The 61328-nt window shown below is 34.1% G+C and overlaps 5 protein-coding genes and 2 pseudogenes across 6 annotated transcripts; 5 read left to right on the top strand and 2 right to left on the bottom strand.

Annotated features, from left to right (window-relative positions):
* Nucleotides 1-636: 636 nt before the first annotated feature.
* Nucleotides 637-6435, bottom strand: LOC117910621 (annotated as a pseudogene).
* Nucleotides 6436-19110: 12675 nt separating this feature from the next.
* LOC117910625 lies at nucleotides 19111-19647 on the top strand. Its single transcript, XM_034824718.1, has one exon. The coding sequence runs from the start codon at nucleotides 19111-19113 to the stop codon at nucleotides 19645-19647; it is 537 nt and encodes a 178-aa protein (XP_034680609.1).
* Nucleotides 19648-23965: 4318 nt separating this feature from the next.
* On the top strand, nucleotides 23966-30585 carry LOC117910618 (acetylornithine aminotransferase, mitochondrial-like). Its single transcript, XM_034824714.1, has 4 exons — nucleotides 23966-24140; nucleotides 25362-25833; nucleotides 28468-28902; nucleotides 29821-30585. Exons 2-4 carry the CDS (start codon nucleotides 25405-25407, stop codon nucleotides 30358-30360), a joined length of 1404 nt encoding a protein of 467 aa, XP_034680605.1. The 5' UTR covers nucleotides 23966-24140; nucleotides 25362-25404; the 3' UTR covers nucleotides 30361-30585.
* Nucleotides 30586-32199: 1614 nt separating this feature from the next.
* Nucleotides 32200-35460, top strand: LOC117910613 (disease resistance protein SUMM2-like). The gene is given in 4 exon segments (XM_034824709.1): nucleotides 32200-33902; nucleotides 33905-35006; nucleotides 35225-35276; nucleotides 35368-35460. Coding segments are annotated over 4 exon segments (2760 nt in total). The 5' UTR covers nucleotides 32200-32311; the 3' UTR covers nucleotides 35383-35460.
* An 899-nt stretch (nucleotides 35461-36359) lies between these two features.
* Nucleotides 36360-38035, top strand: LOC117910615 (annotated as a pseudogene).
* Nucleotides 38036-39981: 1946 nt separating this feature from the next.
* On the top strand, nucleotides 39982-43441 carry LOC117910614 (disease resistance protein SUMM2-like). Of its 2 annotated transcripts, none has more exons than XM_034824710.1 (3): nucleotides 39982-42781; nucleotides 42996-43047; nucleotides 43142-43441. In XM_034824710.1, the coding sequence occupies exon 1, from the start codon at nucleotides 40061-40063 to the stop codon at nucleotides 42734-42736; it is 2676 nt and encodes an 891-aa protein (XP_034680601.1). In that variant the 5' UTR covers nucleotides 39982-40060; the 3' UTR covers nucleotides 42737-42781; nucleotides 42996-43047; nucleotides 43142-43441. The 2 variants fall into 2 exon arrangements, with proteins under 2 accessions (XP_034680601.1, XP_034680602.1); XM_034824711.1 differs by having other exon boundaries at nucleotides 42971-43047.
* Nucleotides 43442-59825: 16384 nt separating this feature from the next.
* Nucleotides 59826-60155, bottom strand: LOC117910624. Its single transcript, XM_034824717.1, has one exon. The coding sequence runs from the start codon at nucleotides 60153-60155 to the stop codon at nucleotides 59826-59828; it is 330 nt and encodes a 109-aa protein (XP_034680608.1).
* Between the last annotated feature and the right edge of the window lie 1173 nt (nucleotides 60156-61328).

Raw genomic sequence — 61328 nt, 5'->3', positions numbered from 1 at the left:
AGACAAGGGTCGATCCCATCTAAGAGATGACCCTAACAACAACCATCGCCTATAAAATTTGACCTCTTATAAAGGATATTGCTTAATCACAAAAGGCCAAAGCCTTGAAAGCAGTCCCACATCAATTACATGATGGTCAATACCTTAAAAGTGATTTTTTTTAATCACCTAACAATCGCATAATGGTCGTAATTGAAATCATTCAAAGCAGCTGAATTCTCTGAAGTTGCTAATTGTAATCCCACTCATATTGTATATCTATGGAAGAAAAGTTCCAAACCCTACATCAATATGTATAATTTTTGTTAATATTTTCTAACAGGACTAAGTAAGAAAAACTGACTTTTCTTCTTCCAAGCAGGATTCCCAGCCAAGAAGACTAGGAGAGGTGGCCTCCTATCCCATCCCAGGTTCCGACAGCTTGGAAGATTCTACAAGAATAGGAAGTATGCCATCAGACGATGAAAGCACTCATATATGGAAGAAAAATTTCAAACCTTACATCAACATGTATAATTTTTGTTCATATTTTCCATCAGGACTAGGTAAGGAAACTGACATCTCTTCTATTGTCCAAGGAGTCCAGTCAAGCCCATAAGATTCTGAATCATTCACCACACACATATATGTACAGAATTCACCACAAAAAACTATGTATAATTGTAGTATTATTGGAACAGAAATGCACATGTATACAGAGAAGTGTTGCCTTTTCTAGTTCTATGAGCATACAAAAAAATAAATAAATAAATAAATTAAAAAAAAAAAAACCCTCTATGGCTACAGTTTTCTTTTTCTTATACTGTTGTCACCTCCATGATGTTTTTTCTGTTTCCGTATGTTCAGACGTGATAGACCATGCCCACTTCAACCAGGGAGGTGTGTGGAATCCCAAGAGCAATGGCAGGTAGGCGGCAATTACGTCGGAGAAAGCCATAGACAACGTTGATGACAAACTTCTTCACTGGGGATGACACCTCATTAGCAATTATAGATGGATTTCCAATCATGTATGCCACACCAGATTCCCTTGCCTCCATGAGTTCCTTCACTTCCTCATTCAATTCCACACATTGGAACTGCACCTTTCTCCTCTTGCCAGAACCAACACCAGCCCCATTTCCCGTTGCCACTGCTTTCTCCATCGGCTGCTCCATGACTACCAGTTCTTCACCTTGCAAGAATGCTGCCACTTTCTCGATCAGCTTAGTCTCAAAGTCCATAGCTGTCCCTCACATCCTTGTATCCGTATCTGAACACCAGGACAGAGTTAAGGTCAGGAGATTGAATACAGCAGTGAATTAGTATTAGATGATTCGAGACTTGAAAAAATGTACCTCACAACACAGCGATACAAGTAGAACTCTGATGAGCCAATCCGGCTAACAAGGAAACGCTCACTAGGTGGAACTTTTGGAAACATCAATGACTGGAGCGTCACAAAGATGAGGATCCGGTGGAAAGCAGGAAAGTTTGTGACAAAATGGGTAAACATGGGAGGGACCCCTGACTCTAGATTGGTATAAATTAGGCCTATTCCAGGAACTCTACTTATGCCTAGGCTTGGACCAAGGCTGAAGAGGCTCTTCAAGCATACCTTGTTCTCTAGCTCAAATTGGTGTTTCTTTGAAGTCCCATACTGCCAGATAGACATCAGAGACATGAAGACTAAAGAGAGAGGATGGGAAGCCAGCCTCCTCTTTGCACTTTAGCAATGCATGCCGAGAAATATAGTAGCTCCACAGATCCAAATATGACTATAAACATGGATGCTGCCATAATGTTTTTGCTTCCAAACCGTACTAATAATGAGAAACATCAAACAAGTTGTGACAAACATTACAGTGATCACAGCAAGACCTGCAGATCAAACAACAATGAAACCAAGAACTGGAAGAGAAGCGCATACAATGAGAAGGGAGAGTAGTAAACACAAACCATATGCATGGCCAATCATGGAAATGTCTCTAAAACCGATAGCAACAGCAATACACAATCCCATCAAAATCCAGTTCACCTCTGGTATGTAAATTTGTCCGTGCACTTGGCTTGAAGTGTGAACTATTTTCACCCGTGGGAAGCATCTCAGTGCCCTACACTGGCTAATAATCGAGAAGGTAGCTGAAATTATTGCTTGGCTTCCCACAACAGTTGCAAGAGTTGCTATGATAAATACTGGCCAAAACATCAGCTCTGAGCAAAAAAGAAGAAAATGAGCAAAGAAAGGGAAATTATAATTTTTCCAAAAATAAAACAAACGTAAGTTAATTGCTTCATGGACCATTAAGCACACAAAATTACAGCATATTATAGTATGCAGCAATTAACCAAACAATAGCATATGGAATGAAAGTTGAAACAGACTGCTAATTAAAGTAGTGGAAGCATATCTACATGCAGGCTCAAAACAAGGTTTCAGTTATTGAAACAGGGTTCCAAAGAATCTACATTCCAGATATTTGAACAGGGTTCCAAGAATCCAAATTCTTTGATATTCCACACAAATTGGCAGATCTGAAACTAAAAAATAATGTACTAGGGTTTGTTTCTCCTTGGGGTTGAGATTGTAGAAAGCTCTGGTGTCATCCTGAATCAATTAGCAATTGATGCCTTTCCTTTCTGCTAGCTTAAAGACAGAAGCCAGATACAATACCCTTTCAATGACAATTATTTCTATAGCATACAACATTACATGCCGTCAATAACCTGCCAATTATTTTGTAAGAAAACTTTTAAAAACACTAGATGATTGAACTACAAATGTCAAAGTGATGGAACCAACCAAATTGATGTATTTGATAATATAATCCTACACCAAACAAAATTGCTGTTACCATAAATCTTACTAGGGATAGCCTTGTGGAAGCTATGTTCAACATCCTTGTGGTTTTGGGACAAGTAAGCAGCTTCACCCATGTATGCCAGAATTAAGCAAGGATAAACAATGGCTGTAAATGCAATCTGCAATATACATGGACATGACAAAAACAATACCTTAAATGTATATTTCTTTAACATTCAAAAAATTTGCAATATTAGCAGCTAAAATAGGAGGGCCATTCATATTTGCCCTTTCCTGATGATTCCTTTTCTAATGGCTTCTAAAGAAGTGAAATGTTCAGGAAAATTACCCTGACTGAGAGTTTGGAGAAATGGCCTAGATCAGCAAACATAGCTTCAGCACCTGATTATAGAAAATAGTTTTCCATTGTTACCAAAGGGATTATTGTTTGCAATAGGTGGGACATTTCATGGGGTTTTCCTAATCAACTGACCTGTAATGCAAAGAACAATGGCACCAAGCGAACTCCACCCAACTTTTCCAGTTTCCCTAAAAAAGTTATAGATATAGTGTGGTGATATAGCACGGATAACATGAGGATTCCAGTGAATAATGTTGTAGATGCCTATGCCACTGATGCAGAGCAGCCAAGCTATCAGAATTGGAGCGAAAAGAAACCCAACTTTGTGTGTCCCAAAATGCTGAAGAGCAAAAAGTCCCACCAAGATCACGCAGGCAATAATGACAGCATGATCTGGCATATTAGAGTAATTTAGTTTCTACTCTTCGAAACAAACTAAACCATATCATTAGAAAGGAGTCCCAGGAAAATTCACACTATTTTTCCCTTAAGAAATGGTAGCTGCTAAATCATACTTACCCTCATGCAACTCCTTAACCTGCACTTTAATTCCAATAACTGCAGAGAGGACTAAACGAAAAGAATAAACAAAATATAAGTCATGAACCATTGCAGAAAAAGGAAGACAGTTTGGTTGATTTTATCATGATTAGAACTAAATACCCGACATTGTTGGGGTGAGGATTCCATCACCAATAACCATGCTTGTGCCAAGGAGAACGACTAGCAGCAGCACAATACGTGAACTTCGATGCTTCTGAAAAAATTCCTTTAGAAGTAAACTAGTTCTTGTCTCCTCTGTTGAAATTTGAGAGTCACAAGAAGAAATATTTTCTCGTGCAGCATAGGAAGCGTTCAGTAGGCCCATCTTTGAGTGTCGACATAGCAGTGAATATAATGCAAAGGTTCCACCTGCAAGGATGCCGCTCTGGTTGTTACATCCAACAAAAAATTACAGCAAAACTTATTTGTACCAATAATTTGGGAAGTTGTGAGCACCTTCACCATTGTCATCAGCTCCTAATACAAATATAACATATTTGAAGAGAGGGATAATAGTCAAAGTCCAGATAACCAAAGAGAGTACCCCGAGAATCTCATGGTTGTTTTCATAAAGTCTCATCCCCCCTGAGAATGTGGTCTGGTAGACGTATATTGGGGAAATGCTCAAGTCCCCATAAACAACCCCGAGGCTCTGATAGGCTAGACATAGAGTTGTCTTGTAGAATTTCTGCAGATGAAACAAAGAAAATTGAAAAGGTAGGAATAATTTTGACTATGAATATCCCTAAAAATATATGATGGCCTATTCTTTATATATGAAAATTCAAACAGAACATAACTAAGTAGATCTTTTTTGTATAATCGGGTCCTATTAGGACTTTAAACTGTATTTTCTTTTACTTTCCTATATTTTATCAGAAGCAAAACAGAACATAAATCCGAAAAATGATGTCTGAAGTGGAATACGAAAACCAAATATCAAAAAAGAGAACAAAGCTGAAGGCCAAACAAAATTTTAAGCCCTGTTTGGTAGTTTTCATCTTTTTTATTCCCTATTTCCATAATCATCTTTTCTTTTTGTTCTGCAAACTACTGATACTCCTTATGATAATTCGAAGGCGCAACCTCCTTTTCTGTTACCTTTCCTATCATTTCCCAACATTTTACAATAACCAAACACAGCCTCAAATGTGGTAGTTTGATTCTTTCTAGTTGATGGTAACATGTGATCACAATGTAAAGCTTGTATAATAGGAAAACCCGAAATAACTTAAGAATGTAAAATGAATCAAACTACTCTATAAGCTGAAGCACGAAAAGGAGTGTCTTTGAAATATAAACAAAAGAAGACCAAGCATCATAAAACCCTCGAGATTCAGTGGACATAACTCCTGAAATCTCAAAACTATCATCTCAAGGTTCTGTTTGGTAGCTAAAATATGGAGTAGATCAACCTTTTATTCAAAGTTCTTTATTTGCTAAATATAATTTTTTGTATTTTGGAAGACCAAAACAATAGAGTGTGCATACTTCAAAGATATTTTCCACAATTTTCTTGGATAACAAGGAGGAGTCCATAAGCCTCTGTTTGGTTGCTGAGAATTTGGAGTTGAAAAGGATAGAGAGAAAAAAAAATGAAATTAGGAGCCTTATATTCAAATTCTTTGCCGCTAAGTACTATTATTCCGTTTCTATCACTAAAGCCCCACAAAATGTATAAACTTCCAACTAATTTTCACATCATCTTCAGGAACCAAACAAATTTCTTTGTACTAAAACAATAGAATATGTGTGCACGTCAGAGCATGTTTTCCACAGCTTTCTCGGGAACCAAACAAAGCACAAATAAAGACCAAACCAGCACAAAGAACCTCAAAATTCAATGAAATAACTCACAAAGTTCCATAAGAATTTGTTTGGTTGCCCAAAAAAATAGAGTAAAAATGAAGAAAAAGAACTCTGAATCCACAAGTCTCATAGTCAAATTCTTTGGTCGCTAAGTACCATCTTTCTATTTCTTCCAAAAATACTAAAACAACAGAAAAGAAATGCATTTAACACATATTTTCCGCAGCTTTCTCAGGAACCAAACAGATACTTTGACTAGAGAAACTCCATACGTCTCTGTTTCGCTGCTGAAAATTGGAATAAAACAAGAAAAACGGCAAAACTACCGGCCACATATTCGAATTCTCTGGATGCAACTATCATGTTCTACTGCTTATAGAAAACAACAAACTTAAACAACAGAAAATTTACCACCTTCCGACATAAGTCCCACACTTTCTTGGGAACCAAACAGACTTCCTTTCACTAAAGCAGCACAAGAAGTATGCAATTGAAAAAAAAAAACGCTTTCCACAGATTTCTCAGGAACCAAACAGATAAAAAAAAATATCAAACCAACAAAAAGAACTTTAAATTCAACTAAGGCCACATACCAATGAACTACAAACCACAACTTCACATTCTTTGGTTGTTCAGTACCCTCTTTCTATTTCCTTATTAAAAAAAAATCTAAAACAATGGAAAAACAGACGAACTGAAAACACATTTTCCACTCCTTTCTCAGGAGCCAAACAGAGAGTGAACCACTGACTCACCAGTCGAGACTCCTGGTTAACAGAACCCATTTCAGTATCCATTCTTTTCTCTAGCAAGAAACCAACAGCCTGAAGTGCAGTAACGGGGTTGCACTCTTAAGTACAAGGCCCTCCCGGCACTGACATTGATGGGAGGAAACTCCGAAACTGTATTTTTAGAGAGAGAAAGTAGAGAGAGAAAAAGGTCGTTGAGTGGACGTGGAGAAGGAGAAGCAAATCAGGGGCAGCAGTTATAGAAGAACTCTGTGAACTTTTCAGTTTACGAAACTACCCCCTGATTGACACGTGTTTATCATAGAGGGGTGTCTGTCACTCACCAGCCGTTGGTTTTGCAATGAGTTAGAAAGGACTCCTAATTAAAAAAAAAAAAAAATATTATTTGGTGGCATTAACATTGTTTTAGATGTGGACTATTTTCTTTTATTTTCTTTTTACAATTTTTTTTCTTATTAATATGAAAAAAAATCTAATTTTTATTTTATTTTTGAGCTACATTTTATCATTTGATAGATTTATTTAACACTAAAATTATATATTTATATTTTAATTTACCTTCAAATTATGAATGATAAAATTCGACATATAATTTTCTTTCTCGTTATCTTTCAATGATGTTATTTATACTGAACACCAACGGTAAAAGCAACCATTTTTTCTTAGCATCATTTAAATTATTTTATTTATTTATAATTATAAATAAAATAAAACATAACTAACAATAATATCATTTTCTTATCACTTTCCTCATTTAAACGGGTTTATAAAAACTTTTCTATCTTTATAATAATTTTTTTAATTTATTATATTATGATATAAGTAGGTATATTTTGGGATCTTAGGTTAAAACTATAGTATATATACTTTAAAATATTTTTGACAAGTGAGGTTTTGGAGGGTTTTTCCTATGGACGGGGAACTCTACATTGAAGGGAAAATGAAAGGGTGGATTCCAAGGAAGAAAACGAAAGGGGAGTTATTTTCGTGGAATTTGTTTTCATTCAAATATTCGATATTTTTGTTGATGTTTTGGCCTAGCTTTTGGTGTTACGGTGATTCTCATGCATGTTTATAGTGTCATTTAATAGTAAAAATTAAATTATAATTAATTTTTAGTCTAAATATGATTAAATAATAGACTTTAGTCCCACCCTCCCTTCCTGGTTACGGGGCATTGTGTATTTACATGCTATTTGATATACAATAAGCAAGTGAATGAGATCATCTAACCATATTTTTCGTCTTTTTCTTTTTCTCTTTTTTAAAAGGTATGGCCTAGTCCACTTCCACAATCTTTAAAAAATAAGAAAAATGCATTTTGTATTAATTTTTTTAATAGATGGTTTGGGAATAAGGATGACAATAAGGTAGACTAGGTCACTCTCATTTCAATCCCATCATGTTTATTCAAAATGATTTTCATCTTTGTCTCATTAAAAAAAATTAAATGAGATGAGGCGAGGCAGGGTGGATATGCAAATTTCTCATACCCATCCAACCCTGCCTTGTTTAATTTTTTTTTTAAATTATTTTAATTTTTTTAAATTATATTAAAATAAATATATTTTATAAATAATTAAAATATTATAATTTTTTATAACTTATTTTATTGAAATGTATTCTATTATTATTATTATTATTATTTATATATTAAAAATAGAAAAATAAAAATTAAATTAAATTATTTTTTAAAATTAATTTTATATATAATGGGGACGAGACGGGATAAGGCGAGACAAGACAATACTCAAACATACTTCGAACCCATTCCAGGTTTTAAAAAAAATCTTAAATCTGCCTTTAAATCGATTATTTAAATTTCAAATCCGTCTCATTAAGGATAGGACGGGGCATTTATCCCAAAAAACTTGTCCTATTGTCATCCCTACCTGGGATATGGATTGAACAAATATAACTCAAGGTCAAAAATGTAACCATGAATTATGAAAATTTAAATTACTTCTTAACTTAAGGTAAAAAAAAATGTAAAATAATTAGTCAAGGAAATTTGTAAATTTTGCCGATCAAAGTACAAAATTTAAGAAATTGCAAATGAGGCATAAATAAACTCGACTTTCTCACAAATTCTTATTTAGTACCTTTGAAAAGAAAAAGTGGAAAGGGCAAAGAGAAGAAAGAAACAAAAAGGATAAGCATCTTTGGTAAGCTTGTATGCTAACTAAATTTGATTGTTAAAGAATGGAGTCATTATCATCATCATTATAATAATAAAAATATTATTATTATTATAAACTAGACCTAATATTAACTCACTTAGTCAAGCCATTCCATTTGATTGGATCCATGTTGAATAAACACAATTTGATGATAAACCAAATGCATGAAACAATTGCAAAATCAAAATCCAAAATTTATAAAAATAAAATAAAATAATTATGCAACAGTATTTCCCCATAGAAAATCATTTTAGATGAATATTGTTAACTTGAATTGAAGTGGGTACACCCATCCCTTTCCATTGACATTTTGGGAAATGAAAGAGTTGCAAGATTCTCCACTCATCTCACCTTATACTAAATTATGAATGTTATTTTCATTCTTTGTTTTTTTTTTTTTTTTTTTTTTTTGAATCTTCAAATAGTACAATTGCAATAAATGAATGGGAATAATTTTCTATTGCCCAAGATATTTGTGGGCTTTGCTGAATTTGGAAACTCACATCAAAGAATGACTTCAACTTCACACAAATGTAGAGAAATTATATTTGGAATTGGGTTCTTTTTCCTTTTGGTCATGGCAACTACTATCATTAGAGTAAAGGAAATAATACTTGAACAAGAAAAAAAATATTGATAGATAAATTGGCCAAACTTTAGGTTTGGATTACTAAGAACAAATTGATAGGCAAATGAATGAACTTTGGTTATTTGCCAAACTTTGGCCAAAAATATGGCAATTTAGGGTTGAAGGGTTAGCCAAGCTTCTTTCTTTTTGTCATCACCCCAACTATAGAAACTACTTATACTACTACAAAAACAAGCATCTTAGTCTAACGATTATAACATGCATGTCCAGCATTATCACCCATAACTTCCCTTTTCTTTTTTTTCTTTTTTCTATTTTCTCTTTTGTTTGTTGTAAAGCATTAAAAATTTAACTTTTTCTCTGTCACTATTCTTTAATTTTGGATTTTTATGCTATAGTCAGCTTGAATGACTATGACCAAAATTCTTGATTTTTTTTCCTCTTATTAACTTTCATTCTCTCATAACCTCAATCCCAACTATGTAGAAACTACTTAATATTATAAAATCAAGCATCTTAGACTAAGGGTTATAATATGGCCACCATGACCTCCCATAAGAGCCATAACCACTTTTTTCTCTAACTCTATTATTCATTTTCTATATAGGCAGTAATGGATTATATAATGAAGTATATATGTGATATCTTATATCTAATAAGGGAAAATTTTATGTATACGCACACATACATTTTAATATCGTGAGGGTCATTAGGGTCAGAGAACAATATCTATACAGTTGGGAGTCAGTTGTTACAAATAGTATTAAAATCGATCTTTAACTTCATGTAAACATTCGTTTAGTTGGATCTATAAGAGGTGTTCGACTGTTTTGCACTACAATCTCATGGGACACAATAAAGATGTTGTGTCTATATGAGGGGTGATTATGATATCTCACATCAAATAGGGGAAAAAGTTCTTGACATTTTATATGTATAAGTTCAACTTAATCTTGTAAACACGTTTTAAACTATAAGGATCCATTGGGTCAAAGCAAACAATGTCTAGGTTGAGAGCGGATCATTATAGTATATTCTTAATCTTACTTAGCTATGCAAATATTTAAGTTTTTCAATTCATAAGATTATGGATAAAAATGAAAGAGACATTTTAATTTATAATAATGGAAGACAAAATTCTACAACGTTCTAGATTTATCTATGATTTGGTTTGAGAGCCTATGTTGATGGAGAAGAGAGAACTTAAATCAACAATGAAAAAACAATAAAAACTCACAACTATCATTCAACTCCATAAATTTTTTAATATAATCTATTTGTTGGAAGAGTGTGTGAGTGTGTATTTGAGTGGAAAGAAAAAACAAAACAAAAACTAAAGGTGTTAATCCCACATTGGAAATGATAATAATCTTTTGGGTTTATATTGCTTCTAACTTCCTTAACCTCATGGGCTTGTGGAGAAGAAAGTGAGAACCTCATGCGCCCAAGAAGCCCAAGCCTAATTGAGTGGGATTTCAGGTGGCTCAGCCCAAAAAACCTTAACACATGTCATCCATTCCCCTGTGTATGTCTGGGATTCCAACAACTTTTACAAATTATTTTTATTTAATTTTTTTAACTCTAATCCTATTTTACTTGATCATTCTAAGTTGGGTTAAGTCTACTTGATTAGAGGAGAGATTGGGTCAAGGGAGGTTGGATGAGAAATTTAGAACATGCTTTTATTAAATCAAATTAATCAATTTATTTTATTTTATTCTATTGTGGTCGTTCAACCTTTATAGAAGAGTCTCATTGGACTCTGCCTATAAAAGGTCTTACATCCCTCAAATTTTATTAGGCAATCCTTGAGACATTTTGCTATCCTCCCTACATCCCTTATTTGTTGCACCCTGCATCCCTTCCAAGGTGCAAATAAGGTTGATTCAGTCAATTTTTATACATAAATTCAATCAAACTGACATAATTAGTTTACATGTAGTTAAAAACCAAAACCAACCATAATTTAATTGAAAAACCAAACCCCTTATGATTAGAGCTAAAATATGTGCTCCAATTGCACAACTATGACATAATTTATACAATATAAAAAGCTCAAATCATCCAACTTAACTCAATTTGATTCTAAGTCTCTAACTATGGATCTAATTTCTATTTTGAGTCTAATTTCAGGTTTAAGGGATGAAAATAATATTAAGTGCAAAAGTCATTCTCAACCAAGGAAGTAGAAAGGGTTAAGTATGCATTATGAGAGAAATATAGAAAAACAAAGGATAAAAATGAGCAAAGGAGTATTTCTTTTCTTTTTATTTTATTAAGTACAAGTTACAAGGATTTATACGAAAAGGGAGAACAACCTTAACAAACCAACATGTTATTCAACACCATGTGGCATAAAAATCCCTCTAGAAGTTTCAGAATGCTTTTTAACACTCCTCCACAAGCACGTAGAGAGAGAGATGACATTTAGCTTGTCATGAAGTTTGCAGAATGATGATGATGAGAAAGGCTTTGTGAAGATATTTGTTGTTTGATCATAGGTTGGAACATGTTAAATAGCCAAGGTTTTCTCCAAAACATTGTCATGAACAAAGTAAAGATCAACCTTAATGTGTTTCATCTAAGTGTTGAATTGGATTAGGACTTAATGATACTGTGTTGAGGTCAGCACACCAAAAGACTACTGTTTGAAATTATGGAACTTATAGTTCTTTCAACAATCCCTGCAGCCACACGATTTCAGTAGTAGTATTAGTTAGGCTTTGGTACTCTACTTCAATGCTATAATAAGAGATGGAGTGTTGTTTCTTGGAGCTCTAGGTGACTAATTTTTGTCTAAGAAATATGTAATAGCTTGAAGTTGATTTCCTATTATCAGGATCAAATGCCCAATCTGCATTGGAAAAACCTTGAATAAGCAAATGTGTGGTTTGGAAAGATAAAGACCATGATGAAGAGTGTCGTTAAGATATCGAAGTATTCATTTAACAACTTACCAATGAGAATCCAACAAATTATGCATAAATTGAGACACTTTATTTACACTATAAGGGATCTCAAGTCTAGTGATAGTAGCATATTGTAAACCCCCTACAATACTCCAATAAAGCTTGGGATCTAGAATAAGTTCACCTTGATGGGTTGAGAGCCTCAAACCACCAACAATAAGAGTTGGAAAAACCTTTGTTGTAACCATTTTAGCCTTTCTTAAAACATCAGTAAAATATTTTTCTTATGAGAATAAGATTCCTCATTTTTCGGTATGTTGAACCTTAATTCCCAAAAATATGATGAAGAATGCTAAGGTCCTTCAGTGAAAACTTCTTATTAAGTAGGGAGATTAGTGTGGAAATCGCAATTGAATCATTTCTAGTGATAATGATATCATCCATGTAGACCAAAAGATAAATACATGAAGTAGAAGTAAATCTAAGGAATAAAGATTGATAAGCTTTAGAACTCACAAAACCAAGATGTAAGAGAGAATCCTCGAGTTTATCAAACCAAGCCCAATGAACTTCTCTTAATCCATGAAGGGCTTTGTGAAGCTTGTATACTAATGGAATATAAATTATAGATTTCTCAAAACCTAGGGGTTACTCCATTAGAATTGTTTCTTGAAGAATACCATTAAGAAATGCATTGTTCACATCTAGTTGGTGAATCTCCCCATTTTGAGAAAAACCTACTATTAAAACTACTCAAACAATGCTTGGTTTACTCACTAAGTTAAACATCTTTGTGAAGTCAAGACTAGGCCTTTGATGATACCCCTTTGCAACCAGTCGTGCCTTGTAACGAGTAATAGAACCATCTAGATATCTCTTAAGTTTGAAAATCCACTTGCAACCAACAATTTTCTTGTTTGAAGGTTAAGTAACTAGAAACCATGCGTCATTGACAATCAGAACATCATATTCTTCTTACATAGCAGCTTTCCATAGGGGACCTTGAAGAGCTCCTTACATTGTAGTTGGCTTAACAAAGGGAAATTAGTTGTTTGCAACACTCTAGGTTTATAAATCCCTACTTTAGACCTAGTCCTCATTGAGTAGATATTCCTTAATGAAGTTATGGTAGGTTGTTGATTTTTCAATGGTTCAAACTAAACTAAGGTAAAATTGTTACTGGTTCCTAAACTTGTTTGTCTTTTGAGTTGTAGAGAGATCAAGTTCTTTCAATGAACAAGGAAAAATATGACTAGACTTAGTGTGAAGGGTATTAGGATGGACTTTAGGCTGAACTATGGTCAATAATGGGAGCCATGACTTGGTATTAACATGATTAGAGGTTGTAGAACATTTAGGAACATTTGTTAAAGCAAATGGAATCATGTTTTCATCAAAGGTAACATGCTTAAATATATAGATCCTACTTAGATCTAAACATTTGTATCATTTGTACTTATAATTGTATCCAACAAACATACAAGTAACTAAACAAAATTGCATTTTATGAGAATTATATGGTCTCAAGTATGAAAAACATTTATAACCAAATACCTTTAAGAAGGACTAATTAGGTTTGGTGCGAAAAAGCCTCTCCAAGGGAGTCTGTCCATGAAGAACTGATATTGGTACCTTGTTGATGACAATATTTTCAAAAACATCATCCCCAAACTTCAAAGGTAAAGAAGATTGAGCTAAGAGGGTCAAACCAATCTCTACAGTTTGCCTATGTTTCCTTTCTATAATACCATGTTGTTCTGAAGTATAAGTGACTCCATATGATTGTAGAAATGAAGTTGGTGATCTAAATTTACCACCTCAATCAATTTGAAGGGTTTTGATCTTTTTATTCAAGAGAAGTTCAACTTGAGCCTTAAAATGTAGAATGGTTTAGCTAACTTTAGATTTGGATTTTAAGAAGTAGATCCAAGTGTACCTTGAATACACATCAACAAAGCAAATATAATATCTAAATCCATTCCTAGATGTAAATGAAGCAACACCCCAAATATCAGATTCTATTGGTTGTAATGGATCATTATACATAGTCAAAGAATTTGAGAAAGCAATTTGTGACTTTTTCCAAATTGACAATCAGAACCAAAATGATCATTCTCATTCATTGAAAACCTTAAGTTACAATTTGACAAGGCTTGTTTGACAATAAAGAGAGTTGGGTGTCCTAATTTTCTATGCCACAAACTCAAAATAGTAGATGACTTAACATTATCATCACTTTAATTAGAAGTAGAAGAAATAGGAGAATTTGAACCACAACCTCCTATTCTACTAGATACAAGAGTTAAGACTTGGTGATCCTTGGGAATAATAGGGGAAAACTAATGTGAACTAGTTGATGAAGATGATTCAGCCTTGAACATGTTGAACTGATATAGCCCTTCATGTAGCTTCCCTTTAAGCAAAGGTGTTTTCGTTGCTAGATCTTTCATAATGCAAATAGATGGATGAAACTCAAAGAATGCATTATTTTCTCTAGAAAATTGACTAGCACTAATGAGATTGCAAGTGATATGGGGAACATGTAGCATATTAAATAAAGAAAAAGCTCTAGGTGAATCAAAATAACAAAGGGAGGAAAAACTAGAATAAGCAATCAAATTTGCACCATTACCCATGTGGATCTTACTTCTATATTGATACCCAAAACCAAAGTTCAAATTACTAAGGTTATTTGTAACATGATTTGCTGCTCTTAAATCTAGAAACCAATTATCATTATTGAGTAATTTTGGAGTAGTTAATATTGTAGTCATTGAACCTATATTTTTACTAACATTGTTGTTTGTAGAGGCTAACCCATTTGTGAACCTAGAGAAATTTGGGTTAAATCAATTGTAACTTTTTTGGACAATGTGTCCAAATTTTCCATAAAGCTAGCATTGTGGCTTAGAACTGCCATTCCATGAGTGACCTCCTCCATAACCCTATCCTCTATTATTTTGAAATTGTTGTGCTCCTTGGTAAGATTGAGAAGCACCCTAATTAAACCTTTGAGTTCCATTGTTGAATCGTTTTTGTTGGTTTTGAAAAAAACAAGGTTCATAGTTGGTTGAGATCCATTAGAGTTCATCGAATGTTGCTTGATTCGACTTTCTTGGGTTAGCAACAATCCTTGTAGATCTTCTAAAGAATGAGATTCAACTCTAAAAGTGGCAACTGAAACCACAGAATCATATTCAATGCCAAGACCAGCAATAAGCTAGTATTAAAGAAAATAATAATCCAACATTATCCATGATCCATTCAACATACATAATTATAGAAATAAAAAAAATACACAAATTCCAATCTCCATCTCATAGCAACAAACGATGTATATAAACTTCATAGCAAGATCTTCTCCAATATCATCCCATAGCAAGTACTCTAATGAGCAAGGTCCAAACTGTCCATACTTCATCACCATAAAATAAATCAAATAAAAATATATTAAATTTAGAATAATAATAAATTAGAATAAAATTAACAATCACAAACCAATGTAATAAAAATAATAACAATGAATTAAATTTAATATACAATAAATTAGAGTAAAATTAACAACCATGAAAATAACTTCAATAACCATAGGCTCCTCCAATGCACGTGACAAATCTAAACAAGAAAAAGTATACATATAAATAAAAACACATAAATTATATAATAATTAAGAAAATTTCACAAAAAATGGATATGGGTCTTAAATTTAGAATACCTTGCTTAATATTTTCAATTTCTTCCATTGTTTCACACAAGTTAATGGGTATTAGTAAAAATCAAAGCTAATTTTGTTCACAAATAAGCATCTCAACCTTCTTTTTTTGGAGACAATAAACTATGATATGGATGAGGTATTCAACCGGCCATACAAAATGCAAACTCAGAACTAGAAGTGGAGAAAGGAATTGTCAAAACATTCCTAGGAATTTGGGTAAGGACCTTAAGTTTAGAACAACTGACCTTCCACCAATGCAAAATATCAAAATCATCATCAACTCTCTCGTTACTTTCTCGTAAATATTGATCCAACTCCATCTTATTTTCTACATTGTCTTCCTCATTACACATATCTTTGACAACCTCTTTATCATTGATTAAAACTAATTTGTACATAGAACATCAATGAGCAACCGAAGGTACAAAAATTAAGATCAATGACTTTGATATGGAGCTCTAGTTTTGATAAGATTAGGTTGCAATTTCGAATTCCTCATAGTGGATTTGTACGCATCCCTATATCCTGTGGTTTTTTACCTCTCTGATCGACGAACACCATAAATTCCTATTTATCATCCATATTGCTATAAATCTTTGAGCAAGTTTATTAGTTATAGCATAACCCTCAATCAACCATATTTATGCTAGCCTCAGTGAAGGTTGGTTTCATGCTAGCTTTTAGAGTTTTCAGTCTTGTTTTACAATTATTTATCATTAAGCTCCGTAGTTGAATGGTCATGGATGATAATCACTGGAGCTTGGAGGCAAGATCTTAGAAGCGTGGAGGAAACAATAGGAGAGCACTGGAGGAAGTTGAGAAGCATCTGAGAAGGAAGATTGTCATACTTCCTCACTCGATTGAGCTCTGATTTTGGCCAGACTTTGCAATGATTTTGAGATGTCTTTAGTATATATGGATTTTGGGTCTCTTTAGAATGCTTTTAAGAGGGGATTCTGACTCCACTTTATAAGGAATCAACAACTGATAGTTTTTGGGGAACTTCTCCTAGAAGAAGCAGGAGCACATCCAACAGAGGAGAGACTTCTTTGTTCTCTACTGGCTAGTTCTTTTTCCATGGTTGTAGTTTAGGTTTTTAGTTTTTTTCAGCTTAAGTTAATAAATTCAAATTCGACTTTTTGGCATTTCTTTGCTACGATTGCTGCTGAATCTCCAGCTAGGGAGAGATTACTTCCTGCAGACCAAAACATAGGGTTCCTATTCTGTCCCAAGTATGAGATAATAACATATATATGAAGTTCTGATCTTGAATACCTTCCTTTGCATGTAAAAATCCTATCTTTCTCACACATAGAGAGCTGGTTTATTGGATGCATGTTGCTATCTCTAATGCTTTGCATCCCATGCTTAGATTTGTGATGATGGATCAATGAGGTCTCGGTATGGATGTTTTTAAGTCTCTCATCATCATAGAAAAATATATTGTACGTTTGTTCAGAAAGCCAGATTGGTTAACCTAATTCACAATTTGCAGCATCTCTTACAAGCAAGTGTGTTTGGTGGGAGTCATGTGTGTGCTGTACCTATGTTGTAAAGACCCATAATTTAATTTTCTAAAAAGTTGTGTAGTAGGTAGTAAGGATCATTGAGGTCTAAGAAAGTAATGTAGGGTGGTTGAGAAAGTGCTTATTATGATCAGTGGAATCATTTGAGTCTCATAAGAAAGTGAGAAAAACCCTTTAGAGAAGTCCAAGTTTCACAAGCATTCTAAACTTGAAAAAGGAAGATATAAATGACCTTTAAAATGAGATAAGATGCCACTTTTTTCAAATTTATCATTTCAATTCATATCTTTATTTAGTGAAAATAAAGAAGAGAGGAGAAGGGCCAATTCAAGCACTTCATACTACAAGATTGATAAAGGCAATTTTTACACTCATATTTAACCTGAACATATTTATAGATAATTTCAAATATATTTACAATAATCTTGTTTAAAGAAACATCTTTAACCATAATAGCCCAAAAAAGGCTTCCAAAAGCTTATTTGGCAATTGTTTTCGAAAATAATTTTCTGCTCTTTAAAATAAAAAAATAAGAAAAATATATTTGATAATTAAAAACCGTTTTCTGTTTTTCATTCTTAAGAATAGAAAACATTGTATTTTTAGAAAACATCTTTTAATTGTTTTTATTTTTTTTCTAATGACTATTTTAATAAATAATTATATAAATATGTACAATGATTAAAAATAAAGAACTAAAAATAAAATTTATTTTTAAAAGTATTAAAAACATGTTAAATATATTTCAGGTTTTCAAATAGATTTTTGTTCTACAAACATTATAGAATAATTTTTAAAAATTATTTTCAAAATTATTTTTAAAAACTGTTTTTGAAAATAGTTACCAAACAAGCCCTAAGCCTTTATCTCTTGTACTTTGTTAAGTATTTTAGTAAGGAACTAGTTATTTTTATTTTTATTTTTATTTTTGAGTTAAAACAAATCTTTTCCCATAATATCTATCTTTTGCAAAAAATCTAAATCATGACATATAAAAAGAGGTCCTACTAATTCAATGAACCATTTTGATAATTACTATGGAAAAAAAAACTTTCTTGAACTAGAAAGTCATGCCAAAATGGAACTTAGGAAGATTGAGGATAACATATCTTGAACTTATTTTGTTCCTTTTACCATTTTTCTTGCATTTAATGACAATGGGATAAGCAAAAATACTGAGGATGACAACTGGGTAGTGAAGTGCAGAAGAAACCTAATAATTTTGATGATATCGTAATTAGTTGATCGATCGAGTTATTAATTAGGATGATTGATTCTAGAATTTTACACAAATAGTTTACTTGAAGCAACCTTTGGGCTACGTGTGGTTCTCAAAAAGTGCAAAGAAGAAAAATGTTAATAAAAATAGTTTTCTCATGATTGGTTTCACCGTGAGAAATACGAAAGAAAATAAAATATAATTAAAATTAGTTAAAAATTTATGTATTTTAAAATTATTTAATCTTTATATAATAAAGAAAAATAAATTTAAAGAAACATATAAAAATAATTTATCAACTTTGAATTTTTTTTTTTCTTTCCACTTTTCCTTCTATTTTCTTTTCCTTACATTTTCCTTCAAATTTCTCGAAAACCAAACATCTTCTCAATCAATAAAATAAAGATTTCATTTATCGGTTCATGATAAAGACTTACAGATTCAGCCCTTAAATTAAATATGACTGAGCTAATTAAAAATACCTAGAATTAATCATTTATTATTATAATTATTATTATTATTAATGTCTTCTCCTTGTCACAGAACTAACAAATACAAGAGTAAAGGAAGTCAATCGTAGAAGATACGTAATAAATAACAATTGCATTTATCATATAGCAAATTCTATTCTGTAACTACACCAAAGCAATTAATAATGAGAGATTTCATCTTGTATATAAGTGCTAAGAGAATGCTAAACAACTACACCAACACTTCAGCTATCATCCATGGCTGCTGTAATTCTTCTTTTTCTTCTCACTCTTTCATCCCCTCTCTTCTTTGGCCAAACACTCAAGCCCGTAGAGGCAGGAGACAAACTAATTGAAAGTGCATGCCACACTGCTGAGGTACCAGTAGTATGCATGCAGTGTGTAAAATCTGACGAGCGTTCGGGGAAAGCCGATGCGGTAGGGATTGCCAACATCATCATCGACTGTTTGATGAGCCACTCTAGCTACTTGGCAAGCAACATGTCGAATTTAGCTTCTAATCCTGAACACAATGCCACAAAATCAGCCTATGAACATTGCTTCCTGCACTGTTCTGATGCAAAGACGGCGCTAAATTCAGCAGCTTTGGAGCTAAAGAATGGCAGCTATGATAGCGCTGAACTGTCCTTGCGCGAAGCAGCGCTATATCAAGGCACATGCCGATACGAGTTTGTGAGTTCAAATGAGACTTATGTGCCGCCTAATGTTTACTATGATCTGAAGGTCTTTGATATACTTACTGTGGCTGCCTTCAGAATTATAGAGAAGCTCTGATTAAGAGTTTTGGAGGGTTTTCACCTAAGTGCTCATCATCCATGAAAAATAAAGTTTCATGTTGACTAGTAGACATGTAACATGAAATATTGAGACATAACATAGACCTCCTTATCATCTATAATGGGCTTGAAACATATTTCCTTCAACTATTTTCACATTTATATATATATATATATATATATATATATATATATATAGAAAGAGAGAGAGAGAGAGAGAGAGAGAGAGAGAGAGAGAGAGAGAGAGAGAGAGAGAGAGAGAGAGAGAGAGAGAGGTGGTATTTACTTTTTGACTGAATAGAAAAAGTTAAAATATTCTGATAAAAAGTAATTTATTGATATTAATCAATATAATTAAATTAAATTTATTGATAATAAGTTAGTTTTAATTATTTTGGTTAATATTATTACTTTTAATTTAATAGAAAACGTAAATTTCTATTTAATCTAAAAACAAATATCATTGTAATCTACAGCTTGATGGCTTCTAGGGGATAGGAAAATCCTTGTCCATTAGCTTATATGAATTTGCTTCATGGTACTGCTTCATGCTATGGGAGGGACTTGCAATGAAGCCATATACAGAATAGAAACACTTGCCTTTCCTTATATATTTGATTCCATTTTTTGTTCATTACTTAATTCTTCTTATAGTGGTTTTTCAGTTGAAATTTTCTTGTGAGTTTTATATTTCATGGTTTCCTAATTGTTGATGGTAATTTCACTTTACAAAAGCAAAAAATAATAATGACTCAAAAGTATCAATATTATCCTAACTAGTTTATGTAAATTTAGTTCATTTGTGGTCCTATGGCCCCATGTATCTAGATTAATCTTGTCTATACATAGTAATATTCCACTTGATTTATAATAGTAGAATTCTAAAGGATTGATTTGCCATATGATGAAAGGGAAGGTGAAAAGAATTTGTAGAAAATGACTCAAAAAAAAAAATTTCCTATTAAGAAAAACTTGTGATTCCCCGTCATGGTCACTTTCCTCATGTGTGACTCTATACTCAGCAAGTGAAGAGACACCTTAGAATTGCAAATTGGGAGAGAGAGATGCCAAAGAATTGAAAGTACAAGCTCTTACTCGCAAGTGGAAATAAATAAGGGAAACAAACATGCAAATTATGGTAAGATGGCTCAAACTTATGACTTCTCACCAAGCTAAGTTCTAATATCATGTTGAACAACCATTTTTTCTAAAAGTTTAAGTTTATAGTATTTTGATTCAATATACATATCATGTTTCTTTAACAATCTCGATACTTGTATATTTTGTATGCATTATTTTTATTGTTTTTGGCATCAGTTCATAGATGATGCTTATAAATTTCGTATATGATCTTTGAATAACAACTTTGATTTTGAAGATTCATGTTACTATTCAATGACTTTATCTTTCGTTTTTGGCCATAAAGTCTTCATTTGGACCATCACTAAATCTGAGTATAGTACTAGCCCTAAGCAACCACAACTTGATTGTAGGAGATTGAAAAAAAAAGTTACTATTAAGTTTAGGAGTCGCTAAAAATATATAAGATTAATAAAAAATTATAACATCACTTGTGAACATTATCAAGGAGCATAATCTGTATATTAAGTCCAAATCCTATAAATTTATGCTTTTAAAAAAATTGGTAATTCAATATGATATAAAACTTGATTTAATAGGAAATCATCAATTCAATTTAGTTTCTTACATATTAATTTAAAAACAAAATCATAAATATTTATAAATTAAAAAATAATTTGTTTCATATTCTTAAATACATTTAAATCTAAATAGATCTTAAAATAATAGTCAATGTATTGATAATGACAAATTTAATAATTAAAAAATTGTTTTAAAAAATTATATAAACAGAACCAATTTTTGAAAATGACAAATTTAATAATTAAAAAATTGTTTTAAAAAATTATATAAGCAGAACCAATTTTAAAACCATTGAAAATATGGTAACCCAATTTTTGCAGATTTCGGATCAAGGGTCCAATAACAAAAATAAACCCACCAAGCAAACTGAAAACAATTATCCTTGGATATTTCCGTTTTAGCCCTTTGATGAACTCAACACCACCTCCTTGGCAGCATCACCGAAGCCACCTTTCCCGACGTCGTTCGCTGGCTCAATGGATGATGCTGGCCTCGTAAGATCGCAGCCTCTGTCCCGCCTCCATCCACGGGGTTGAAGTCACCATGCATGGGTTCCCCCATTGCTGGTTTTCAGGGTCGTTTCCGGAGTTTGTCACCAGTTTTGAAGACTCACAGTGCTTGATGATCTTGGGAACAATTTGCTTTCTGGGTAGATTTTGGAGAGTTTCGCCAGGTTGAATCTTGAGAAAAATTGGTCATTTTCGCATTGGAATATTCATTAGATCGCACTAGAAAACTCCCAATTTCTGCAACCCATCTGCCACAGCACCGAAAGAGGTGTCGATTTCTATAATTTGGGTGGTTTTGATTTCTGGGTTTGATTTTGATTTTGATTTTGATTTCTATAACTTGAGAAGTTGAACCTTTCGTGAAATAATTTTCTTCTGGAGTGTTGCCAGGTTTTGGTGAATCCAAGAATGAAGCGGAGGTTTCGGAAAGGAACAACGTTGAATTTTGTGGGTCTCCTCCCAGGAGTTGCAAGACCAGCTCAGGATTGAGCTCCGGTGCTCCGGTCTCATGACTGGTGCGGTAGTCTCTGTTTCATTATCAACTGGGATTCGAGAAGAAGACACCCACGCTCGGGAGGGATTGTCTTTTAGTTTGGGCTATTGGGCTCAGAATGTTAAGAAAATGGGCCTCAAAACTTTGAGTAATATCAAAATGGGCCGGAAGATATGACTTTATCTCAATTTTTCTAATAAAACTACTTCATATCACTTAAGTCAGTGTTTTGAAACTCGAATCGGCCGACCCGACCAGACTGTCTAGGCCTTTCGGTCAAGTTCCCCCTTTTGAATTGTTTATCCAAATGTACCGATTTCAAATCGTTTGAACCGGCGATTGGACCGTCATGATATCAATTTTTTTTAGAGTTTTTCTTTAACACTTTAATAAATTTTGACCAAAACCATTTATTCAGTATTCTTATAAAATTCAATCAATTTTTGTCTCACTGATATTTTTCGTCCAAATATTTATGTAATATTTTTTAATTATTTTGTAAAATTTAGCCATCAATATCTTCATTTTGATCCTTGTGGCTAGGAAGGAATGCACAAAGTACCTCAAAGATAGGATAGAAAGAAAGAGAGCCTATGAGTTTAGACATATGTTTATTTTAATTAATATCTTAGTATTTATTTAATATAGAAATGTGAATAAAATAGGACTTCAATTGAAAAATAGAAACAAAGAAATTCACCCACCAACATGAATAAGAGGGAGTAGTTGAACTCTTGTAAAGCTTAAAAATATAGATTTGACAACATTTGTGGAAGAACTTTCACCATCAATATACATCTCTACTTCATTTCTAGTGATTTGATTGTTGATATATTAACAAAATCGATAATTACATAATAATAATAATAATAATAAAAAGACTATAATTGCTTTTAAAAATTATTTTTAGAAAATTATTTTTAGAAACAATTTTAACATGTTTTTTAGAGTAAAAATTAGTTTGAAAATTTGTAATATTTTTAACCTTTTTCGTATTTTTAAATTTTTTAAAAAATAACTTTTATCTATAATACATTATTTTCAATTTTTTTTAAAAACAATCACTAAAAAACAAATAAAATATGTTTCCAGAACAATTTTCGAAAACTTGTTTTATAAGAAATTGAAAATAAATGCATTTTCATGTTCTTTATTTTAAAAAAATAAAAACACAACATAAATTTTTTGTTTTGGATTATATAAATAAACGAATTTATTATTTAATATTAATAAGGGACATACTTGTTATTTTTGTTTTTAAATTTAAAAACTTCTACAAAAAATATAGTTTTATTTTATATCTTTAAAAATTATTTTAAAAACTTTTTAAATTTGATGAAGTAATTTTTTTAAAATAATTTTTAAAATCATTAATTTTTCAATGTAAATCATTATTATTATTTTTAAATTTTAAAAATAAAAAATAAAAAGTTTATGCAAATGCATATTAAATTTAATAATTTAAATAAAAATTAAATTCTTTTATTAACCAAGCTTTAAAAAATTAATAAATTTTAATTCAATATACATTAGGATCATTAAAAAAAAAAAAAAAATCTATAGAAAGCCAATAAAAGAGATGATAGAGAGCATTGATGGACCTATAAATGGACTCTTTCTAATAACATTTTTCCATAAAAGGAAACGGAGAAGAGAGAAGAGAGAAGAGAAAAGAACATCCCAGCCGCCAAACATATCGAACTCCATATGCATTCTCCGTTGCTCCTTCAGCAGTTGAAAATATCTTCCTCTTTTTGCCTGAGCATTGTAGCTGAGGTGAGAAGCCTCTGTCCCTTGAGCGGTTGAATTCATTCAGAGGATTGAAAGGTAAAAATTCCTCCCTTTTTTTCTTTTCCCTCTGTTTGGTGGCTGAAAAACCTGAGAAAAATAGAAGAAGATGGAACATTTCCTGATTTTCTCATACTTCATGGCGAGAGGAAAAAAAAGAAAAGAAAAGAAAAGGAAAAACCCACATGAAAGCTCAGTTCAATGGAGGCTTTTTTTTTTTTTTTTTTGAGGGGGTATTTTTTTCCTGCGTTTTCTCAGCATCCAAATGGGGTTATATTAAAGTTTTCATTGAATTGATTTTCTTGCATTATGGTTAGCTGAGAGGTTGCTTGCAGCTGATTTTAACATTAATTTGTATTTGAAAACTAAAAATATGTGCAAAAGTAAGGTTTCCTTTGATGGGTCAGAGTTACAATGAGAATCTCTAAGCTTAATTAGGTGAATTAAAGAAAAAAAATTGTCTGTTTGGTTGCTCAGAGAGAGGAAAAAGAAAAGAAAATGATACATGTTATATGATTTTATGTTTCAAGCAATTTTCATTTCCAACGCATAACCAATTACAATAAAAAGGACATTTTCACCACTAAATTGAATAGCTGTATTTGGGCTCAGTTCAATGGAGCTTTTTTATGGGCTTTATTTTCCTGCATATCCTCAGCAACCAGCGGAGTTAAAATGAACTTTGCATTGGTTCATTTGTCTTGGATAGTGTTAAAGAACATGATATACATTGTGAACCCAAATCCCGCAAGCTTAAACTTTTAAGAAAATTGGTAATTGAACATGGTATTAGAGCTAGGTTTGGCAGAAGGTCATGTGTTCCAGCCGCTCTCCATGTGTGACAAAGAATGTCTGAACTGTGTTTAATTTCTTTTCTTACATTATGTTTAAGTGATAAAAAACATAAGACTCCAAATCTTAGTTTAGCTTCCTTTTCCTATTGCTTTTCTTGCTTTTCTTACATTATGTTCAGTGATAAACAACATAAGACTCCAAATCTTAGTTTACTTTCCTTTTCCTGTATTTTCTCATTAAAGAAAATAGTTCTGCGGCTCTTTTAATGTGAATTTCTAATTGTAACCTAAAAATCTATGCAAAATGAGCACTTGGTGAATCAGAGAGAAAATGAGAAATGGATTGTAAATTGTATGATTTACAGAAAATGAAATACATAGGCCGGGTTGGTGTAGGTTTTGCATTTTTTGGATCCCAATAAATTCAAGATCTTAATATATCTCCTTTTCCTTCATTTTTTGGCAGGAAAGCAGAGTGAAAGGGAAAATCTCAAAGATTGCAAAATAGGATGAGCTGCATGCATGTTTTTCCCAACAGTTCAGTTTCTCAAGCAAACACTGTTCGTCGGGTGTTCAAGCTAGAGGGAGGACGAACATTAGTTCAGGTCAATGGTCAGAGAGTCATCTCTGCATGCCTTAATGTGGAGGTTAAAGCGCCAGAGTTTGCAAATTTAGGGAAATTAGGGTTTGGGGAGAGCAAGGATGTCATGGAGACGGAAGGGAGAGTTATTGTGGGAACATATGCAAGAACTCCAATTGTACTTGTGAGTGGCAAAGGATGCAAATTGTATGATGCTGAAGGACGAGAGTATTTGGATATGAGTTCAGGGATTGCAGTGAATTCACTTGGACATGGTGACCCAACTTGGTTGAAAGCCGTCATTGAACAGGCAAACACGCTGACCCACGTCAGCAATATCTACTACTCAATCCCTCAGGTTAATGCTTCTCTTGATTTTTGTTGTTAATATGTTTCCTTAATACTTTGTTTGGTTGCTTGGAAAATTGAGGAATAGAAAAGAAAATGGGTTCTTTGAGTTTTTTAATCTTATGTTTTGGTTTCTGGAAAATGAAGAACTACTTTGACAGACCCAAATGATTGTATTACAGTTGTGAGTCAGGAGGCTTTCCTTTCCTAGACCTCACATAATAGGTAATTTGGGATCCAAAAATGACTATTTCCTTTGTTTTTCTACATTTTCTCAGGTTTAAGGGCATTTGTGCCTTATTTGGAAATGAAAACATTTTTTTTGTTTCTTCATGTAGCATTTGACACAAAATATTTTGTTTCTAGTTACATTTTCAAATTCCTTTTTTTTTTTTCCTTGTGTTTCTAATGATGTATAGAATTGGTTTTTTTTTTTAGGATTTTCAGAAAAGAAGCTACTTAGATTTTCCTTTCATCGTGTTTTTTGTTTCATGATACTCTCATTTGTAAGAATGGACTTATGTCTTCACATATTTTTGCCAGCAAAATAAGCATTGTGTAATTTCCTTGGATCATCTAAACTTCCTGAGAGAGAATCGCATTTGTAGGTTTATCATGTACATCTTCTGCGTCAACTATTACTATATGAGTGCACTGTGATTTATTTGTGTATTTTGTATGTATGTGTGTAGAGACTTGAGAAATGCTTCTTATTCCAACTTTGTATAGGGATTACTGCCAAAGAGTAGAGAATTACCAGGGCTAGAAAAAATGAATTATTGAACTTCACCAATGTTACATATATGGAACATCATGCACTAGTTGTCATAAAAGCTTTATAATTCAAATCTCTCCACACCCTATGTGCATTTTGGGATGTAACTCCGGATTCTCGTAATGTTTATTAATAGATGGTATTTTATACTTGTTATGATAGCTAAATCAAATATCAGGCAGGTCTTCCTCAGTAATAAAACATACAGTCTACTTCTTGATGTTTCTTTGACTGATGAAGTGGCAATGAGCATACATATGCCTCATCTATTTATCATCACTTGTAGGCTATGCTTGTGTTTGGGAAGAGACATTGGTTTTAGGGAGTTGATGTGCTATTTAGATAATTCCTCCCTAGTATGTTCTTCCCTTGCCAAACTAGAGTACCCATTCAGTTGTCAATATTATTATTAAACCAGTGATGTAGCACTAAAATTCTCTTCTCCTCTTCCCACACACACATTGCATGGTAGGAAAGAGTCTAGACAAGAGAGGTAAAAAGCCTGTTTGATATAGAAGGACTGCTGTAATAACACCATGGAAAAGGCCATGAAAAATGTGAATCAAAATGGGAAAGCTTGAGCTGATGTTTTTTTAATTTAGGGTTGGGCCTGGTTCAAAAAAATTATTCAGAACACTATGGAAAAGGAACCCCAATTGTTGTACCCTTTTTAGTGGCATACCTACAGAAAGAAGGTAGAAGAGAAAAAAACTGGGTCCTGCTGCCAAGGACACTGGGAAGTCAGGGAACAACATACCAGAGCAGCCTGGCAAGTCTGGAAGTAATCAGCTATATATGGATTGTCCTTTCTAGTTTCTATGGAAAGAGCTTGAGCTAGGGTTGATGTTTGGTTCAGGCTTCTCACAGAAAGCATTGTGATTTCCAGAAAAAGAAAATGCATAAATTTGAACTGCCATACACTTCCACAGCACACACTAACAACCTGCAGAATTTGACTGATTCAGAGTGGCTCGAGTTTTAGTTGCTAAAACTGTCCCACAATAGAAATCCCTGTGTAAGAGTAATTGTCTGGGTGATTCTAATGATGAGCACATAGATGAGCGAATTGATGTGGAAAACTAGTGATGGGTGATTGCAAGAGATTTAGGTTCCTTATGTTCATAATTTGGCGTCCTAGAGTGCTCAAGAACATAAGTGCGTTCCATGAAAAAGTGTTGTCCAGTCCTGATTATGTTCAGTACTTTGCCCTGTAAAGTTTGCTAAGATAGGGGTGCATAAGTCATCCTAATCATAATTATATAAACAAAAGAACAACTTGTGATCATTTATTTTGTCAATGCCTGGTAAAGTGCACTATTGTGATGCATTGATTTTCTTTATTTGTTTATTTAAAAATTCTAAGTGAATACCCAAAATACTGGCAATACCATCGAGTTATTATTAGCCGAAATAGTGGGGCTTTATTCACTAATTCAATCAGATGCAAGGTTTTTGAGACCCTCCCCATGAAGAAATTTGGCTTACTACAGTCAATTAGGTGGCAAAGCCTATGTTAATAGCAGAAAGGAGAGAACTTTATTTTATACAAATTTCCTTCCCTTTATCATGTCACTCTAGATCCAAAAGCCATTGGAATATTTCTAAAAGTGTTTGCCTTTGTGCAGTTCAAAATAACTTGTCTTGTTTCATCATATTGAAAAGTCAAAACTTATAATAGCAAAAATGGTTCGTTACTGAAACTATAGCAGGAAACATATTCGTAGCAAGTAACAGCTATATCAACGATAAAACCTTTCCTCTGTAACATAATATTCAACTCCTCTTTTTTCATTTGCTGTGAGGCCTTTTTCTTAATTTGGTGCACGAAACCTTTCCTCTGTTTGTTAAGCAGTTATGATTTTGCTGCAGGTGGAGCTTGCCAAGCGTCTAGTGGCTTGTTCTTTTTCTGATCGTGTGTTTTTCTCAAATTCTGGAACAGAAGCAAATGAAGCTGCCATAAAATTTGCAAGGAAGTTTCAGCGGCACTCACATCCGGATGCAGAGGAGCCTCCCACGGATTTCATAGCTTTTACAAATAGCTTCCATGGGAGGACCATGGGTGCTCTTGCTCTGACCAGCAAGGAGCATTATCGATCACCTTTTGAACCTGTTATGCCTGGAGTCACTTTTGTAGAGTATGGAAATATAGAAGCTACAAAAGAGCTGATTCAGAAAGGCAAAACCGCAGCAGTGTTTGTGGAACCCATCCAGGGAGAAGGGGGTATATACAGTGCAACAAAGGAATTTTTACAATTTCTGCGAAGTGCTTGTGATGATGCTGGGGTTCTCCTTGTTTTCGATGAGGTAATAAACATTTCAGTGATGAAATATAGTTGCTCAAACTGATCCTATATGTTCAATCATGTTACCTATATTGCTTGATTGGAAACAGCCAAATTGCAGATAATTTTTTCAGTACATGCATGCAAGGATTTTATTTTATGGTCAGATTTTCCTAAAACTTACTGTATTATATCAGAAAACAATATCTGTGAAAGTCATTTTTCAATCCCCTTAGATTTGATTTCATAGATTTTACGTTTGGTGCGCATATTGGGTATTTGCCTCAATCTGGTGTCTCTTGGTTTACCTTCTTTAGATGTCCACTTAACTGCTAGGCCTCAACTCATTTCAGATAGAAACTTTCTGCTTCACTACTTCGTTAATGAATAATGTTTTCCAGAAGATATTGGGATGATGTGTAGACTAGGAAGAATTGTTTGCACTCCCAACCCCATAAGAAATTAAAAAGGAAAAAAGAAAAATTAAAATACTTGCTGCATGAAAAGATACAAAAAAGATAGGAATTCTATAGATGGATCCCTAAATCGCCATTATTGCTTTTATGTTTAAATGAGTGAGGTGAAGGTGTTTTTTCTTCCAAACTCCAATTCCCAAACCAATATGAATTGAAATAAAAAACAAGCTGTTGTCAGAATCCAGTTTCCATTTATCATGCAGTTAGGGAATTAATACATAAAAGCACACTACATTGTTTGCTGAATCCCAACTAGAATGAAAAATGGTAGAGGATTCTGTCTTTGAAAAGCAGAAGTGTCCAAAGGTGATGAGACTGCATTTGAGATTTATTCTGTGTGAATAATCTGTTTCATTTTGTTTGTAGCTCCAACAGCCTTCTGTTTTAAACCAAATTCCTACTTTTTGTCCTTAATTATTTGTTCAATTTTCCTATCTTGATCATGTTCTAATCCTGTTCTATAGGTTCAATGTGGTCTAGGCCGAACTGGGCACCTCTGGGCTCATGAGTCCTATGGTGTATTCCCTGACATAATGACACTTGCCAAGCCTCTTGCTGGAGGCCTACCTATCGGTGCTGTACTGGTCACCGAACGAGTTGCTTCTGCCATAAACTTTGGTGACCATGGAAGCACTTTTGCTGGCAGCCCCCTTGTCTGCAACGCTGCTCTTGCTGTCCTTGAAAAAATCTCAGAACCCAGCTTCTTGGCCAGCGTCGCCAAGAAGGGCCAATACCTGAAGCAAATTTTAACCCAGAAGTTGGGACATAACCCACATGTGAAAGAAGTACGTGGGCTTGGGCTCATTGTTGGGATTGAGCTTGATGTCCAGGCCTCACCGCTGGTGGTTGCCTGTCAAGAAGCTGGCCTCCTGGTGCTCACCTCTGGAAAGGGGAATGTTGTGAGGCTGGTGCCTCCATTGATCATAACAGAAGAGGAGTTGGAGTTGGCAGCTGAGGTTCTTTCCGGGTCTCTCCCAGCACTTGATGGGAGCAATTCAAAGTAAATGGGAGCAATTCAAAGTAGAAGAAAGAGCATTGCCGCCTTCAGTCCAAGGTTAGGCTTAGTTTTTCTTAGTTTTGGGACAGGCACTGGGTCTTGTAGTTCCAATACTGATTGACCTTTTTGTTTTTTTTTTTTTGGGAATTTTATGTTGAATTTACTTCTGGACAATTTTAGTGGCATGCTCGTAATATTATGAAAAATGAAGGATGTTTATTAGAAATTTCCATATCCTTCTAAAACCCTTGTTGGATCGTCAATTCAGCTATTCATTTCCACAAAAATTGATAAGTCATATTCAATTAATTTTTTTAATAATTTTTATATGTGGATGAAGTAACTAGTGAAGCTCATATGTTATCCACCCACCATATGCAAATTTTGCTTTCACAATATTGGATCATAATTAGGCAAATTTGGAAAAACAAAAAATTATGACTATTTTTTAGTTTGGAAAAAATTGAGAGAAAATATCAAAAAAAAAAAAAAAAAAGTAAAGAGGTAGAAAAAATAGAAGGAAAGAAAAAGTGAATGAAAATAAAAAATAAATTTAAAGTCAATAAATTATTTTTTATATGTTATTTTAAATTGGTTTAATTTATTTTAAATTTGTTTATATAAAATTAAATAATTTTAAAATATATTAGTTTCTTATTAATTTTAATTATATTTGATTTTTTTTCAATTTACAACCAATCATAAAGAAATTATTTTTCTTAATATTTTTTCTTTTTTTAATACATTTCTAACCCACATATAGAAAGTAATATTTGTTTTTTTTATTAAATAGAAAAAGTTAAAATATTTGATTTTTTTTCATTAATAGTAATCTGTTGATATAGATTGAACTTATGAATAAGAAGTTCGTTTTAATTATATTAATTGATATCAATAAATTATTTTTAACTAAATAAAAGAAATAAAATATTTTAACTTTTCTTATTTAATAAAAAAACAAACACCATTGAAGTTTCTTGTAATTAATGTAAATATATTACTATATATCCATTGATTTACGATTTTAATACACTGTTGCTTTTGGATCTTGAAAGACGTAAAAAAAAAAAAAAAGGATAAGAAATAAAGAAAAGGGAAAAAAAAATTAAGCATAATACATGAAACATAAGTTTGAGTTTAAATGTATTTTATCCCCTATTAAATGTATTTTATCCCTAGTAAAAATTAAAAGTAAATGAATGAATGAATGAATGAATTTTATATCCTAACATGATATCATAATATATCAGCTAGTAATCACCATCCAACCTATAGAAAGATGTATGGTTCGGGGAAAGTATATTCCGTATAACTAGAAAAGTAGGAAAAATACTTTATGAAATAGGCGGAATAGTAGAAAATATAACTAAAAAAATTATTTCAATTACGAATCAAATAAGAAAAAAATGATACAATAATCCATTATGATATCCTATGATTAAAAACGACAAAAGAGAATTTTACAATCAAACGGATATGAACAAACTTTGTTTGCAAGTGTATGAGATTAAACTCTTTTTTATAAAATTATAAATCAAAAGTCTTATTAAAAAAATCAATTTTGCTATGATACCATGTGAAATTCAAACGATTTAAAGAGAAAAGAGAAAACTTAGGGTTCCTATTATGAACAATTTTTTTTTTAAAATACAATACCATTAAAATTTAAATAAATATAATAAAAGGAAAAAAATACAACCACAATGTATCATAAGTGGTGAGTCTTTTATTAATATTTACACAGTCTGTACATAGAGGACAATGACATTATTTATTGGTATTATCTACAGATTATGAATTTTTTATAGCATTCAACGTAGGCTCCAACCACAATCTCCGGCCGGCACTGATTTTTCAGTCTTTTACTTGGAAAAAGAGAGGTGATACTCCACTATTACTTTTCTCCTTCCTCATCTTCTCTCCACCTCTCCAACTCCAATCCATCACCTGTTTTCTCCATGGATTGTGTAAGCCCCATCCTGGATGTCGCCACTCGCTTGTGGGATTGCACTGCTAAGCGTGCTGTTTACATCCGTCATCTCCCACAAAATCTCAACTCTTTGAGAACTGAAATGGAGGAACTCAAGAACCTGTACGAAGATGTGAAGGAAAGGGTGGAACGTGAAGAGAAACGTCAGAAGAAGCGTCTTCGTGTAGTTGATGGCTGGCTCCGCGGAGTAGAAGCCATGGAAAAAGAAGTGCAGGAAATATTGGCAAAAGGTGATGAAGAAATCCAGAAGAAATGTCTCGGAACCTGTTGTCCTAAAAACTGTGGCGCTAGCTATAAGCTTGGCAAGATGGTACTTGAAAAGATGGATGCTGTGACGGTAAAGAAGAGGGAGGGCTCAAATTTCAGTGTAGTTGCTGAACCTTTGCCTATTCCTCCCGTGATCGAGAGGCAGCTGGACAAGACTGTGGGCCAAGATTTGTTGTTTGGGAAGGTCTGGAAATGGCTCCAAGATGATGGAGAGAAGGTAAGCAGTATCGGATTATATGGAATGGGGGGTGTGGGCAAAACCACCCTCTTGACCAGGACCAACAATGAGCTCCACAAAACCAGGGTTGAATTTGATGCAGTGATTTGGGTGACTGTGTCCAGACCAGCCAATGTGGAAAAGGTTCAGCAAGTTCTTTTCAATAAATTGGGGATTCCCAAAGATAAATGGGAAGGTAGGAGTGAGGATGAAAGGGCAGAAGAAATATTCAATGTCCTGAAGACAAAGAAATTTGTGCTCTTGTTAGATGACATATGGGAGCGGCTGGATCTATCCAAAGTTGGTATTCCTCCTCTGAATCATCAAGATAAGTTGAAGATGGTATTTACAACGCGATCTAAACAAGTATGCCAAAAGATGGAAGCTACCAAGAGCATTGAAGTGAATTGCCTCCCATGGGAGGATGCTTTTGCTCTGTTTCAGACCAAGGTAGGAGCAGACACTATAAGTTCTCATCCAGATATACCAAAGCTGGCGGAGATGGTTGCCAAAGAGTGTGACGGCTTACCACTTGCCCTCATCACCACAGGGCGAGCAATGGCGGGAGCAAAAACACCCGAGGAATGGGAGAAAAAAATAGAAATGTTGAAGAATTATCCAGCAAAGTTTCCAGGTACAGAGGAGGATTTGTTTCGAGTATTAGCAATCAGTTATGATAGCCTACCCGATGAAGCCATCAAATCGTGTTTCCTATATTGCTCTTTATTTCCGGAGGATTATGAAATCTCTCATCGAAAACTTATACAACTTTGGATCGGGGAGGGTTTTCTGGATGAATATGACAACATACAAGAAGCAAGAAATCAAGGAGAAGAAGTTATTAAAAGTTTACAGCTTGCATGTTTATTGGAAAATGTCATATCTCCATTAAATGAAGAAGATGAAAAAGACGAATATTTGAAGATGCATGATGTTATCCGTGATATGGCTTTGTGGTTGGCTGGCGAAAACGGGAAGAAGAAGAACAAATTTGTGGTAAAAGATGGAGTTGAATCGATTAGAGCTCAGGAAGTTGAAAAATGGAAAAAGACACAGAGGATATCATTATGGAATACCACATTGAAGAACTCAGGGAACCACCATATTTCCCTAATATGGAGACCTTTTTGGCATCATGTAAGTTTATTCGGTTATTTCCAAATAGATTCTTTACAAACATGCCTATCATAAGAGTCTTGGACTTGTCAAACAATTTTAAACTTAAGGAGTTACCTGAGGAGATTGGAGACTTAGTTACCTTGCAATATCTTAATTTGTCGAGGACAGGTATTCGATACTTACCTATGGAGCTCAAGAACTTGAAAAAATTAAGGTGCTTGATATTAAAAAATATGTATTTTCTTGAGCCACTTCCATCTCAAATGGTATCAAGTCTTTCCTCTTTGCAATTGTTTAGTAGTTATGACACTGCAATGTTAGACTCTACGGGAGATTATGAAAGAAGGTTATTAGAAGAGTTAGAGCAGTTGGAACACATTGATGAGATATCCATCGACCTTACAAATGTATCATCCATCCAAACATTATTAAACTCCCACAAATTGCAAAGATCCACAAGATGGCTACAATTAGCTTGTAAGCATGTGAAATTGGTCCAACTATCCCTTTATATAGAGAGACTCCGTATTATAAATTGTTTTGAATTGCAAGATGTGAAAATCAATTTTGAAAAGGAAGTGGTGGTCTACTCAAAATTCCCAAGGCACCAATGCTTGAACAACCTTTGTGATGTTTACATATCGGGATGTTGTGAACTGTTGAATTTGACATGGCTTATTTTTGCTCCAAGCCTTCAATTTCTAAGTGTTTCAGCATGTGAATCAATGGAAAAAGTGATAGATGATGAAAGGAGTGAAATATTAGAAATTTCAGTAGATCATTTGGGCGTATTCTCGAGACTCAGATCTCTCGTTTTGTTTGCTTTACCAGAGCTAAGAAGTATACATGGACGTGCCCTAACTTTTCCATCTTTAAGAAACATCAATGTGCTTCAATGTCCAAGTTTGAGGAAGCTGCCATTTGATTCCAATATTGGAGTGAGCAAGAAATTAGAGAAAATCAAGGGAGAACAAGAATGGTGGGATGAATTGGAGTGGGAGGATCAAACCATTATGCACAAACTCACTCCATATTTTCAATCCGATTCGTTTGATTACAAGTAATTCCTTCTTTTTCTTCGTTTCATATATATATACATAATTGTATTTAAAAAATTTCATATTATAAATATGGCCAAGCCCAAATGTGCATTGTGATTGTTTGAGTCGGCCTCTCAAGATATTATTCTATTTTCTATTTGGAATATTATTTTAACTTTTCATGTATTTTAATTATATTTAGTTTCTCTCTGATTTCTCACTGTACATACTTCATTAGATTCGTTCGCACTTCAGAGTGGGAGGATCAAACCATTATGCACAACCGCCAGGTAAAATTCTTGTAGAAAAATGCAAAAATAGATTTTATTTGTAAATATTGTTTGACAACATCAAGTATTTCTCTCCAACCTCCTTTTCCAGGAAACTATCCCTTAATCTGCACGAAATCCAAAATGCAGAAGCTCAAAGGAAGACGCGACAATCTTCTCCAATCCTCACAAGCCTCGATTAGTGCATTGTTGGATCTTCACCAGCCATTTTCATCTTTTCCACTGCACATGAGCTTCCATGTCTACAAACTTGCGCTCCGAGCTCTGATTATCTTGTCAAAGCTTTTGTTTTACTTTCATTAGTCTCTTGTCAGCCTGTGCCATAAAACTTGAAGATGATGATAGATATGGATTCAACACTTTTGTATTGAAAGGAAGCTCGAGTTTCAGTTGCTAAAACTGTCCCACAATAGAAATCCCTGTGTAAGAGTAATTGTCTGGGTGATTCTAATGATGAGCACATAGATGAGCGAATTGATGTGGAAAACTAGTGATGGCAAGAGATTTACCTTCCTTATGTTCATAATTTGGCGTCCTAGGGTCCTCAAGAACATAAGTGCGTTCCATGAAAAAGTGTTGTCCAGTCCTGATTATGTTCAGTACTTGGCCCTGTAAAGCTTGCCAAGATAGGGGTGCATAAGTCATCCTAATCATAATTATGTAAACAAAAGAACAACTTGTGATCATTTATTTTGTCAATGCCTGGTAAAGTGCACTATTCTGATGCATTGATTTTCTTTATTTGTATATTTAAAAATTCTAAGTGAATACCCAAAATACTGGCAATACCATCAAGTTATTATTAGCCTAAATAGTGGGGCTTTATTCACTATAGCAGGAAACATATTCGTTGCAAATAACAACTATATCGACGATAAAAATTGCTCCCGACTGTAACATAATATTCGACTCCTCTTTTTTATATCCTCCATTTGCTGTGAGGCCTTCTTCTTAAATTGGTGCACGAAAGCTTTCCTCTGTTTGTTAAGCAGTAGCGATTTTGCTGCTGCAGGTGGAACGCATCCAGGGAGAAGGGGGTATATACAGTGCAACAAAGGAATTTTTACAATTTTTGCAAAGTGCTTGTGATGATGCTGGGGCTCTCCTTGTTTTCGATGAGGCAATAAACATTTCAGTGATGAAATATAGTTACTCAAACTGATCCTATATGTTCAATCATGTTGCCTATATTGCTTGATTGGAAACAGCCAAATTGCAGATAATTTTTTCAGTACATGCATGCAAGGATTTTATTTTATGGTCGGATTTTCCTAAAACCTACTGTATTATATCAGAAAATAATATCTGTGAAAGTCGTTTTTCAATCCCCTTATATTTGATTTCATAGATTTTAAGTTCGGTGCGCATATTGGGTATTTGCCTCAATCTGGTCTCTCTTGGTTTACCTTCTTTAGATGTCCACTTAACTGCTAGGCCTCAACTCATTTCAGGTAGAAACTTTCTGCTTCACTACTTCGTTAATGAATAATGTTTTCCAGAAGATATTGGGATGATGTGTAGACTAGGAAGAATTGTTTGCACTCCCAACCCCATAAGAAATTAAAAAGGAAAAAAGAAAAATTAAAATACTTGCTGCATGAAAAGATACAAAAAAGATAGGAATTCTATAGATGAATCACTAAATCGCCATTATTGCTTTTATGTTTAAATGAGTGAGGTGAAGGTGTTTTTTTCTTCCTATATAACTCCAATTCCCACACCAAATATGAATTGAAATAAAAAACAAGCTGTTGTCAGAATCCAGTTTCCATTTATCATGCAGTTAGGGAATTAATACATAAAAGCACACTGCATTGTTTGCTGAATCCCAACTAGAATGAAAAACGGTAGAGGATTCTGTGTCTGAAAAGCAGAAGTGGCCAAAGGCAATGAGACTTCATTTGAGATTTATTCCGTGTGAATAAATCTGTTTCATCTTGTTTGTAGCTCCAACAGCCTTCTGTTTTAAGCCAAATTCATACTTCTTGTCCTCTAATTATTTGTTCAATTTTCCTATCTTGATCATGTTCTAATCCTGTTCTATAGGTTCAATGTGGTCTAGGCCGAACTGGGCACCTCTGGGCTCATGAGTCCTATGGTGTATTCCCTGACATAATGACACTTGCCAAGCCTCTTGCTGGAGGCCTACCTATTGGTGCTGTACTGGTTACCGAACAAGTTGCTTCTGCCGTAAACTTCGGTGACCATGGAAGCACTTTTGCTGGCAGCCCCCTCGTCTGCAACGCTGCTCTTGCTGTCCTTGAAAAAAATCTCAGAACCCAGCTTCTTGGCCAGCGTCGCCAAGAAGGGCCAATACCTGAAGCAAATTTTAACCCAGAAGTTGGGACATAACCCACATGTGAAAGAAGTACGTGGGCTTGGGCTTATTGTTGGGATTGAGCTTGACGTCCAGGCCTCGCCGCTGGTGGATGCCTGTCAAGAAGCCGGCCTCCTGGTGCTCACCGCTGGAAAGGGGAATGTTGTGAGGCTCGTGCCTCCATTGATCATAACAGAGGAGGAGTTGGAGTTGGCAGCTGAGGTTCTTTCCGGGTCTCTTCCAGTACTTGATGGGAGCAATTCAAAGTAGGAGATGGAGCATTGCTGCCTTCAGTCCAAGGTTAGGCTTAGTTTTTCCTAGTTTTGGGACAGGCATTGGGTCTTGTAGTTCCAATACTGATTGACCTTTTTGTTTTTTTTTGGAATTTTATGTTGAATTTACTTCTTGACAATTTTAGTGGCATGGTCGTAATATTATGAAAAATGAAGGATGTTTATTAGAAATTTCCATATCCTTCTAAAACCCATGTTGGATCGTCAGTTCAGCTATTCATTTCCACAAAAATTGATGTGTCTTATTCAATTAATTTTTTAATAATTTTTATATGTGGATGAAGTAACTAGTGAAGCTTATATGTCATCCACCCACCATATGCAAATTTTGGTTTCACAATATTGGATCATAATTGACCAAATTTGGGATAACAAAAAATTATGACTATTTTTTATTTTGGAAAAAATTGAGAGAAAATATAAAAAAAAGTAAAGAGGTAGAAAAAATAGAAGGAAAGAAAAAGTGAAGAAAAATAAATAATAAGTTTAAAATCAATAAATTATTTTTTATATGTTATTTTAAATTGGTTTTATTTATTATAAATTTTTTATATAAAATTAAATAATTTTAAAATATATGAGTTTTTTTTATTAATTTTAATTATATTTGAATTATTTTTTTCGGTTTACAACCAATCATGAAGAAATTATTATTTTTTAATATTTTTATTTTCTTAATACCTTTCTAAACCAAATATAATTTAGAAAGTGATATATGTTTTTTGATTGAATAGAAAAAGTAAAAATATTTAGTTTTTTCATTAATAGTAATCTATTGATATCGTCTAATATAATTAGATTGAACCTATGAATAATAAGTTCAATTCATTTTAATTATATTAATTGATATCAACAAATTACTTTTAACTAAATAAAAAAGATAAAATATTTTAACTTTTCCTATTCAATAAAAAAAAACACCATTGAAGTTTCTCATAATTAATGTAACTATAGTATAACCATTATATTACTATATATCCACTGATTTTTGGATCTTGAACCACGTGAAAAAAATGAAAGGATAAGAAATAAAGAAAAAGGGAAAAAAAAAATTAAGCATAATATATGAAACATAAGTTTGAGTTTAAATGTATTTTATGCCCTAGTAAAAATTAAAAGTAAATGAATGAATGAATTTTATATACAACATGATGTCATAATATATCAACCAACAATCACCATCCAACTTAGAGAAAGATGTATGGGTTTGGGGAAAGGATCTCCTGAATATTGGATAGTTGTAATTAAAGTAGGAAGAATACTTTCTGAAATGGGCGGAGTAGTAGAAAATATAACTAGAAAAGCTATTTCAATTACGGATCAAATAAGAAAAAAAATGATGCGATCATCCATTATCATATCCCATGATTAAATACAATAAAAGAGAATTTCCCGATCAAATGGATATGAATAAACTTTATTTGCAGTGTATGAGATTAAACTATTTTCTATGAAATTATAAATCAAAAGTCTTATTAAAAAATCAATTTTGCTATGATACTATGTGAAATCCAAAAGATTTAAAGAGAAAAAAGAAAATTTGGGGTTTCCTATTATGAACAATTTTTTTTTTAAAAAAATACAATACCATTAAAATTTAAATAAATATAATGAAAGGAAAAAAATACAACCTTACCCATACTCTAGAAAAATAGTAACTAAATAAAACATCTAAATAAATAAGTACTCTAATATGCATATTGTCTTATATTAATTGTTAGAGGCTTGACAATCTGTACATGGAAGACAATGACATTATGTATTCAGTTTATTAATTTTTTATACCATTCTCTATGTATCACAAATGGTGGAGTCTTTTATTAATCTTGATAGTACTTGACAGCCTGTACATAGAAGACGATGAAATTATTAATTTATTGGCATTATGGATTCAGTTTATTAATTTTTTATACGAGTCTATGTATCACAAGTGGTGAGTCTTTTATTAATCTTTACACAGTCTGTACATAGAAGACAATGACATTATTTATTGGTATTGTGTACAGATTATGAATTTTTTATAGCATTCAACGTAGGCTCCAACCACAATCTCCGGCCGGTACTGATTTCTCAGTCTTTTACTGGGAAAAAGAGAGGTGATACTCCACTATTACTTTTCTCCTTGCTCATCTTCTCTCCACCTCTCCAACTCCAATCCATCGCCTGTTTTCTCCATGGATTGTGTGAGCCCCATCCTGGATGTCGCCACTCGCTTGTGGGATTGCACTGCTAAGCGTGCTGTTTACATCCGTCATCTCCCACAAAATCTCAACTCTTTGAGAACTGAAATGGAGGAACTCAAGAACCTGTACGAAGATGTGAAGGAAAGGGTGGAATGTGAAGAGAATCGTCAGAAGAAGCGTCTTCGTGTAGTTGATGGCTGGCTCCGCGGAGTAGAAGCCATGGAAAAAGAAGTGCAGGAAATATTGGCGAAAGGTGATGAAGAAATCCAGAAGAAATGTCTCGGAACCTGTTGTCCTAAAAACTGTGGCGCTAGCTACAAGCTTGGCAAGATGGTACTTGAAAAGATGGATGCTGTGACGGTAAAGAAGAGGGAGGGCTCAAATTTCAGTGTAGTTGCTGAACCTTTGCCTAGTCCTCCAGTGATCGAGAGGCAGCTGGACAAGACTGTGGGCCAAGATTTGTTGTTTGGGAAGGTCTGGAAATGGCTCCAAGATGGTGGAGAGCAGGTAAGCAGTATCGGATTATATGGAATGGGGGGTGTGGGCAAAACCACCCTCTTGACCAGGATCAACAATGAGCTCCTCAAAACCAGGCTTGAATTTGATGCAGTGATTTGGGTGACTGTGTCCAGACCAGCCACTGTGGAAAACGTTCAGCGAGTTCTTTTCAATAAATTGGAGATTCCCAGAGATAAATGGGAAAGTAGGAGTGAGGATGAAAGGGCAGAAGAAATATTCAATATCCTGAAGACAAAGAAATTTGTGCTCTTGTTAGATGACATATGGGAGCGGCTGGATCTATCTAAAGTTGGTATTCCTCCTCTGAATCATCAAGATAAGTTGAAGATGGTACTTACAACGCGATCTAGAGATGTGTGCCAAGATATGGAAGTTACAGAGAGCATTGAAGTGAATTGTCTCCCATGGGAGGATGCCTTTGCTCTGTTTCAGACCAAGGTGGGAGCAGACACCATAAATTCTCATCCAGGCATACGAGACCTGGCGCAGATGGTTGCCGAACAGTGTGGCGGCTTACCACTTTCCCTCATCACCATAGGGCGAGCAATGGCGGGAAAAAAAAACTACACAGAATGGAAGGAACAAATACAAATGTTGAGGAATTATCCGGCAAAGTTTCCAGGTATGGAGAATTGTCTGTTTTCACGCTTGGCATTCAGTTATGATAGCCTACCCGATGAAGCCATCAAATCATGTTTCCTATATTGCTCTTTATTTCCGGAGGATTATGAAATCTCTCATCGAAATCTTATACAACTTTGGATCGGGGAGGGTTTTCTGGATGAATATGACAACATACAAAAAGCAAGAAATCAAGGAGAAGAAGTTATTAAAAGTTTACAGCTTGCATGTCTATTGGAGAATGGCAGATCTCCATTAGATGAAAAAGACAAATATTTGAAGATGCATGATGTTATTCGTGATATGGCTTTGTGGTTGGCTCGCGAAAACGGGGGGAAGAAGAACAAATTTGTGGTAAAAGATAGAGTTGAATCGATTAGAGCTCAGGAAGTTGAAAAATGGAAAGAGACACAGAGGATATCATTGTGGGATACCGACATTGAAGAACTTAGGGAACCACCATATTTCCCTAATATGGAGACCTTTTTGGCATCAAGTGTGCTTATTAAGTCATTTCCAAATAGATTCTTTACATACATGCCTATTATAAGAGTTTTGGACTTGTCAAACAATTTTGAACTTATGGAGTTACCTGTGGAGATTGGAGACTTAGTTACCTTGCAATATCTTGATTTGTCAGGTCTAGTTATAAAACACTTACCTGTGGAGCTCAAGAATTTGAAAAAATTAAGGTGCTTGATATTGAATTACATGTATTTTCTTGAGTCACTTCCATCTCAAATGGTATCGAGTCTTTCCTCTTTGCAATTGTTCAGTATGTATAGCACGGAAGGGTCAGTCTTTAGGGGAGATGATGAAAGAAGGTTATTAGAAGAGTTAGAGCAATTGGAACACATTGATGATATATCCATCCACCTTACAAGTGTGTCATCCATCCAAACATTATTTAACTCCCAAAGGTTGCAAAGATCCACAAGATGGCTACAATTAGTTTGCGAGTGTATGAACTTGGTCCAACTGCCCCTTTATATAGAGATGCTCCATATTGCAAATTGTTTTGAATTGCAAGATGTGAAAATCAGTTTTCAAAAGGAAGTGGTGGTCTACTCAAAATTCCCAAGGCACCAATGCTTGAACAACCTTTGTGATGTCAAAATATTTCGATGTCATAAATTGTTGAATTTGACATGGCTTATTTGTGCTCCAAGCCTTCAATTTCTATGGGTTGAATCCTGTGAGTCAATGGAAAAAGTTATAGATGATGAAAGGAGTGAAGTTTTAGAAATTGAAGCAGATCATTTGAGTGTATTCTGGAGACTCACATCTCTCACTTTAAGATCGCTACCAAGGCTAAGAAGTATATATGGACGTACCCTACCTTTTCCATCTTTAAATTACATCCGTGTGCTTCAATGTTCAAGTTTGAAGAAGCTGCCATTCGATTCCAACACTGGAATAAGCAAGAAATTAGGGCAAATCCATGGACAAAAAGAATGGTGGGATGATTTGGATTGGGAAGACCAAACCATTATGCACAACCTCACTCCATATTTTCAACCCACATAAATTCAAGACGAGATTTGAGCACCCATGGCATTTGTCTTATTACAGGTAAAATCCTTTTTTCTTCCTTTATTTATTTATTTATATATAATTGTATTTAAAAATTTTCATATTATAAACATGGCCAAGTCCAAATGTGTATTGTGATTGTTTGAGGTGGCTTCTCAAGATATTATTTAATTTTCTATTTGAAATATTATGTTAACTTTTCATGTATTTTTTTTAATTTCTCTCTAGTTTCTCACTCTACACACTTTGTTAGATTGTTTGGCACTTGGGAGTCGTGAAGCCATGAGATAATGCACAACCGCCAGGTAAAATTCTTGTAGAAAAATGCAAAAATAGATGTTATTTGTAAAGATTGCTTGGCAACATCATCAATTATTTTTCTCCAACCTCCTTTTCCAGGAAACTATCCCTTCATCTCCACGAAATTCAAAAACCAAAATGCAGAAGCTCAAAGGAAGACACAACAATCTTCTCCAATCCCCACAAGCCTCGATTAGTGCATTGCTGGATCTTCACCAACCATTTTCATCTTTTCCACTGCACATGAGCTTCCATGTATGCAAACTTGCACTACAGGCTCTGATTATCTTGTGAAAGCTTTTGTTTTACTTTCATTAGTCTATTGTCAGCCTGTGCCATAAAACTTGAAGATGATGATAAATATGGATTCAAATCCTTTTCTATTGAAAGGAAGTTCGAGTTGGCAGTTTTTCACTTTTTCGATCCCTTTCCTTTTTTGTGGTTTTGTAGGTGCTCTGTTTGAGATTTTGGTTGATTTCATAAAAGTAGAAGATGATAAACTGCTTATTTGTTGAGAAAATTAATGTAAAGAAAAAGAAAAAAAAATTGAAAATTTTAAATCTTAGAACTATGAAATTGATTGAATGGGGCCATGTGTATGAGTTGCTCTAGTGCACAAGACAATTCTCTCTCTAATTTGAAAGGATTGTCAAAAAGCAGAAGTTGATCCAGAAATGCACCATACCCAGTGATACCATTGAAGATATATGAAAGTTTCGATCCAAAATCCAAAGCCCAACCTTCAAAATTGTAGGATTCTTGGCAAGATTTCCAATCTCTGTATAGGAAGATTTGAACCCGTGTTTGGTCCTAACATAAAGAAACAAAAAAAAAAAGTGCTCCCATGGGTACGTCCCCAGAAGTAGCTTAGACTGTTTTTCTCTTTGGCTGTAAATAGATTTTGGCATGTAATAAGATACAATCTCATGCAGGTTGAAGATGGAATGGATTTCACATTCCATTACTATGATCATATACCTTCATAAGAAGAGATTAACCTTTCATATGCTATTCATATAATTACTTCGTAACTTTTTTACTTTTTTATTTTTTATTTTTATTTTTATCATTTCATGTCATGAGTAATGAAAAAAACTTTCTTCTTAAATTAACTATTTACACAATTACGTGATTAACAAAGAATGAGAGATAAGGAAGCAAAGACGATATCCAAGATCAAGACTTTTCCAAGGTTGAAAGATGAAAATGGAGAAAGAGTAAGAAAGCAATGAGATAGCTTAAAAACACTTTCTCATTAAAATTTTGAAGGTAAAAAGTAGTTAAATTTAAATTAAAAATATTTTTAAAATATATTTCATGAATTTAGAGCCTTTTTATTATTTTAAATTCAAGATTTATTTTTTCTCTTTATTATTTGACTAAAAGCATAGGTTGGAAAATTATTAAAATCCACGGGAGAAAAAAAAATGGTGAAAAGGCTTGACTCTTAGAAAACTAATGGGAGTATTTTCATAAGTCCAAGAGAGCATTGGGGGAGTGAAGGTGAAAATTCAAAGCATTGGTTGAAATCCTACTTTAAAAGTAAGATTTTACGTTAAAGTCACATATTCAATACACGATCTCATTTTTGAACTGGATATATATTTTTAAAATTTACACTGAAGCTTTATTTTAAAAATACGGTTGTAATTTTAAAATAGAACGCCAATTAAAAATATGGTTTCACTTGAAAATTTAAAAATAAATTAAAAAAAGATAAAGTCCACATAGCATCCACCTGAACAAATAGGGATTTGTTTGGAACATAAGTTTCAAATGGATTCCACAATTGACATTATTTGCCCAAACATATATATACCAGAAACTTCATATCGAAATTGCACTACCCAAAAATTGAAAATGAATTCATATTTATGCTCCAAGCCTTCAATTTCTATGGGTTCAATTTTGTAAGTCAATGGAAAAAGTGATAGATGATGAAAGCAGTGAAGTTTTAGAAATTGAAGTAGATCATTTGGGTGTATTCTCGAGACTCATATCTCTCACTTTAATTTGTCTACCAAAGCTAAGAAGTATGCATGGATGTGCCCTACCTTTTCCATCTTTACATCACTCTGTTTGATTGTCCAAGTTTGAGGAAGTTACCATTTGATTCCAACACTAGAATAAGCAAGAAATTAGAGAAAATCTGTGGAGAAAAAGAATGGTGGGATGGTTTGGAGTGGGAGGATCAAATCATTATGCACAACCTCACTCCATATTTTCAACCCACACGAATTCTAAAAAAGATTTGAGCACCCATGGCATTCGTCTCATTACACGTAATTCCTTTTTTCTTCCTTTTTTTTATTATATATAATTGTATTTAAAATTTTCATATTATAAACATGGCCAAGTCCAAATGTGCATTGTGATTGTTTGAGTCTACCCCTCAAGATATTATTTTATTTTCTATTTGAAATATTATGTTAACTTTTTATGTATTTTAATTATATTTAATTTCTCTCTAGTTTCTCACTCTACATACTTCGTTAGATTGTTTGGCACTTGGAGTCAGTCGTGGAGCCACTAGATTATGCACAACCGCCAAGTAAAATTCTTGTAGAAAAATGCAAAAATAGATTGTTGTGATGTGGCACAAAAATAAAATACACATGCCTAGCACATGAGATAGCTTTGTTGTGTGTGTGCCCTCTCTGAATAATATTCTTTATTCTATTTCTAGCTAGAAGGTTGTTATAACAAGCTATTATTTAGTGTGATGCAAGTGTAAGAAAAACACTACTTCACAACTAGGTTTTTTAGTGCTCTATTTTACGCCAAAAACAGAGGGTTGTAAAAGAGGGTTGAGTGTGGGTTGTGTTGTGACAATTTTGTTGAAAAATTAAACCACATAGGATCTCATGTAGACATTAAAGCATGCAATAAAAATTGGGAATTATGAAATGCTTACCTTGATTAATCCCATGGAAAGCCATTCCTATGCTCTTTTAGTGTTCAAGGATACGCTCAATTCGTGGTGGAGTGAAACCCCGGGTTCAATTGGCTCTTCCCTTTCCTACACCCAAAACAGTCTGTGTGTATGCTTTGAAGAGTTCGTGCAGTACGTGCTCTTCTCAGCCCCAAGAGAAAACATAACAACAAAACCTAAATTTTTCCCTTATATATATATATATATATATATATATATAATTCATATATATATATATCACATATTACACACACACAATTTGGACCACTTGACTTAATGGGTCAGTCAAGTGAATTAAGGTGAGCCCATAAAAATCAAACAACAATGTGTCCAACCCCATTATAGACCACAATGCAAAAAATAAATTAACATTGATTCATGGCATTATCACATTGATTATGTAAGTCCACACATAAAAATTCCAACAATTCTCCCACTTGGACTACATAATCAAACATCACAACATATACATAATCATAAATCAATGTCTCATAGAATCTCATCAAAACAAATAATCAAAAGCAATCATACATGCTTCATTGCTTGATTCACAGGGAAATATACAATAATAACAATCCTTCCAACAATAGCATAATATTACAATACTAAAAATGGCTCCCACTAACTTAATGCAACCTAGGCTTCCAACAATCCCATTTGAGATACATGTTCCTGAAACACAACTATGGGTAAGCCTTTTGTTAGTGGATCAGCTAACATACCTTTTGTGGACATGTGTTCAATATCAATAAGAGACTCTGCCACTTTCTCCTTAACAAAATAGAACTTTACATCAATATGTTTGGAGCGAGAAATACTCCTAGTGTTCTTAGAGAAACCAACAGCTGCGGAATTATCACAAAATAATTTCAGTGGTCTAGAAATGGAGTCAACAACTCCCAAAGCTGAAATAAAATTCTACATCCATATAGCATGACAACAAGCCTCATGACATGCCACATACTCTGCCTCCATAGTTGAGGATGTTGTAAGTGTCTGCTTGACACTTTTCCAAGATACAGCTCCTCCTGCCATCACAAAAATATAGCCCGTAGTGGATTTCTTATCATCTATGCAGCCAACAAAATCAGCATCACAAAACCCAACTACATCAAGTATGTTGGTGCGCCGATATGTCAACATTAAGTCTTTAGTTCCTTAAAAATACTTAAGGACCTTCTTAGCAGTTTTCCAATGTTGATTCCCAGGATTGCTCAAGTACCTTCCCAATATGCCCACAAAAAAAGCAATATCAAGGCGTGTATATACTTGAGCATACATAAGGCTATCAACCAAAGATAAATAAGAAATGATTCTCATTTCCTCTCTCTCATCATCATTTTGAGGACACCGAGCCTTTGAAAACTTATCACCCTTCACAATTGGCGCTTTAATAGAACTATAGTTGTGCATATTGAACCTCTTCAATATCTTCTCAATATAGGTTCTTTGAGACAATTTAAGCACCCCATTAGCCCTATCACGAAGAGTCTTTATGCCCAAAACATAAGAAGCCTCACCAAGATCCTTCATGTCAAAATGGGTTGACAACATGTGCTTTGTCTTAATCAACAAGTCGGAATCATTTGATGCGAGTAGTATATCATCAACATATAAAACAAGAAATATGTATTTACTCCCACTGACCCTCAAATATATGCATCTATCACCTGTATTCTCTTTAAAACCATTTTGGGTGATAATCCTATCAAACTTTAGATACCATTGCCTCGAAGCCTGTTTAAGACCATAAATTGACTTATTAAGCTTGCAAACTAAGTCTTCATTTCCAACTTCTGAAAAACCAGTAGGCTGCTCCATATACACGTCCTCATCCAGATCACCATTCAAGAAAGTTGTCTTGACATCCATCTAATGTAGCTCCAAATCAAAATGAGCTACTATGGCCATAATCACTCTAAAAGTGTCTTTGGTCGACACAGGTGAGAAGGTTTCTTTAAAATCAATTCCTTCTCTTTGACTATAACCTTTAACCACAAGTCTAGTTTTATATCTCTCTATTCACCGTTAGAATCACGTTTGGTCTTAAAGACCCACTTGCACCCAACTAGTTTACAACCATGTGGCAATTCGACCAAATCCCAAACACCATTCATATACATAGAATTCATTTCATCATCCATGGCTTCTTTCCAAGAAGTGAATTAAGGACAATGAATTGCTTCTTGATAAGTGACTGGATCAGAAGCATCATAACCATCATACTCATGCTCTTGCAAATAAATCATGTAGTCATCTGAAATAGCCGGCCTACGAACCCTCTATGATCTTCTCAAAGGAATCCCATCAACAACAGTATCATCAACAGGAATGTCAGGTTCCACTTGATCATCATGCTCTTTTTGATTAGTGGCTGGCTGTTGGACAATAGGAACATCCACATTTGGAACATGAGATGTAGGAAAAATAATTACAACATGCTCTTCTCCAAAAGGTATCTCATGAGGTACAAAATTGGGATCAACATTAACTTCATCTTCAAAGTATACAGCCCTGTCTGACTCAATGATCCTGGTGGTATGAGATGGACAATGAAATTTGGAACCCCTTAATCCAATGCAATAACCAACAAAGAAACCACTAATGGTTTTAGGATCAAGTTTCTTTGACTGTGGGTTATATGGCCTAACATCAGCCTTACATCCCCAAACATGGAAATGATGAAGGCTCGGTTTCTTCCCTGACCATAGCTCATAAGGTGTCTTAGGTACAGACTTATTGGGCACTTGATTCAAAATATATACCACAGTCCTTAAGGCTTCACCCCACTGAAATTCTGGTAAGGAGGAATTAGACAATATGCACCTCACCATATCCAACAATATGCAATTCCTCTTTTTTGCAACCCCATTTTATTGAGGAGTGCCTGGCATTGTATGTCTAGCATAAATGCCGCATTCCAACAGAAACTTAGCGAATGGTCCAGGATTCTGTCCAGTCTCATCATATCTCCCATAATACTCACTACCTCTATTAGACTTCACAGCTTTAATGGGTTTTCCCAACTGCAACTCCACCTTAGCCTTAAAGGCCTTAAACACATTTAGGGATTAAGATTTCTCATGGATTAGTTCAACATAACCATATCTAGAGAAATCATCAATAAAAGTGATGAAATATTTATAAGCCCCTAAAGCAGTTGATGTCAAAAGACCACATATATCTGTGTGGATCAAGTTTAAAGTACTTCTACACCTATCAATCTTCTCCTTTCTGGTCTTAGTTGTCAACTTCCCCTTTAAGCAAACAACACAAGTCTCGAAATCTGAGAAATCAATATTAGAAAGCATACCATCTCTAACCAATCTCTCTAATCTTTGCCTAGAAATATGACCTAGGCGTTTGTGCCACAACATGGAAGAACTCAAATTCATTCTAGCACGCTTACAACCAACAACAGAATTAACAGAAGATGAATCACATAAAGGACCATGATGCAAACTGAGACTATAAAGATTGCCAAACAAAACACCATTGCTAATTAGAACTGAGTTGCTAAAAATATCCACTTTTCCTCCACCAAAGTGGAAAGAGTAACCTTGTCTATCCAAAACAGATACAGAAATCAAATTCCTTCTAAGTGAGGGTAAGTAAGCAACATCGTGTAACAATAAAAAACTTTCAGTGGCCAATCTTATCTTTATCATGCCAAAAAATTCTACTTTCACTTTACTTCCATTGCCCATATACACAAATTCTTCATGCTTTGACGACTTCCTTTTATTTGTCATCTCCTGCAAAGAATTAATAACATGAATAGCGGCACCAATATCTAACCACCAAGAATTGGCATGAACATCAACAATATTAGTCTCAATCATGTTTGCATTCAAATCAACCATAACCACAATTTTACCTTTCTCTTCTTCTCTAGCCAATTTTTAAACTTGAAGCAATCAGCCTGCTTATGCCCAATCTTGTGGCGAAAGTTGCACTTCCCCTTGAATTTCTCATTCTTTGTAGCATTAGAAGAAGTAGATGCATTAGAGGCTCCTTGACTTGAATTCTCTTTCCTCTTGAACTGCTTAGAGCCTCCAAAATTCTTGTGTGGAGGTTTTTTCTTCATATTGCTCACTTGGTCAGTAACAAAAGCAAGGGAGTGAGTCTCATTTTTCTTTAGTGAGACTTCATGTTGCACCACAATGGACATCAACTCCTCCAAAGTCTATTCTTCCTTCAAGGCATTATAAGTCAACTTCACCACATCAAAGGAAGTAGGAAGAGACTCAAGTATCAACCATTTCAGGAATTTCTCACTTAACTCCACTTTTGTCTCATTTGCCTTGTTGAAGTAGTGCTTTAGCTTGATGATGTGATCTTTAACCCCACCTACTCCATCATACATAGTGGTTGTGAGAAGCTTCAAGTAAGTTGTCATTTCTGTCTTATCAATCTTGGTATAATTGGCCTTTACATATTCCAAAAAGTCTTTGGCCCTTTCAGTCTTTGGCACACATTCTTTGATAGATTTATCCATTGTGTATTTCATCACCATCAAACAACTCCTATTGGAGTGCTCTCATTTCTCATAAAAGGATCTTTCATCTGCAATGCTCATATCAGTGGGCTTACTTGGCTCATTAACTCTCAAAGCCAAGTCCAAATTGTGCAGAGTCATATGCATGTTGAAAGACTCAAACCATTCCTCAAAATTATTTCCAATAAGAGGCTTGATGGCAGACAATTGCAAAGTAATTCTAGGATTGCTAGTAGTTGGAAAATAGCAAAATTAAATAATATGCATGTTATTACAAAATCATGCTATTTGCTAGTTTCCAAAATTACTCAATTTACAATGTCTTGGAATTGTGAAAATTCCACAGCGGTAAGGACAACTAATTAAATATCACAACCAAGATGCACTAATTTTATTACCGAAAGGGCAAAGAAATTAGTATGGTTCATAATATATAATTAATTTTCTTCACCAATCTAAGCATCCTACCAAGTATTATAATTATTGATAGGACAATTACAATACCCGTATGGACCTTAGTAATCACAATAATAAAACAACCAAAAGTGGGAGATAAAATATCTCAACAAAGATAATTTGACATATATAGGATCACGATAGGCAACCACATACATGTTCACTATTGTCATGATAAAATCAAAATATCTCAATTTACACAACTTGACACTCTTAGAATTGCGATAGGCAATCACACAAGTGTTCTTTAATGTCATAATAAATTGAAATATTTAACAAAATAGCCTAGGACAACATTATTGGTATAAAAACTAAAATTATACCCAAAAGAACAATAATAATAATAATAATTGTCACAATAAAGCCAAACTTAACAAATGCATAATAATTCCAACATATGCATCATCATTCCAAGAATACCAAAACAATTAAAAAAAAAAAAAAACTAATGACGTCATGATGAAGTCATCATCTTCTCCACGGGATGAACAAACTTGGTTCGAGCTGAATAGACCTAGTTTTTCTTGGAGAAGAAAAAAAAAATTCTGCCAAAAAAAAAAATGTATTTCCGACGAAAGACAATCAAGTTTCCATCTTCAAACATTAATCCTTCAATCGAAGCCCAAAAAAATGCACAAAAATGCATAGAATGAAGAACCATAACAAACCCTAAATTTCAAAATCCCATCAAATGAGCTCCAAAAACCAAAAAAAAAAATGATGGGTTTTGCTCCAAACAATGTTATCTACAAGTCTCCAACATCAATTGGGTTTCAAAACGGAGAATTAACACCAAACGAAAAAAGCCCCAAAATGGCTTCCAAATAAAAAAACGGAAACCCTAAATAATCCAAAAATTGCAATTAAATGTCATCCATGGTGGCTCTGATACCAATTGTTGAAAAATTAAACCACATAGGATCTCATATAGACATTAAAGCATGTAGTAAAAATTGGGAATTATGATATGCTTACCTTGATTAATCCCATGGAAAGCCATTCATATGCTCTTCTGGTGTTCAAGGATACGCTCAGTTCGTGGTGGAGTGAAACCCCGGGTTCAATTGGTTTTTCCCTTTCCTACACCTAAAACAGTCTGTGTGTGCGCTTTGAAGAGTTCGTGCAGTACATGCTCTTCTCAGCCCCAAGAGAAAACAGAACAACAAAACCTACATTTTTCCCTTATATATATATATAAATAATTCATATATATATCACATATTACACACACACAATTTGGACCACTTAACTTAATGGGCCAATCAAGTGAATTAGGGCGAGCCCATAAAAATCAAGCAACAATGTGTCCAGCCCCATTATGAACCACAATGCAAAAAATAAATTAACATTGATTTATGACATTATCATATTGATTATGTAAGTCCACACATAAAAATTCCAACAAATTTCTTTCCATTTTTTCTCTCTAGTGGATTGGTTCTTCGATTGCTCTCGTGGATGTAGGCTTGAGAAAGCTGAACCACGTAAATCCTCTGTTACTCTCTTTGTCATTGGCTTTTCTTTCTCATTAGATCATTGATTGCTTGTTCCTTGAGAAGCATCATTTTCTTTCTAGTTTTTTTAACATAGATGTTATTGGTAAAGATTGTTTGGCAACATCATCAATTATTTTTCTCCCACCTCCTTCTCCAGGAAACAATCCCTTAATCTCCACGATATTCAAAAACCAAAATGCAGAAGCTCAAAGGAAGACACAACAATCTTCTCCAATCCCCACAAGCCTCAAATAGTGCACATCATCCTCATCATTCACCATTCAAACCATTGTTGGATCTTCACCAAGTATTTTCATCTTTTCCACTGCACATGTGCTTCCATGTCTACAAACTTGAGCTCCAAGCTCTGATTCCCACCACAAATCTGCTCTAATTTATGGCATAAATCAGCTTTGACTTGTACAAGGCATCACAAGCTTAGATGCAGACTACCCATTGAGACTCAGTTCTTGGAGGTAAAGCAAGAAATTTAATCAATTGTAGTTAAGAGTTGGTTGCTTCTATTTTACTTTCATTAGTATCTTGTTAGCCTATGCCATAAAACTTAAAGATTAGGATAAATATGGATTCAACTTTTTAGTATTGAAAGGAAGCTTGAATGAGCAATTTTTCACTTTTTTCCTTTTTTTTTTTGTGGTTCTTAAGGTGCTCTGTTTGAGATTTTGGTTGATCTTATAAAATTAGAACTTCTTATTTGTTGAATAAATTAATGTAAGAAAAGAAAATAAATTGAAATTTTAAATCTTAGAATTATGAAATTGAGTGAATGGGGCCATGTGTATAAGTTGCTCTAGTGCACAATACTATTCTCCCTCTAATGTCATATGATTGTAAAAAGTAGAAGTTGATCTAGAAATGACTTTGGCTTAAGCACCATACTCAATGATACCATTGAAGATAAATGAAAGTTTCAATCCAAAATCTTAAGCCTAACCTTCAAAATTGTAGGCTTCTTGGCAAGATTTCTAACCTCTGTACAAGAAGATTTGAACTTGTGTTTGGTCCTAACATTAAGAAAAAAAAAAGGTGCTCTCATGGGTACTTCGATTGAGAGATAAGGAAGCAAAAACGATATCCAAAATTAGGTCTTTTTCCAAGGTTGACAGATGAAAATAAAGAAAGATAGAGTAAGAAAGCAATGGGATAGCTTAAAAACACTTTCTCATTAAAACTTTGAAGGTAAAAAGTAATTAAATTTAAATTAAAAATATTTTAAAAATACATTTAATGAAGTTAGAGCCTTTTCATTATTTTAAATTCAAGATTTATTTTTTCTCTTTATTATTTGCCTAAAAGTATAGGTTGGAAAATTATTAAAATCCATGGGAGAAAAAAAAATGGTGAAAAGGCTTGACTCTTAAGAAACTAATGAGAGTATTTTCATAAATTCAAGGGAGCATTTGAGAAGATAAGGTGAAAATTCAAAGGATTTTTTTGTGGAGTTGAAAGGAAAAGAGTTTAAGGAGCTAAAACAGAGAAAAAACATCAACTGGAAATCAAGACAAGAACTCTACTCTCTATTTCATTCATTGGAATGTTCCTTTTTTCACTTCATCATGCCTTTAATTTAATTCTATTTTTTCATAAGCATTATTTGTGAGGTTGTTGGGATGAGTTTCTTTAATGCAAAATCACAAAATGAAGGAAAACGAATGGAATCAATTTGGATCTGTCTTTTTATATGTTATTTCAAACTCGGTCCTTTTTTTTTTTTTTTTTTTTACGTATTTTAAATCTTTTATATAAAGATGAAATAATTTTAAAATATATCATTTTTTCACGAATTTTAATTATATTTGAATTTTTTAAATACTTTTTTTTTTAATGTAAAACCAAACATAATCTATAAGTTTATACCATAGTGATATAAATATATTATACCTATTATTTTACTATTTAGCTGATCTATGCTTGGTGCAAGGCTATTTTAAGATAAGTGGGAGAATTAAGGGTTAAGGAATAAAATAAAAAATAAAAAAATAAAAAAATAAAAATAAAATTAGGCGTAATACATAAAAAATAAGTTTTGTTATAGAATGGAAGAATTACAAGAAGAAAAAACTAAAATGCTCTTAGAGAATTAAATATCCTTTCAATATTAGGTCTTCCTTTTTATAGAGAGTTATGAAAAGATTTACATCAATATAGGTGATCATTCTTAAGTTTCCATAATACGACAAATTTTCATATTTTATTAACACTCCCTCTTGGATGGTCATAAAAATATATTTTGGAACTACAAAACACTCATTGAGAAAAACCTTAGTGAAGTACAGGGCTATTTGTTCAAATTGTATCTCCTTAAGGGTTATTTTAATGTGCCTTTTAGGGGTTATTCATTCAATTTGTACATCTTTAGTAGCTATTTGTTTCAATTGTACCTCTCCAAAAGCAATAAGTTCCTCGATTTTGAATTGATTAGTCATTTTGTAGCCTTTTCAAAATGATCAAGTTTTTCATGTGTTTTTTTCTAGTGTTTTCCTTTTTCAATGAATTACATCATTTGAGCTGACAAGTCTACCACATTTCAAGCACACCATAGGTTTATTTGTTGTTATAATAGCTACTTATCTTACCTATCATTCCACATTCTCATAGTCATTGTAATGTTTGAATTCAACATGTAATTCACAGTAAAAAAAAAAATATCTAGAACCAAATAGGACAAAGAAAAAACATATGGCCAAAGTAAGCATAGAGAATACTAACCCCTCACCCCTCAAATACACAACCCACTCTTCTCAAGTTTTCTCATTCTATGCATGGTTGATGGCCCCCTCCTCCTTCCCTATACTTCTTATCTACTTCAACTTTCACCTCATCTTTTTGGCAAACAAAGGAGTTTTTGTTTGGGAAATAGAGTTATATACTTTTCCACAATTTTATGAAATCTAGATCTCCCTATGCATCAATCACCTCTCACATTTTAATATAAAATTTTTTAAAAAAAATCTAGAAAGCTAGAAAATCACAAAACATGAAGAGAAATAAAACCCAAAAATGGAAAAATGAGAAATCAACTAGAAAACCCTAGAAAAGAGAAAAAAGATGGAGTAGTCATGCTTGAAAAGCCTTCAAATCTTGTGATAACTTGAAACCTAGCAATTCAAAACCCTAGAAAATTAGACAGTAGAAAATGAGAGAGTAAAATCAGAATAAAATAAAATAACAATAATGAGAGGGCAATGTGTGAATAAAAAACATCAAGCTACGTCCCACAATGAGTGATCATTGAGAAAAAAAAAGTTCATGATTAAAGATTAATCTCACATTGGACTAGCAATGATTAGAGAAGAAATGAGTTCAGCAAAAGAGAAATGGTAGGCAATTTTTATATTGGTTTTATTGTAGCGACCAACTTGCATTCATTGGGCCATATATTATAGGAACCAATTTTATCCCTCAACAATAGGAGGTTTTATGGTTGTATCTGATTAATCCTGGAACTATAACCTTGGTGGTAGAATTCCTACTATTGTGGCTCAAATAGTAGTGAGGTTATATATACTCTTTCATTGTGAATTTTGTTGACCCCTCTTAAAAAACTATGCGACCATATCTCACTTTTCTTCTTGTGATATTAATGCATACAAATCCTTTTTATAATACAACTAAGGTTTTGCATACATGACACTATACCATAAATGCATAGACCTTTTAAATATAAAAATTATGATAATTAAGATCATATTTAGTTCTTAAAAAGAACTAAAAAAGGAAATAAAAATATTAAGAAAAAAGGCGATGAAAAAATATATATTAAGAAAAAGAGTTGGAAAATGCTAAATGGTTGTCCTCATCATTTTCCATATATAAAGGTGAGTAAAGTGTATTTCTAAATAATCTAATTTTATTTCCTTCAATTTTTTAATGGACATCAAAATAGAGAATATTTTTATAAATTTTTTTCCTTATAATTTTCTCACTATTTTCTTTCCTTTTTTAAAAAAAAAAAAAAAAAAATCATGAACCAAATATAATTGTGGACCCCAAATTTCTGCTCATGTGCTTCCATTCGATGGCGAGCTCGCTTTTTATTTGAAAAATGATTTATTTATTAAGAAAATGACTTGGAGTCGCCACTTATTTTTGTTTTATTTTTAAAAGGTAAACAAAATAAGAAAGAAAACCCTAAGTATGACTCCTTATTTAGAAAATGTGGTCTGTAAAAAACCAAATATGGGCTAGGGGGTCAGATTACTTATCGGGAAGGTACAATAAAGACCGTAACGCCCCTTCAAGTCTTTAAAAACGGGTCTCTACTAATAAAATGAAACAATCATGGCAATTGGTAAGGAAATCGATGGATACTCGGAACTATCATGCACATATGGGAATCAAAACACACATAAGAATGATCAGAGTGAGAGTGGGTGCGTACCTTGGCAACAAGCCACAATGCACTCTCAAGAAATAGGGTTAGTGCACAATTAATGAATATAAAACATGGCTCACAAGTCATTAAACCAAATACTAAATCACCATTGGCACACATGACACTTCACTAAAGTTCATTTTTATTTTAAATAAAATTCCTCCACCAAAGCCTAATTTATTTTTGCATGAATCAATTCTTTAAATTTCATTACTTGGAATTACAAAATTGAATTTATGCTTATTTTAAAACATTTAAGAAAACATGGTTTTATGAAAATTGCATACCGAAGAAAATGACAGCAAATTTTATTAAAAAGAATGGATTTTTAGAACCTAAAAATTTTAAGGATGAAAATTTTGGATATTTGAAATTATTTGAAAACCAGAATTTGGAAAATTATTTACAAAATGGTGTTTGGGGAAATTATTTTCAAAATCAGGGGGTGAGGAAATGAAAGATGACACATGGCCCAAAGGTGGACATGTAAACCATGGAGACTAGAAGCATGCAGGAGAGATGTGTACATGGTGCCCAATGGATCATTGATTCAGTCGCCTCTGGGACAAGCTGATCAAATGCACCAAGGCCAATGATTTTGTTCCTCATATTGTGAGTGCATGACATCCTGTATCCAGATATCTCTCCAGCTTTATTGGAATTTCCATGATCAAAGTGAACAGTGATGAGAACACCATTTTCCACTGCCACCTGCGCCTGTTGGATGATGATATAATCAAATCGTGGGGCCCATTTCCTTGATCCTAGACGTGCTGTGGTAGAACAATTATCAATCATGAATGAAACCCCACGAGCATGCATGAAGGGATTTGAAGAATCTACTGACTCAATCACACCTCCATTGTTAATCTCTGAGTATGAGTGCCCTTTCTTCCTCAAAAACTCAACCTGTGAAGGGGCATAACAGACCCAAGTCACCTGCTAGCCATACTGAGCTCACTCTCTCACCAACTTTCCACATTCTTGTCTGACCAATCTTACCCATTAGGAAGGCTGGTAGACCATTCTTTTCATAAAAACGACGCCCAACCAACACAACACTGCAGGTTTCACTTCCACTGGCTACATCTTCATAGCGCTCACACAAAACATCCATACAAGGATAGTATGAGGCACTATATGCAGCCTGAAATTACCATTCATCTCAAGTTCAAGCTTCGAAGAACTAATGGCCTAACTGTCTGATTCACAGACGAAAACAGCTCTTTCTTATCAGTATCACTTTTATAAACATAAACCGCCCCATCAGATGATGACCCGTACATGATCCCAAAGCTCCCCGCCTCGTCTAAAACCGCGACCACATCGCCTGTCACGTTTGATGTATCGGGTATAGACCAGTAGGAATAGTTGGTATAAGACTGCAACGAGGTGATGTAGGAGTCGGGCAAATTGTATATGAGTCCAAGGCTGAAGGAAGCAGGTTACTGCAGCATCTGGAGAGTGTGGTAGCCACCATGCGCAGGTGAGGAAGATATGGGCATGGGGTTAGTGGAGTCGATGGTGGAGGTTAATGAAAAATGGGTTTAATGGGTAGTGAAAAATGAAGATATGCATGGTGCAGGATGGGGAAGGGGTGGAATGAGTGGTGGAGTATGAAAGATGAAGGTATCATTGGTGAAATAGATAGTGGGAGAAATGGATTGGTGGGTGTTGGAAGGTGGTGGTGAGATGGAATGAGTGTATATGCATGTGGTGGATACGGGAAGTGTGAAGGATGGGTAGTGAAATAGGTTCGGTGGGTATGAGAATATGGGTAAGCTGGGTAGGGGTGTGGATATAAGTGATGATGGGTATGAAGACTCTTGAGAGGGTGAGAAGTGGAGGTGGATTATTGATGATGGGTATGTGGGAATTATATGAGAAAAATGACAGGATCATATGATGCTTCAATCTCCTCATACTCTTCTCGGATCGAGAATGGGAAACAATTGGTGACTTCAAGAACGCTGCCAACAAATATTCCCTTACCTGAAACTGTATGAACTGATCTGCTGGAGGGATCATGCACCACTTCCACTGATATTTGACTTGTCATTTAAGCAAGAATGGTTAGACAAAACCATGTATGACGATCACTCACTGATCCATCCCAGAAAAAGTAGGCTTTGTCTGATCAAAAGGAAGTTGTAGCTTGCCTTTATAAAAAAATTGAAAGTGCACAAGTAGCATTCCTGAGCATATACAGCTTCACGCACTGGTTCAACTGTGCTATCAAAGTAAGCAAGGCCCCATTGCCAAGGGCAAGATTACCGCACCTGAAGTCTCATGATGCCACCAGCAAGCTTGTTGTCCTTTTGAAATCCAAAGAAGATCTCTGTAAGCGTGTTTGCACTCAGATCCAAAGATGCTGTCTTCTTCAATGTGTTGAGTGTTATCTCCGCGTAGGCTTTCTTCAGAGCCATCATTTTCTGTGCTTCGTCTTCCATTACAGGTGTGAAACTCGGTTAAATATACCTATTGAGAAGCATCTCCTAAAAGCAAACTGAACCATGCTACATCAGAACCTATGGACAAACAATGCTGCAACTAGAGTTTTTGGAACTTTTCCTTAGAAGGATTGGCTAAATTCAAGTTCCTTATCGATGCCTTGACCTCCAACTTGAGTTCCTTGATGGGCTGTCTTCCTGTTTTTGAAACTGCAGAGATGGTTCGGTTCATTCTTTGGCACCAGAAAGTTGGATCAATTCCTCCCTCTGAACTTACAAATCAAGGGATTCTTCATCGATACCAAGGACACCTGTGACATGAGGTTTGGTAATGGAATGGGGGATGAAGGTTAATGAGAGGGGTGTGTTTAGAAGGCAGAGATATGGGTATGGTTACGGGCATGGTGGAAGCAGTTGTTTCTCTCGAAGGATTGGCAGGTTCAGTTGTCTCAATGCATCACCACCAGTCACCATTAGAATTCCATGGGTTGCATGGATGAATACTGGATTTTCGGGCTTTGTTCCGTAGTTTTTCAGCAAATACTAGATACAGCTTCAATGTGCAATCTTTGGAAGGTATGTTGCCAACCATGACGTCATCTCCACTTTAAATGTGTCTGAACCTGGCTGCCATCTGAGTTTGTGAACGTACGGGTTTACGAACCAGTGAAGAGCAACAGTGGAAGAAGCACTGAGGAATATCACAGAAGATGCAACTGCACCCTTGAGGATCACATTCATTTCAGGGGATGTCATGAAAGCGATAACAGGCCCTAGAGATACTAAGAGGCAGCAGGTGGAAAGAAAGAGAAGCTTCACTTTCTTTACTTTAGATGAGATAGGCCCATGATAAACAATCCCAGAATCTTTTCCATTTTCCTCCATTTCTCCCCCTCTTCGTGGTCCAATGCTAATCTTAATATCACCTTTTGCATTTTTGGCTTTAGATGTCCATCTTCTTTCTTTTTGCCATAGTAGAAGTAGGGTTTTTCATTTCAACTTGCAGAGTAGTAGAGTTCCTCATTTACCTCCCTTCCATGATGCCGCTCAAATATCGATCTTGCAGATTGATCAAAGGTGTTTTAGACAGTCTTGAACATACTTTAGACTGCTCGATACTTATTTAAATTTCCCCTTAATAACTCTCCGGATCTGCTAAGCACCAAAAATAGATCTTGAAGTAGGTACATCAGCTTACCAATCTCTAGCAGATTGCATTGAGATAAAGGTGATAAGTTTATGCCATGAGCACACCCTTCACAACACCTCAATACATTCTCTCAGCAGAGGATTTCAAGGACAATTAGGAATTTATTTCCAAAATCAAGAGAACCAGATTGGTGACCAAAGAGAATACCTACACCATTACTGCCTCGAATTCATGAAGAAGCTATAATTTGCTTGCATGATCAAGAGCAACTAAGAAGGATGAAGATACAAGATGTTCAGTCGGCATCTGGGTGTTGCCATTCACACCAATGGGTACTCCAATGCTCTGTAATAATGTCATTTAATAAGAAGAACCATTGCATGTCTCCTCAAACCATAATCCATTCCCACCATATTGACTGCCTACAAAACAACACTGATAACATCCGAAGTTGTTGAATCATCCAAACGCTCTTCTGATCTATGCAACTCTCTGATGACATTCAAGCCTTGAAAACATGTATCTGTTGGGTTTTTCCTCATGTGGAAAGCCCAAATTAAGAGCCCAAAATTTAAGGCCTCTTAGGCCTTTATATAAAAGGGCTAGAAAAAGAATTTCTCTTCTTCTTCTTCTTCTTCTTCTAATTTTTTGCACCCACCAAAGGTAGGAGAAAAGAAAGAGAAAGGGAGAACCATCATTTTTTAAGTTAGAGAGAAAACTTTAGTTTTTTTTTTTCACTGCCCAAATTTCATCAAAGCTCCGATCCTGCTTCGTCTGTGGGTTGATCGACCTGAAATTTGGAGGAGAGGTTCGTGACTCATTGATCTTCAATCTGAACTGTGGAAATCAGATTTGAAAATCCGGACGGTCGTCTTTCAGTCTGAGAACAGAGCCTCTATTTTGATGCA

This window comes from Vitis riparia, unplaced genomic scaffold (assembly GCF_004353265.1).
Source record: "Vitis riparia cultivar Riparia Gloire de Montpellier isolate 1030 unplaced genomic scaffold, EGFV_Vit.rip_1.0 scaffold788_pilon_pilon, whole genome shotgun sequence".
In the NCBI taxonomy this organism is placed as follows: Eukaryota; Viridiplantae; Streptophyta; class Magnoliopsida; order Vitales; family Vitaceae; genus Vitis; species Vitis riparia.
The sequence above is the reverse complement of the archived record's forward strand: the minus strand, read 5'-3'. Positions and strand labels throughout refer to the sequence as shown.

What these genes read in the sequence shown, in the direction of transcription:
- LOC117910614 (XM_034824710.1), top strand. Translation starts at nt 40,061, where the DNA reads ATGGATTGTGTGAGCCCCATCCTGGATGTCGCCACTCGCTTGTGGGAT.
- LOC117910625 (XM_034824718.1), top strand. Translation starts at nt 19,111, where the DNA reads ATGGCTGCTGTAATTCTTCTTTTTCTTCTCACTCTTTCATCCCCTCTC.
- LOC117910618 (XM_034824714.1), top strand. Translation starts at nt 25,405, where the DNA reads ATGAGCTGCATGCATGTTTTTCCCAACAGTTCAGTTTCTCAAGCAAAC. An exon ending in TCTACTACTCAATCCCTCAG is followed by an intron (nt 25,834 to 28,467) that starts GTTAATGCTTCT and finishes ATTTTGCTGCAG; the next exon opens with GTGGAGCTTGCCAAGCGTCT. An exon ending in TTCTCCTTGTTTTCGATGAG is followed by an intron (nt 28,903 to 29,820) that starts GTAATAAACATT and finishes CCTGTTCTATAG; the next exon opens with GTTCAATGTGGTCTAGGCCG.
- LOC117910624 (XM_034824717.1), bottom strand. Translation starts at nt 60,155, where the DNA reads ATGGAGGAAAATGGAAAAGATTCTGGGATTGTTTATCATGGGCCTATC.